Below are 72,089 nucleotides of genomic sequence, written 5' to 3'. Positions count from 1 at the left end.
TCCTGCATTTTCAAGCATTGTACATTGAGACCCTCTAAATAATTTTTCTGTACCAACTTCAAACTATATAAGTTTAGGAAGGGCACTTCAATCCATCCAACAATGGCTCCCCCTACAAAACAGCAATTCAGTTGGTATGCATCACCACCTTTGCTCGTAAAGTAATACTCATTTGTGGAAATATTTTAATATTTTATTCACTTTGCCTTTATTACTTTACACAAATTGATGGTACAGATAAAACTGAAATTGCTGAAATTGATGAGGAGAAGCATAGGTTTCATAAACTCAATATAATTAAGGCAAGATGGAGATCATTAGGCTTGCCTCAACTTTAGCCTCTATCAGGCATTCACTAGTCTTAAGCCCAATCAACTCTGTGTTCAGTTACAAAGGAGAAGGATAAAACTAAAGTGTACAGTGCTAGAAATATACCATTAAACAGTGTGCCTAAAGGATAAGCTGCCATTAGGGATTTTGTAATCGGTTTTAGCATATTGGGAATGGAACACCTGTTAGAATCTTTGAATCTTTTGTTTAGCTTGTGAATATTTACCGTACTATGAAAGTTGAAGATAGTTTACTATTTTATTCCTTTTTATAAAAAAAGAAATATTGAATTGATATAAACTTTAAGTTGTCCATATTTAAAGGTATAAAAATTATCTTCCATCCCCAGGTTTTACTCCCCCCGCCCCCGGACATTACTGTTCTAACACTAGAGGACAGCTTTGCTAATTTCATAAAGATATTTTTAGGTTTAGTGAAATTGTTTAATAAACCATTTCTGTCTCTTGTAAGTACATCTCAGTTATGGATAAAAAAATAAATCAAACCCAGAAACTTTTAATTTGATAGAGATTATAGTCATTAACTTAAATCTTTTTTTTTTATTTTAAATTATATGATTATTATCAATGAGTTCAGTATCTATGTATTTCTGCAGTACTTTTAAAAAAATTACTATGTATGTCCTAATTTAAACAACAACAACAACAACAAACCTAGACTGTCTTTGGAAGAGAAATTGGATTCCTTTCACAAATTTTGCCATTCAAAAGCATACATTATCTAAATTTGTAAGATGCAAGGTAGCTGTTTTATTGTAGACCACTTTAATATGAATGTAAAACACCTGGGAATCTTTTTAAAGTTTTTTTTTTTTTTTTTTTTTTTTTTTAATTTGAGAAAAAGAGAGACAGAGGAGAGGGGCAGAGGAAGAGGGGGAGAGAAAGAATCTTAATCAGACTTACTGATGAGCAAGGAGCCCCACTTGAGCCTCTATCCTAGGACCCTAAGATCATGACCTGTGCCAAAATCAAGAGTTGGACTCTTACCCAGGCACCCACTGGGAATCTTTTCAGAGCACAGATTTTTGATTTTGTAGGTGTCAGGTGAGGCTTGAGATTTTGCATTTCTTCCTTCCTTCCTTCCTTCCTTCCTTCCTTCCTTTCTTTCTCTCTTTTCCCTCTTTCTTTCTTTCTTCTTAATTTTTTTTTTTAATTTATTTGAGAACAAGAGGGAGAGAGCGAGCACAAGGGATGGGAAGGGACACAGAGAGGAGAAGAAGTAGACTCCTTGCTAAGCACAGAGCCCTGATGTGGGCCTCAATTCCAGGACCCCAAGATCATGACCTGAGCCAAAGGCAGACGCTTAACCAGTTGAGACACTCAGGTGCCCAGAGAATTGGTATTTCTAGCAAGTTCTCAGATGCTGCTGTTGTTGCTGTTGGTCTGGACATATTTAATAGCAGTTGGGTAGATCACCAAATATGTAGTCAGAAAATTTTACTTCAAACATTACATCTACCATTTGCTAGCTATAGAAATTAGAGTAAGGCACATCCACTCACTTTTTCCATCTCTGTTGCTCTTACTTTTGTCTAAGCCACTGTCTTTTCTAAACTACTGCATAGCCTCTTAACTGTTTTCTTAGCATCTGCCCTTGCCCCTCTCCAGTCCACTCTACAGACCACAACACAAGCAATCCTGCTTAAAAACACTTAATCTTATCCTATCACCAACTACTTAAACGTCCCTTAACAGCTTTTAATGTCTCTCCTCAAAGATAAATTTCCAAATTATGAACATAAGTCAGAAAGCCCCAGCCTGCCTCTCTGATCTCATCTACTTCATTCCCATTGTTTGTTAGGTTTCATCAAATGGCTTTTCCTTTGTTGGCTAAGTGAGATTCCAGGGCAAGCAGAAACGTTTAACCTAGAAACTGGTTAGAAATGCAAATTCTTAGATAGCACCTTTAAAACTTTCTCCCACTAGATAGAGACTCTCCCATAAAGACAGTGCCAATAAGGTTTTGTTTCTTTCTGATTCTCAAGCACTCAGAACACTGCCTGGCACCGTTTAGGTTTCCAAGAAAAAGTTTTGAATGAATGAGAGAATAAATCACTATAAATTCTATATTATTTCTTTCTTTCATCTGTAAAATAGACAAAATATTATGTCCCTCTCAGATTACTTCAGGTTCATTAGCATATATGAAAGTAGAAACCGGAATGCCTATTTTAAAGATATTCAGTCTTATAAGGCATGGTTACATCATTTTCTCAATTATGCATACATTATTTGCTTAGACAATTACTATGTGCAGCTTTGTTGATTAAGCCACTCACTCACATATACAATATTGGATGTTTGCTTCCAACTTGGGATAGTATTTGCTCAATGTGGAATTCTAGTTGGTACACATTCTTAAAACCTTTACTGATATATCTGAAAATTATCTCCTTCTAGCTTCTGGTATACGTTAAGCTTTCCTCTTTCAAAGTACTTACAACATTTAAAAATAGTAAGTGCTTTTCTTATTCCAAAATAATAAAGATTTGTTACAGAAAATATTTTAAAAATGCTGATAAGTAAAAGGAATACTTTAGTTCCTACTGCAATCAAGAGCTTTCATGATTACATAACCTCTCAAACTCTTCCATAGTCTTTAAATTGCAAAAAAAAAAAAAAAAATTGTTGCAGTTTTGGTAAATTTATTTTGCAGTTCCAAATTATGTACATAAGATTTTTTTTAATCATATTGGTTGGTATCATGCCCTATTAACATGAATTCTCAACATATTGTAAGAGGGTCGGTTTAATCAAATGTATTTTGCGAGTATTTTTTTTAAAGAAATAATAAAACAATGCTGTTATTTGGATGTAAAATTGTATTGCAGTTAGGTAACACATTAAGGACTGAGTTCTGTAAGAACATTTGATCTACAGTAGATTTCCCGTGTATTCTCTGAGCCTCTTTTAGCACTGCTCCCAAGGGAACATCTAAATGCACACAGCTACTTCCTCTCACTATTGTAGAGCCAATTAAATTAATTTGTTGGAAATAACATTGTCTATCGCTCGCACTGTGCTAGATTAGATTCTCTCTGAATCTTCCTGGGTTTCACTCTGCCATGTGGATAGCACTTTGAATTTTAGTGGGAAGAACTGCAGTCTTCCTTTGCTAATATTAAAAAAAAAAAAAATGATTTTAACTACTCCCAGGAAGTAGAGTTTTCTCAGAAACTTGCATTTACTTCAGGAGGTGCTGCATCTATTTCCTGATACTTTAGTATCATTTAGGATAGCAAGAAATAGAAAGAATATAGAGATTCTTTCACATTACGTGTATATCTCTAACTTTGGGAATTCTTTCCCATATCCATCAGAGAGAAAGAAATTTTATGAAGGACAAGATGCTATATGATAGAATAGGGAATTATAGGTGGATGAAATAATCTAATTGAGTTTTGTATATTATGTGTCATAATGCCAAATTCATCTGTTCACTGAGCGAACATTTATGAGCACTGCTCTAAAATGGGCCTTATGAAAGATACATAGGATACCTGGAATATTCATACATATATATGTATATTTTTATAATATACATATATTGATATATAAATTATAGACATATATATATTTAAATAAGGCAATATAAGTCATTTGCATGTAAAATTACAGTTTTTGGATTTAGTGTGTATTGAGGTGAAAAGCTACAGTAGTGTGAGGCTAAGAGGTAAGCAAGGAACAGATATTTAAGGGTCTTCTAAAATATAGAATTTTGATGTTTGGCTGTAGGCAACAGGGAGGCATCCTGTTACTCAGGTTACTGTCACTGAATAGTTCACCGTATAGTAAAATGGGGTCTCTTTAAACTTAATAGATTTTGTGTGCTTGGTTTTGTTTCCATTTTGTTTGACCGTTTTCTGTAATGGACAAAAACAGTGTTTCCACATCCCAGGAGACTAACTTACTTTATTGGGGAAAGACTGTGGGAATAAGAAACAAGAGCACTGAATTTAAACACTGACTTTGCCATTAACTAGTGATGTAGCCTGAGACAGAAGTACTTTTCCTTTTTTCTGAGCGTTTCAGTCTCCCTGTCTGCAAAGCATGAAGAGAAGTGCTGTTGGAAGAAATAGCATTACATGTCCCTGGATTTGTTCACTTTCTATTGTATCTTGTAACTACCAATAACAACTCTTGCCTTTTGTCTTTTATTTTATTTTTATTTCCTTTTTTTTTTTTTTTTTTTTTTTTAAGAGAGAGAGAGCAGGAGCATGCATGCAAGTTGGCAGGGAAGGGCAGAGGGAGAGAGAGAGGAGAAAGAATCTCAATCAAGCTCCATGCCTAGTGCTTGGAGCCCTCTGCTGCGCTCGATCTAACCACCCTGAGATCATGACCCGAGCCAATATCAACAGTTAGATGCTTAGTGGACTGAACTACCCAGGTGCCCTGCCTTTTGTCCTTTAGAAGATAATCCAGACTAACACTAATTCCAGATAATATGAAACCCAAACTAGAATGAAATTGGATTTTGAAGTTTGCTTTCACTTAGAAACAGTTGAAGAAGAAAAAAATGAAGGCATCTGGCTGGCTCAGTGGGTTAAAGCCTCTGCTTTCGGCTCAGGTCATGATCCCAGCATCCTGGGATCGAGCCCCACATTGGGCTCTCTGTTTGGGAGGGAGCCTGCTTTACCCCCTCTCTCTGCCTGCCTCTCTGCCTACTTGTGATCTCTGTCTGTCAAATAAATAAATAAAGTCTTTAGAAAAAAAAAGAAAAGAATGTTATGCTGCTACTATAGACTACATGACTTTGGGATTTGAATAATTTTAAAGATTGCTGCCCTAATTGTTATTGTTGTTAAAGCTTTTGGTGGGGTGCCTGGGTGGCTCAGTCAATTAAGCATCTTCCTTTGGCTCAGGTCCTGATCCCAGGGTCCTGGGATCCAGCCTCTTGTAGGGCTCCCTGCTCAGTCCGGAATCTGTTCTTCCCTCTCCTTTTGCCCCTTCCCCTACTTGTGTACTGTCTCTCTGTCTCTCTCCCTCCCTCCTTCAAATAAATAAATAAAATCTTAAAAAAAAAAAAAAGCTTTTAGTAATATTTAAAATTAGCCAAGTCAATTTCTGGCTGGAATTTTTAATGGTGTTCGGTACATAGTAAGAGCCCAGTAGAAATGATATTCCTGATAATGTTGCTTATAAGAAATGAATAAGCTAAATTTAGTATGTAAAGTACACAATACAGTCTCCTCAAAAATGCTAGTTTCTACTCACCTTGTAGGGCCCTTGTTAACCTGTGGATATCTATGTTGCTATTTGGCTATGCTTTTTAGGTGTTTTCCTGTAGCTCCTGATCCATTTTATACCATAGGTGGCTGAGCTTCAGTAGTGGGCAGGTGAGTCAGTCTGAAAATTAAAGATTATGCTAGACATCAGGGTGGTGGGGGCAGAAATTAAAAGGTCTATAGAAAATAGAAATAGAAAACTATATTTGATGGCCTCAATATTTTTGACAGACTTCTCTCTGGTTCATGAATAGGAAGGCATGTACCTGAGGTGGAAGTACAACTTTACCATTTTTCCACTCAGTGCTTAGCAAATTGAGCCAGTGAAAAAATAGATTTTATTATAATGACCAGAACCCTTGCTAGACACAGCGGAACATCAACCCAAAGGGGGGATGGAAGCCCTGCTGGAAGAGAAAAAATTCACTTTAAGAACAGGAACAATACATTTAAAAATTGAATGAGAAAATGTTGCTTATATTTAACTAATATAGATTGTCACTTAAGAAGTTGGGGAAGGATATGACCTAAACTGTGCTTGTTGCCAGCTCTGCAAAACCTTGGTTGGATCTGTGCTATTAGCTCTGCTTTCACCTAAGCTAGAATATGAATGCTGGATCTCCTGTTACTTGCTAACTGTACAATCTGAAGAAAACTAATTAAAACTCCTGTACCTCACCTTTTTCATTTTTAAAATGAGGGTTCTGTATCCCTCAGCAGAGTTATGCTGAGGATTAAATGAAATAACAATGATGGCCTTGCCTAACACAGTACCTGTTGTTTAGTTGGTAATAATCAATTTCAGTTTCCCTAATGTCAGAACCTTTACATGTTGGACAATCCATTTTACTCTTTGATTTTCAGTTTTTCTATGTCTAAAGTGAGTTTTGGAGGGAGATTATTTATTTAATTTATTGCAGCTCTTGCATTCTACTCTTTATGTCTTCCTATGACACTGCTCCCTTTGCGTATTTGCATGCAAGAAAATATCAATATTCTCATTTTAAAAATTGTGGAATTACGGAAATTTCAGTTGTTCTACCAGCAAACAGAAAGAGATCTGAGGGTCAGTAGGCAGTAGCAAGTAGCTTTTCACCTTACCTAATTTACCTTATCTATCATTTGTCTTGTCTTTGGGTCTATAACCCAAGCTTCTCCCTCCTTCACGAGGCCCCTGAGTCCAGCACTAGGGGTGAAGAATTCAGGACATACCAGTTGTTTCTTAGAGTGAAGTCCTGGACTTCTTGCTTTTTGCCACCTATTCCTTATTGGTGTTGTGGGGGTGGTGAATAAGTCTAATATTTGCCTGCGTCTTCTCGTCTTAATCTCCTTGTTCACTACTGGGACCTTGGCATTGGGAAAAGAAGCAGCTTTCCTGTTTGACTTGTGCTGCCTTTTCTTGGCCATGTACTTTTCCTCTACCTTGTTTCCCCAACTGGATCTGGACATTTAACTTTAACTGAAAACATCAGTGAGTTTCATAAGCAATCAGCTTCCCAATTAATCACTTTAAAATGTTCTCAGGCTACCATGATGTGAATTGACCTCTACTAAGCAAGATATTCTGCTTTATAACTAGGGGTGGGGATTTCTTAGAATCATATCTACTTATATCTACCTATATACCTATATCATGTCTACCTACTTATAGTCTTCCCCTGGTGGCTGATGCTTGAAAATTTTCTGCTCTACTTCCCTAACTAGACAGTGAGGGCTTGGATGGCATACACTAAGACTCAGTGTCCTTTTCACCTTCATTTCTATGATGGTTGCCACAGGGAATGTTTGGTGTTGGAAACTATGGTGGGCACTTGTGATGAAATGTAAGTAAGACGTGGTGTCTGCCTTCAGCCAGTTCACAGTTTAGCTATGGAGATAGGCAGGAAAACATATACTAGACATTGGAAAAAATAAATACTACAATAAACACATGAGCAAATTAATAGGAATAAGGTTAGTGTCCAAAGCATAGCAGTTGCTTACAGCAAGTATGACAAGTCAAACAAACTCCTGAAAAACACATAAAGGGAATACATAATTTTCCCCAAGACAGAGTAGTGTTACTACCTTGAAGATGTGATACTTGAAATGGACTTTGAAAAAAGTTTGATAAGTTCAACTTTGTTTATATTTGTGCCTATTTATACTAATTAAATAATTCTCCGGAAACCTGGTTTAGGCTGTGGCTCAAACCTCATTCTTCCTCTTTTGCTTTCAAGGAAACCTGATGGCAGCAGAGACAGTGATAACATAACCAAGTTGGAAATAGAGGCAGGGACCTCATGGCAGAGATCTTTGCATGCCGTGTTAAACATTACGAAATGATAGATTTTCTCTAAGTCTGGCTTGTTGCTTTTGCTGTTAATTCTCAGTCTGAATTTGAATTTGTTTTGAAACATGCAGGCCATGCTCAACTCCAGCAAAAGATGCACAGATTAAAAAGCAAATAATAGAGTAGGAGTAGGGGACACCTGGGTGGCTCAGATGGTTAAGCAGCTGCCTTCGGCTCAGGTCATGATCCCAGCGTCCTGGGATCGAGTCCCACATTGGGCTCCTTGCTCAGCAGGGAGCCTGCTTCTCCCTCTGCCTCTGCCTGCCATTCTGTCTGCCTGTGCTCGCTCTCTCCCCCTCTCTCTCTCTGATAAATAAATAAAATCTTTAAAAAAAAATAGAGTAGGAGTAGGAGATGCTCCATTATAAGCCTATGGTTTTTAGACTAGACAATCTTCATTACAATGTCAGAGAAATTGGGCCATATCACAGAGGTCTGAGAGTCCTTGTTTCCCTGTTGTCTCCTGAGAGTTACACATCCAGAATATAAAGGCAACATATTTGCCTTTGACTAAAACTCTGTGCAATCCCCTTCTGTCAAACTAAAGTGAGAGAGACAGAATCTTGCCCCTCACTAATTCAGATCTTGATATAGATCATCTGAGGATAATTTGTAGGAAATACAATCAGATCTATAGGAAAGATATCCAACTAAAAGAAAGGTAAGTCAAAACCAGCCTGATATATAAAATCAAAAGTTAAACTATGGGGGCACCTGGGTGGCTCAATTGGTTAAGCATCTGCCTTCAGTTCAGGTCATGATCCCAGAATCCTGGGATTGAGTCCTGCATCAGCCTCCCTGCTCTTTGGAGAGACTGCTTCTCCCTCTCCCTCTGCCTCTCACCCCTTGCTCGTGCTCTCTTTCACTTGCTCTCTTTCACTTAAATAAATAAGTAAAATCTTGGGGAAAAAAAAGTTAAACTATGGATGCCTGTAGCCTGAAATGTAGAAAACAACATTGAATTTCGGAACTAAATATTAAGTTAATAACTAATCTCTGCAACTTTATGTGTTGTGTGAAATTGGGCAAGTTCTGTAGCCTAACCTGGTCATACTATGTGGACATACCGCCGCTTGTCTTATCTCCTTCATAGTTTTCTTTTAAATGAGAATCCAGTTACTTACATTAAAGCCTCTCATAAACTCTACAGTGCTGTTTAAATGCATTCTTTAATTTTTGGCTGTTTGTTTTCTATGACACCAAAAATGTGATTTGGTACAAAAGAATTTAACATGCAAGCTCTGTTTTAGAGCACCTTTGTCATGGGAAGTGAGGGACTAGTATATTGAGCTAGATAGTGTTGTTATGCACAGCTTTGAGTTCTTTGAATCACATTTTTTTTTTTTAACCTGCTGTGAGTTTATAGTGCACTTAGAATTTTCAAGTGTGGCCCTTTTGTTTATATTTCATAAGTAATATATATTCGTCTTGGCATTGAGAAATTGCCATGACCCTAATAGTTCCGATTAAGTATCCTTGCCAAATCAACTACAAAGGAGCCCAAACTTATTTTCCCATTCCCTACTCAAGCAAAAAGAGAAAAAAAAAATGACCCATTTAAGATTGGAATAATACTGTATTCCCCCAACTCACAGATGAATAGATCTGTAATGAAGTGCAATTTTCCTCTGAAAATAAACTCCAACGAATGGAAAATTGGGGTTACGGCGCATGCATTGCGAAGTAATGGTCACTTAACTATTGAATACAGCCAAAGGACAATTTGAAAAGATGAAGGACATTCAAGCAAGAAACTAGAAATCTGGCAAAGGTGAAAGGGGGTCCACTGGAAACTTTATTGAACAGCGATTGTAAGTGTAACAGTGAAATAATGATTCAGTTCTGCAAGATAGAAGGGGTTGACAGGGCAAAGTGCATCCTGGTCATGTCTAGACAATAGGTATGTATTGGCCATGGTGCTATGGGTGACCTCACAGGAGTAAAATAAAAACAAAGAAAACAAACCAAAACCCCCCACAAACCCCAAATAACAATGAATTGATTAAAATAGAAAAAAAGAAGTTTCAAAAATTAACAACCCAGCATAGAAAATGAAAAATCAAAACAAATTCTGTCTCCAAATGTACATATTTAGGGATTTTAGATGCCCTGGAAACACTTTATTTTTAGATAATTTATTCATGCAAACAAGATTTATTAAATACAGTCCTTAACCATGTCCCAGGCATAAGAACTTGTTGGGGTCAATAATGAAGAAAATGGATGAGGTGTTTTAGCTCATGGAGCTTCAAACTATTAACTTCCACTTAATTCCAATGAAACACACCATACTTTGTTTCTGAGATTAGTGTTGGTTGAACCATAATAAACTGTCATTTTTATAGGCCAGAATTATTTGAGTATTGGCAATTTTAAAGGTTCAGCCTAATATTAACCTATAACTTTTGTTTGAATGGTGGAAGCCTTTTAACTAAATGTTCTTTTGCTCTAAGAATATTTTTTTTCCTCCTCCTAACCAGTATTATGTTTTAAAAAAAATGAATCACCTTTATTATTTCCCCCCAAGACTCAGTTGAGACCTCCAAATTAAATACTGTTTCATGTTATAGGGGATGTAACTGTGGTCACCTTCATCTGCTAAGAGATCGATATGCTATAGCACAGACTTCCTAGAATTAATCACTCAGTTGAGATTTCTTGTTTTAGGCACAGTTGTACAAGTCTTGGTAGGTAATACCTTAAATCCAGAACCCCCATTCCTATATAGCTTTACTCTGTAAGGAAACTTTTTACTGAGATTCTATAAACTTTGTTCTGGACTAATTCCATCTTTCCTATGTCTGAGACCAAGACCCTCACCCTTAGCTGTTGGGATATGTCTCTTATTCATTACATTGTATGGGTTGGGTCATCAATTAAGGGGTCATATATTAGTATGATTGTGTTATACCCCTTCCTCCCATTCCCTAACTACAACTGCCAAGCTATTTCTCTAATACAATGATGTGCTACCAGATCAGCAGTATTAATATCAGTTGTGCAAACACCAAGCTCTACCCCAAAACTGCTATATAAGAAACTTTGGAGCTAGGGCCCAGTCATTCTGTTTGGCAAGCCCTCTGGGTAATTCTGATGTAGCACTTAAGTTTGAGAACAACTGAACTAAAACAGTAGTTCTCAGTATTGACTATATATTGGGACCAGATTAGAGAGTACCACTAAGTATTGATACCTGGGTCCTAACTCTGGTGTTGGTGGTGAGGGTGCCAGATGGGCTTATTAAATAAGCTCTCCAGATGTTACTAATGAATAGCTAAGATTGAAAAGCACTGGTTTACCTATGTTAATAGTTTTCACATAGTTTCTATGGTTGCTACTGGTGAAGCCAGGCACTAGGGTTAACATGGGAGATGAGGTTAGGAGGTACAGAAATAGGTTAGGGATTTTAGATAAGTTGTTCAGTCCTTAACCCATTTCTATATGCATCTATCAATGTGGGACTTAATTCCTTAGCTCTTCAGAGACTTTGCCATATGACCCCCATACTACTACTACTCCATTCCCTTATGAAGGCTTGAATTACTGTACCTCTTTCTTCCCTTTATTTTCTTGCTATCTGCAACTTTTTGACTCCCCTCTGATGTCCTTCTTTTTGCATCTCGGAAATCCTCAGGTCTCTAGCATAGACCATGGGCATGGGATGCAATTATTTCCCCCCTCCACTATGTTATCTCCTTGTAAAGGGGAGAAACTGACTATAAGGTTGAAAGTTGTGGGAAGGACCCGGTAATGACCATGACTCTAGATCAAAGTTAGGCAGGATTGAACAATTGAGTATTGCTCAATACATCTAGGTCAGGTGGGAACTGAAATTCAGCTTAGCTCTCAGAACCAAATGATATGAAAGGTGGTAGGGGTGCATCTGAGATGGCAGGGTAAGAGGTGTGTGTGAGGAATTCCCTTCGCTATACAAAATATCTTGGGGTTGGCAGGATAGGGAAGGGTTTTTCATAGTGAAAAAGACACCTGTAGGTCATAGAGACCCCGGTGGTGACTAACACCTTTTCTTCTTTCTGAATTTTGTGTTCTCCCCTAGATAGCAGTGCATAGGTCAAACAACTACAAATTAAATTTCATTATTTATTTATACTCTCCCTGCTTGAGATACTGTTTTATTCAAGAATATATTTTTCTTTAATCTGTTCTACCACCATATTTGTGGTATTTTAACATATTTCTGATGTTTTATGTGTCATTTTGCCCTTTTCCAAAGTCTAAATTGTTCTCTTTTTCCTTTGAATGCATTGAATCAGGGGGAAGGGTTTTTGGATCACATGGGGTTAGACTGGAGGAGGTCTTCTGTGCTAAGAGAAGTCAGATTTTGCAGGAGAGGAAAGAAGGAAGGCTCTAATTTAGACTTAGTTCCACCTCTGGAAATGTGACACTTACTGTGGAATCACCCATTTAACCATCAGTAAGTAAAATTCAGAAAGGCTGAATTTTTAATATTCCTGGGTTCAGTCTTGGAATGAAGTTAATGATTTGGGCTGGGATGAGAAGAAGGAGGAAGGGTGGGAAAAGCTCAGAGGAACAAATGATTAGGCATGAAATGTAATTCTGAGGCCATATTTTATAGTGTCTAGTAAATTAACCCTTCCATGAATTAGAAGAATCCAAGTCTTTGCCCAATGTGAACCGCTTACTTTTCTCTTAAGATTAGTGTGTTTAACATGGATAAAATAACCTTTTCTCTTTGCTTTCTTAAATCTTTTACCTTAACCTCGTTAAAAGCCTTTGCTCAGGAAACCTTTTCAGTTGGATTGGGTTGCGTTGATAGAATAGACAGAAGACAAGAGACTTCAAGTGGTCTCTTTTTTTCTCCCTTTCTAAAGCGCAAGAGTCCCAACTTGCAAAAATTAAGCAGCCAAGAATATTTGATGTCTCATTTTGAAATGTCAGACCTTACGTAAAACTTTCCCAAAGTAACTGTAGGTTTTTACCCTGGACACCTTCAGAGAATTTTTATTACTGAAAAGTGACAACTCTTTCTTTTCAGTGAAGCTACATTCTCTAACTACCACCTACTTCCTCATAATTTGCATCTTTTCCCTGGGAATACCGAACTCTATAGGATGGAAAGGTATCAAAGGTGAGAGTAAACGTTTGTAGGAATCTTTAAAACAACTACAACGACGACAACGACGACAAAAACCTGTTGCTGGGGCACCTGGGTGGCTCAGTCTTTTAAGCATCTCACTTTGGCTCAGGTCATGATCTTGGGGTCCTAGGATGGAGTGCCACATTGTGGCCCAGCAGAGAGTCTGCTTGTCCCTTTGCTCCTCCCCATGCTAGTGTTTTCTCTCTCTCTCAAATAAATTAAAACAAACAAGCAAACTGTTGCCAAATAGCTTTAAGCTTTGGCAGTTGTGATTGATCAGTTTCTTGGGAGTGGGGACATTTTAAGCATGGATGCCTTAAGGAGGATTACTTGGTACCAAATCAAGAGAATTTTCAATAGCAAGCAAACTTGGCTTTACAGACATGTGTAGATGAAGCAAATGAGATACTTTGGCACTGATCAGAATGTTGAGCTCTCAGTTTTTTCTGTGCTGTGTTGCTTTTATTGTCCTCATTAAACACATTACTAGTAGGTAGCTTTTATATTTATATTTACCAATGACTACAAATTGGCATTTATACATGCATAAGATTTGACAGGCACTTATTAGGGAGTCTTCATATCTATCACTTTTAACATTTATGAAGGTTCTCCAAGTCTCTGTTTTAAGCAAGTATTCTTCAACATTTGTTTGGATTCACTGACAATAATAGCTAATAATAATGGCAGTGAGGTACCAGGAATTTTTTTTTTTTAGGTATTATTTCTAAACCTTCTAACATTTCTGAAATTTAGATGTTATAATCTCCATTTTAAGATGAGGAAGCTGAGTTTGAAAAGTAACTTGGTCTATGTCAGAAACATGCCAGGTGGAAAAATAAGTGAAGATTCTAACCTAGGTCTGTGTAGAGACAAATCCCTACTTTTGTATCAGCATCTTAATTTTCTCAGGTATCAGTGAGATCATTATTCCGGGAGAAGTTAAACTTCATTGAGAGCCAGTTGTATTTTGTCACTTGCCAAGCCCATGGACATCTGACCCTGAGTTCCATTAAAGTAGGGCTGTGTCTCTTCGGCCCTTACATATTTCCTGTATTCAGCACTATGCCTGGAGCCCAATGACTATGCAGTAAACATTTTTTTTTAAATGAATGAATAAATAAGGGAATAAATTGGCTTCCATATCTGTCGATAAAGAAGGTATAGGATTCAGCCTGGGCTGGATTCCCAATTCTGCTTCATAGCTTCTTAGCCGAATAAACTTGGAAAAGAAAAGACACTCAACTCTACTAAATCACAGTTGTCTCATCTGCATAAAAAGGAATGCTTTAGAAGATCAATTGAAAGGTGAATGTAAAAACATTTAGTAAATTCAGTGTAAATATTAATTGCTATAGCTGAATATAATTTGCAAAGCCTTGGAAAATGATTTCTTGTTTAGATTGGAGATTAAATCCTTCCATCTGCTTTTTGGTGTCTAAAATCTGGCAATAATTTCCACATACTTTTGACTTTTTATCTTGTTCCACTTTAAGAAATATCTTTTATGTCAAAACCTAACTCATATATATATATATATATATTTTATGAAATATATATGAAGTATATATATGAAATTACAGTTAAAACTAAATTACAATGAAATTACAATTAAAACTAAACCAAAATTGCCATGAAATAATATTTAAATCCACATCATGCATGCTGATATTCTGTGTTCTGTTATTTTATTCAAATAAATTATTGTTTATAACCCACTAAATTGATTTTAGAATCTACTTATTTGAAAGCCACTTTTTCAAAAATACCATCTTACAGGGAAGTATCACACTGATTTAAAACTCTTTCATGCTTCAAGACTTTTTTTTTTTTGTAGTAAGATTGACTAAAAGGATGGTGTCAGAATCTGAGGAGGCAGCAGTATGGGGTGTGTGTGTGTGTGTGTGTGTGTGTGTGCGTGCACGCACATATGTGCTTGTCTCTGTTTGTGGTTAGGGACAACAATGATGTAGAAGCAGGACTAATTAGAAATTGTCTGTCTATCTTAGTCTGTTCAGGCTGTTATCACAAGATACCATAGACTGGGTGGCTTAAAAAGCAAACACTTATTTTTCACAGTTCTGGAGGATGAGAAGTCCAACATCAAGGTACCAAAAGATTCATTGCCTGGCAAGGGTTCACTTCCTAGTTCACAGACAACATATCTCCTTGCTGTATCCTCACATAATGAAAGGGGTGAGAGATCTCTAGGGTTTCCTTTACAAAGATATTACTCTCATTCATGAGGATTCCATCTTTATGACTTTATCATCTCTTAAAGACCCCACTTCCTAATAATGTTAAGATCACAATATATGAATTTTGGGGGGATGCAGACATTTAGTCCATAACTGTCTTTCCATCTATCCATCTATCTTGCAGTCTGTCTACTTTGATTTATTTAATCTATCCACCTATCTACCTACTACTTATTCTGTAAATAGTTCTGTAAATAAATGAGTTTAATGCTCATCTATGTTTCTTTAAGATCCATCTTAGAATGGCTTCCCTGAGTTTCCTACAGTCAATGACCATACAGATTCCTGATGAGATGAGAAGTACCTCTGCTACTGTGTCAATGCTGACAGTGACAGATAATAAGTGGATAGTGAGGGACACCTGGGTGACTCAGGGGGTTAAAGGCTCTGCCTTCGGCTCAGGGTGTGATCCCGGGGTACTGGGATTGAGCCCCGCATCAGGCTCTCTGCTCAGCGGAGAGCCTGCTTCCCCTGCTTCTCTCTGTCTGCCTCTCTGACTGCTTGTGATCTCTGCCTGTCAAATAAATAAATAAAAATCTTTTAAAAAGAAATAAAAAAATTAAAAATAAATGGATAGTGACAATCTGTAAGGTTGTATTATTTAAAAATTGAGTTTAGAATTTTCTGCAATATGTTACAACAAACATGTGACACTTATTTATTTATTTATTTATTTATTTATGTAGTGCCACTTATTTAAACTGAGTAGAATACATCAAACTGTTTATAAGAGTTACATATGTTACTAGTCATTTAACTTAAGTAACCTTATAAATATTGGGGAATTTATTTCGTAAGCATGCAAAAATATGAAGATATGTAGAAGTGAACATAGTTCAACTACGTATAAGAAATTTAAACCATGAAAGAGACATATATGAAAGTACCATAATTTATTTAACCAGCTTTTTATTGATGAGCATTTAAGCTTTTTCTAATCTTTTTATATTGTGAATTTTACTGCAGTGAATAACTATATATCACTCATCTCATTTACGTATAAGTAATATGCATTTTTTTCTTTTTTGTTTAATATTGCCAAACTCTCCTCTGTAGAGGTTGTATGACTTTCATTTTCACCAAGAGTATGAATGCTTGCTTTGCTATGCACAATACTGTAAATTCTCAAAATTGTCTCTTTTTGGCAATTGAATAGGTTAAAAATGGCAAGTCAGTGTAATTTGAATTTTTTTTTATGTTTCTGTATGAGACTGAATGTTTTTCCATGTGTTTCAGAATCATTTGCATTCCTTTTTGTGTGAAAACTCTGCTTATAATCCTTTCCCCATTATTCTGTGGGCTTTTGGTAGTTTTTTATTTTTTTATTAAATATATATTGAAGCCTTGTGGAAGCCAGCAGTCTATTTTTCTTCTATGATGGATTGAAAATATATTCCTACTCATCTATTTATTTTGTGTAGTGATTTTTGCCATGCAGTTATGCAGTTGAACAATGTTTTAATGGCTTCTGAATCTTGCATTGTTCTTATAAAAATGCCTTTTCCAACCCAATATTATTTTTAAACATTCCAAGTTTTCGATCGATTCCTTTGTGGTTTCATTCTCAAAAGAATATTTTTAAGTGTTTGATGGTTTTGATCTGGTGTTATGAGTGAGGCATAGATCTAATAATACACCAAGTGTCTATCAAGTTTTTGCAGAACTTTTCACAAAATAGTTTGTGTTTTTTTTACTTATTTGTAATTAGTATCTTGTCATACACCAAACTCCAAAACATATTTGGGTCTGTTTCTGGACCTTCTAATCTGAGTCATTGACTATTTATTTATTTGCCCGCATCACATTGCTTTACTTATTGAAGCTATAGAATGGCCTTCAATATTTGGTGGCATTATTCACCTTAAGCACCAATCTGTTTTTTATCAATTTTCCAAGTGATTCTTGCTTGTTTCTTTCATATAAAATTTATGCATTAATTAGCTTATTTACTTCCCACCACAGAAAAAGTTGGGTTTCAGTGGTATTTGTCTCATGATGAATTGATGGAATAACTTAGGGAGACCACTATAATATCAAATCTTCCTATTCAAACTTTCTGTATGCCTTTTCATCTGTTCTACTCATCTTTGGGTACCTCAGGAGCATTTAAAATTTATCTTTGTATGGATCTTGACACTTCTTCTTTTTTTTTTTTTAAGATTTTATTTATTTATTTGATAGACAGAGATGACAAGTAGGCAGAGAGGCAGGCAGAGAGAGAGGAGGAAGCAAGTTCCCAGCTGATCAGAGAGCCGGATGCGGGGCTCCAACCCAGTACCCTAAGATCATGACCTGAGCCGAAGGCAGAGGCTTCAACCTACTGAGCCACCCAGGTGCCCCTGGATCTTGACACTTCTTGTTAGATTTATTTCTAAGTATTTTATCTGTTTTATTGCTGTTCTGAATGTGATTTTTTATTTTATTGTGTCCTTTAACTGGATGTTGTTTACATATAAAGGATGTAGTTGTTTTTATGTATAAAAAAATCTGTGCCTAGAACTTTACAAAAGTTCTTTTATTATTGGTAGTAGTTTTTGGAGACCATCCTGAGTTTCCAAGTATACAATCGTGTGTTATTGGCTTCTTCCAAATTTATACTACAGCTCTCTGCCAGTTCTCTAATTTGTTGACTGATGATCTTAAAAATACTAAGTAGAAATTTTGATTATACATGTCATTGTTTGGTTCTTAGGATTCTTCATCTGTTTCTTTTATGTAGGATGTTCTTTGAATTTGATATAGATATGCTTTACAATGTCTGTGAAATATTTGTATTTCTTATTTATTTTTAATAAATTTTTTCAAAGGGCATATTAACATTGAGAGAAATGCCCATGTGTTTTATTTTATTAATATGATGAATTATAATATATTTATTAATATTGATATATACCTATATTTTTGTAATAATAATCCCTTAAGGCAACAGTTGTTGGGTTTGATATCAAGGTGTACTTGCTTCATTAAAATAATGTGAGGCATTTCTTTCTTTTGCAGTGCTTTAAAACCTTGGAAATATTACCGAAATTATTTCTTAACAGTATTAAGTCCATTGCTTGCTACTGACGTTCTTTCTGAATGGTCAGGAGTCCTTCTTGACTATTCCATGCCTATGGTATTTCGATGATTATCCTAACTGCTATCATTGTAAAACTGCAGAGTGAGAACTTTGGGAAAGAGTATAGGCAAAAGCTTGAAAATTTCAAGGGATCACTTTTTTGGTCGGAATTTCTTCATTCCTCAGAGTGACATTCAACAAAATGAGGAATTTGTAATAGATCTCCTGCATTTCCTTTCTTCTGCTGAAATAATACCAATGTAACAGTCAGTATAATTTCTGCTGGTGACTGGGAGGAATGTCTGCAGACTTTAAGATTTTCCCTGTATAAAGTCTAGACTAAAAGGATATCCTAAGGTTTCTAGTCACATATAGGAACCTTAAGTATATATTTAGATACAAAAATTCTTCCCTGTATTGCTTGAATTAATGTCTGTGAAGTAACTAGTACAGTGCCTGATATGTGCTAAGTTCTCAAGATATATTAGACATCATTTTATTATAGGTGCCATTATGATGTCATTTGGTTTTCACTAAATTCTTGTAAATAGGGTTGAAGAAATTTTAACTCGCAGTTATTAAAAGGTCTCCCTTGGAGCACACATTTGGAATGTGCCAGCACTAGATTGTCAGTTACAGTGCTTTCACCCTGAGACCAAAGTTTTTCTACTACATATTTCTAAGTTGAGGGGTATATATACAAATGGAGAAATTCAGTAATTTACCAATCTCTAACTGCAAAATTTTAAGCATTTTCTTGGTTTATAAATGTGGGCAGTAAATCCATTAGTTGTTAGCAATTCCTCTGACTTTATCACTAATAGAAATAAAAATAATTTTGTGTCACATTAAAGTTGTTACATATATCCTGAGATACCATTTATGCTTACTACTATTTTGAAATTACACTAGCTATCAGACCTGCTGCTTGAACTTACTTTTTAATATGCTAATAAATATTTATAATTTTATTTCAATACAATTAGTTTTTCACCATGGTATGTACTTATCTTGTGCACTTAAAGTATTGTTATGAGACAGAAGTCCATGGGCTTTTTCAGACAGTCAATGAGGTTAAGTGTACAAAAACAGTGAAGAACCCTTGGTAAACTATTCTGTGATTGTATGACCCTTTTATACTAGTCTGTATTTTTAACTACATTTCAGAAGGGACATATCATTGTGGGATGAATGTTTCAACATCTCATTCAAAGGAAATTTGAAACATCCACACCTGATAGTAGCTGGCACTGAATTCAGTGAATTCTTCAGCTGGCAAAATAACCAGATGGATGTTAATTGCCCAGTGAAGGGATAATTTTCCCCAAGAAATCCTACACATGCCAATACCGCCCTGTGAGCTAGTCACAAGGCTCCTCCTTTGCCAGCCTTTTCAGGCCGTTGCAAATGGTGCTTTTCAAAGGGATCCTATGACAACATCAAGGCAAATTTAGTAAATGTCTGCTCAATTGGGGTAGAAGTGAAATAAATAGCCAGCGCTCTAGGGGAAAGCCACAGACAATGCTCTCTTGCAGCTCAGTGTGCTTATCAGCTCACACAGCACTGCTGCAGAATGAATTGTGCTAAATCTAATCTGACGCCTCCCTCTGGGGAGATGGGGGAGAATGTGAGGATGATCAGAGGTTTGATGGATTGGGATATAGTCCATCTTCCTTTAGAATGCCAACGTTTCTTTTCAACATAATTTTGGTATGCTTTATGTTCCTTGCATTTGGAGTGATTTTTGATGTTCTGGTAGTCAGAACCATGTTTATGAGATTCTTTAAACGTCAGGATACATGAAGGAGTACTTATATACAGGAAATGTTTATAAAAGGGAGTCACATTATTATCACACAGGAAAAGACCAAGAGCTCGAATTTTCCATCATCTAAGGCTTAATTCAATGGATTACATTTTTAAATTAAAAAAAAAAAAAAATAGAATTAGCATTTCTTTGGGTCTATTTAGACATTTCTGTTTACTAAGGTGTTTATATCCCTTATTTTATTTAGTCTTTATGATCACTCATTATTCCCATTTTGTGTATGAGGAAATTGAGTTTCAGAGTAGTTAAATAATTTGGTCAGGGTCACAAAACTAGCAAGGAACAGCGTTGTGCCTTCAGCTCAGTGTATTCACTAATAAACTCTTATCTCTCCATCATCAAACTTTATAGATTATACCTGCACAAAATTTTCAGAAAAGAGAGAAATACATATTTGGGGGTGCAGTCTTGGGATGCTTCTTGAACGAGATCTTACAGAGGTGAGTTTAGGATTGCATCAGTACAAGAAGGTTTTTAAAAAGAGAGCAATACTTCTAGAAGCATTTCTCAGCAATAACAACACAAAGCAAAGTTTCCCATTTTAACCTTAAAGCAGGTATTCCACTTTGCTTGTAAGTTTCTGTTCATACCTCAATCAAATTAAATTGTTTTTTCCACACAGCAATTTGGAGAAATATCAGGTCCATTGGGATCAAGTGAAAACCAGATGTGAAATAATATGCATTTTTCATGTGCCCCCAAGGGTTGTGACATTTCCAATTTAGTGACACTCTGAGGTAAGGAAAACATATCTCTGAACATGAAACCAAAGCTCTCAGTCCCACAGTTTGGTTGCTGGAATGAGCTTATTTAGGTAGGTGGAGAACTTTTCTGAATATCTTGTGTAGAAATTTGCAAAGCTTGGACCTTTTTATACAATTGATCATTTACGACAGCCAGTTATTTTCTTGCTTGGGGAACAGCTGGCTTTTAAAAATACTGCCACATTAACTCACTTACTTACCCATACCTACCCATATAAATAATGTTATGCTGTCATGAAGTTTGGCGTAACAAATCCTATTTCAGCTTTTCCTCAAATACAGGTATTAATAAAATGGAATGATGCTAAGATATTCAGATCATCTTTCCCACATAGCTGGTATAAAATTCATTCAGTCATTTATTAAAAACAAAATTACCAAATGGCCCCTGCCATGGTATGTAGACATTTTGAAGGGCAGAGGGAGATTTTGATAAAACTTCTAATGCAAACTATTAGTCTTTCAGTTTTGTGTTTGTGTTCTCTGTGTTTTTTTTTTTTTTTCTGTTTGTTTACTTGTTTTAACCAAGTATTAAACACCATGGACATATTAACCCAATACTGACCCCCTTGTCCTTTGTGGGACTCTGTGCACTTTAGGTACTAATTGACTGAGAATGCAGCTGTGAATAGGAACTGAAGAGGTGTTTGAAACAATTATATACATACCCTTTCACTACTTTCACTGATGATAATAGAATTAAGAATTTTTATAATTAATACTGTCCCTGGTTCCTGTGAGGAGTTATTCTAGCTCTTTCCAGTCAGTTGCCAGGATAACAATAACATCTACTCCTAGGCCTAATCAGCCATATATCAGCAACATAGTGGTTGGCCATAAAGAAGTTTAAGGAAATATCATTGAGCAAGTCTATGACTCAGTGACAGGACCAAGTGTGTCACTTATATAATTATTTAAAGGTGACATATTGAGAAGGGGCTGAGTTGTTGGTAAAGGGATGAAGGACTTTAATTTTTTTCCATAGGAAAGGAACGAGTGGGTAGTAACTGCCTTTCCATTCCATTTAGGCATCTGAACCTACTAAGAGAGGAAACTAAATGTCCCATGTCTCCTGTACATTAAAATAGCTTAGTATTTGCTTTTCAACTGTCTTACTGAGCTCTCTGAAATATGTCAATTTTAAGAACTAGTTGTAAGAACTGGAATTTTTTTTTAAAGTCACACACAAAAATTAAATACCTACAATTTAATTATTTCTATTTATCTCTTCGTCTGGGCTAGGTGATATGAAGGATTGATAGTTAATGTTACCTAATTTAATTTTTACCATGCTATTATAAAAGAGCTTGTAAGAGTGGGTTAGCATAAGAATGGCCATCCTGAAGGCGGGGAAGCCATTTTACTGAGCATCCCTAACTGGCCGACACTGCATAGGTGACTTGAGATAAGAGAAACCAGCTAAAACCTAAAAAAACAACTTAATCATATACCACTGGGGCGGTTAGGCGGTGGCGCCACAGGAACCAGATGTTAATGAAAAACAAATAGTTAACTTGCAGAGATCACAATTCTGCAAGACAGGAGTCTCCCTTGGTTTACGAATGTCCTAGTGATTTACAGCAAAGAAGCTGTCTTCTCAATAGCCCAATTTCCAGGGACAAATGGCTCAGTTCCTTGAGGCCTGATGTCGCCCTCCCCACCATAAAACTGAAGGAGGCTGAGGCAGAGGGAAATGTAAATAAAGTTAAATTTCTTCTAAACCTAAATCTCACTTAACCGCCAGGGTGACGCCGGGGTGGCAAAAAGTTAAACAAAGTTAAATTGTCAAAGTGGGGCACAAGATATGTATGTAGCTATGAAAAAGTGCCTTGAAAATGCTATATAAACCCTTGGCTTTGAGTGCTTGGGGTCCTTGTTGAAACCCACCGTGCCGGGCAGATACTTGGACCCCAGCTAGCTGGAAATAAACCTCACTGTGTGTGTTCTCTGTCTAACTGAGGGGTGGTCAACTCTGTACCCTAACAAGCTATCAATTTTATTTTTATTTTATGAATAAACAGATGTTTGTTGAAGTCATGTACCGTGTTCAAAGATACTAACTTTAACTCCAAAGCTTTAGTGGTTCTTATTCTAATATTAACAGAATCTTACCATGATTCTTATTCAATAAATGACTCCTAAACTTATGAGATATTTCAGGTTGAATCTTCTCTCCTTAGCCTGTCAGCCTCTACAGAGTATTCATAAAGGCCTCATCTGACAGTGCTTCTGTTTTTCAAAGGATAACTTGAAATCCAAATATTTAGAAGAATTAGCAACGGCCTACTTTGCCCTTTCTAGAACAGGAGTCAACAACCATTTTCTGTAAAGGGTCAGAGAATAAATACTTATTTGCCTGCCAGTTATTATTTTTTTTGTTGGTGTTACAACATGTACAATATACATGTACAAATCCATTCTTAGACATAAGTCATTCAAAACTAAGCCATCATTGACAAAATCTCGTCTAGAAATATTCTTAAATACACTTAAACCTACTTGTACGAGAATTGTTACATTGTTTATTTACATTAGCCCCAATAAAGCCACGGCTTTTATTTCCAGGCCACATTTATTGAAACAGTTCTAACAGATCTAATGATAATAACAACGATAACAAAGTATCACTCTTCATTAGATGATAAAGGGGGTTTCAGCCATAATCCCAAATGTCTCTTCCTCTTTAAAATTCTCATACCCAGCACCATCAGAAGCATTGCTTGGTATCTCTCCATCCCCAACCTCCATTACCAAAAAATCCCCCTTTTCTGTGTCAAAAGGCATCTCCTAGCCTCTGCCCCTGCCCTTTCTCTGGATTTCTCTGATCTAGACATTAGTAAATTGTATTCCTTTAATATTTCTTTCCTCCTCTTCTTCACAGAGTCTGTCCTTTCAGACCCATTGTGTCAATCCATTTCACAAATTCCTCAGGAACCAGGCAGAAAAAGACTCTCTCTTCTCAGGGTAATGGGAAGGGCTGTATTGGTGATCACAGTGTGCCTGGCTCAAGCTGGAGGGGGAAGTGGGGCAGGAGGTAAGGGAAATATAGTGAATACATTAGCACTATTGAATTTTAGTTTTTAAAAAAGCAATTATAAAGTAATTTTTATATTTCTTACTATGGAGATTATAAAATGTAGGTGAGACCAAAAACTAGAGGAAATCTTGTTCAGATTAAACTCTTTGAGGAGATAGTACAATGAAATTGTATGTGGTAGATAGGACAGATCGCTTGTAGTTCTGGTTTATCCATTAAATATCCAACTCATCTTTGAAAGGTTATTTACTTCCCTGGACTCCTATACACCATCTGTTAAACAATTATATTGGATGAGAGGACTCTAGTTCCTCTACAGTCTTGTTTTGTCAAAAACAGAACAAATACAGGGGCACCTGGATGGCTTGGTAGTTCAAGTGTCCACTTTTAATTTCAGCTCAGGTCATGATCTCAGGGTCATGAGATCAACCCCACATCAGGCTTGGTGCCAAGTGTGGAGCCTGCTTAGGATTTTTTCTCCTTCTACCGCTCTGCTCATGCTCATACTCTCTCTCTCAGAAACAAAAAAACAAGCAAACAATAACAACAAAACCCAGAAGAAATATCTTATTTCCTTGTCATTTAGAATATTGGAAATCCACTTAAAAAAAAAAGAGTAGTATTATCAAGAAAAGTGAAACACTAAGTTGTTGCTGAAATTCTATATATACATAATATTTTTTTTCTCAATTCCCCCAAAATTTACAATTGTTAATGGAACAACTTGTGATGGGAGGCGAGGGATTTGCAATTATTGGAGCTATTGAAGGCAAGTCTAGACATGGCTATAATAGAGTCTTTAGAATTATGTGAACTCACCTCTGGAGAGCTCCATGCAGGATGGGTAAGATACCCTGAGGCATGTCTTCCTATCTGCCTTTTATATCTAAGAACACATTATAGTCTTCAGATGGCTGATTATGTCTCCTTTAGTAGTTTGGCTTGAAGATGGCATTGCCATCCTTTGCTATTCAGTGTCTGAAAATACTGGCCAAATCCAATAAAAAATAATTAAGTTTGTTTCAAAAAATGAAATTGAATTCTCTTCATGGTTGATACCATATCCATTTATTTAACAAGATGGTTTCCCCATTTGCTTATTTAACAGATAAAGCTTGGCACCTTCTCTTCCTCATAGTAGAAAAAAAAAAGTGACACTGTTGCTAATCTATCATGTTGAGAAGGGCAGGGGTTTTGTCTGGGTAGTTATGGCAACTCCCATTACAAGTTTTGTTATATAGCAGGACTCAGAAAAGTCTTTTGATTTTTTCTTGCCTTGAAGAATTATAAGATTCAAAAATTAGACTAATAATTGGTAATAATCCTAATGCCTTGAGTTACTGTGAGATACGAGCAATGAAAATTACATTCAAGAACTAGAAATAGTTCAGAGGAAGGGATGACTAATTCAGTTTTAACAATGTTCAGTTTTAACATTTGAAAACGTTAAAGATGAGGTAATCATCAGAATAGGACTTTGAACAATAAATAGGAGGTTTCCTGATGAACAGGGAGAGGGGATTGTTCTACACATGAGAGAGCATGAGGTCAGTTAACAGGTTGCCTAATGAGGTTTGGCATAACAAGAACATGAGAGTAGAGAAGGAGCATGCAGGGTGCTGGAGACACAGGTACCTGGCAGGTCTTAGACTAACAGCCTGGATAAGGAGGGGGAGGACATAACACATTTCTGCTGCAAAGATCTCACTGACTAGGGAGTGAAAGATGAACTGGTGCTAAAGCAGTAAGATTCAGGCCGGTGAGTTCGGTTGGTCCTGAAGTAGCCCAAAGGAGATACAATGAGGTCCTGAATTAAGACACTGGTAGTGGCAACAGAGGCAGGGGAGAGAAATGATAATGTTCATTTCAACATGATTTCTGAGTTTCTAGAATAATTTTGTAGGTTATATATAGATGGGAAAGAGTGCATAAGTTCATATCTTGATGACCTGTTAAAATTTTTCATACCCTCTATTTTCCTGTATAGAATTTCAGTGGCCTCTACTTGCTGGGGAGATTTGGGGATGATACACCTTGTTTGAGCATCAGTAACAGGGAACCATGAGAGGTTTGGAGCAGGTAAGTATGAGGATCAGAGCTATATTTTCAAAAAAGAAATTAATAAAACATTGAAATTAGAGGAGGGGTGGTGTTGGAGGTAGTCTCATCAAGTCTGTCTCCATGAATTTAGACCAGGTTAATGGAAACCTATGAATATTTAATGTGAGGTAAAATCCAAGTTTGTGTGGACTAATTACTTATTCAGTCATGACATATTTAAAGAATCACTAGCCTAAAAATAGGAAGCCCCAAGGCTTACTCTGCAGGGGAATTTCCTTCTATTCAGCAGATACCCAGTCTCCTCCATCCACTAACAGTCAAGGACTGCTGGTGTGGGATGGACTGCCTTTTACAAATTCATATAGGATTTATGCAAGAAGAGAGTATGTTAATTTTAAATTCATGATGAAGGATAGATGACAGTGGAAATAAAGGAAGGTTATCAACAAAGAGAGACAGAAACGTATTTGAACCTGTCTGCTAAACATAGAGGAGGTTAATGACATTTCCTTCTCTGGAGTAATAAACAAGAAAAAGCAAATGAGAAAAACCTATTATGCCAATTACGACTGCATTCATCCAGCTCATTGATATGCATTTAAACATAGTGGAGTTGAACGATAATTATCTAACTTATGAAAAATATTGTACTAGGAACGTAAGAAAGTTTAAAATCTTTCAGGAAAGATAAGGAAAACTTTGGAGAGGTTGATTTTTTCTGTAAAACATCAACATCTATTCTAGGATCTTATAATTCTCTGTCACAGTTGTACCATCCAGTCCAAGGAAATTGAATTATAATAGAAATACACTGCATCACCTTTAATACCAGTCCCTTTCAGACCAGATTGTTTGCTCCCTGTAAGTCTCATAGGAATTCATTTGACAGATTTGTATAGGGTTTTAGAATGAAAGATACCTGGAGGTCAACAGTGAACTGGGAGTTGTGTCTTTGGGCTACTGACCTATATTCTTTGGACTTAAAAGCCCTTATTAAAATGAAATAAAAGAAGAAGAAAATTAGTAGTGATGCCTGCTTTTGAGTTTTGTCAGGATAAAACAAGGGAACACCTGGGTACTTAGTAAATAACTAAGAGGTTAGCAAGAAAGTTAGCTTGTGGGCATTGAATCAGTGTTGCAAAAATGGTGGTGGTAATGCTTTTAATATAACAATTAACTGAATTCAGTGAACAAAAGAAATCCAATTATACAAATGACAGCTATACTATAAAAATAAATATTATACTCCAAACAGATGTGAATATACAGTTTTAGAATTATTGTTCATAGTGGAAAGTAGAACTATTAAAAAATATAAAGTTTATAATCTAAGTTTTTTTTTTTTTTAAGATTTTATTTATTTATTTAACAGACAGAGATCACAAGTAGGCAGAGAGGCAGGCAGAGAGAGAGGGGGAAGCAGGCTCACCGCTGAGCAGAGAGGCCCATGCAAGGCTCAATCCCAGGACCCTGAGACCATGACCTGAGCCGACGGCAGAGGCTTTAACCCACTGAGCCACCCAGGTGCCTCTATAATCTAAATTTAATAAGAATCAAGCTAGTCTATTTTTTTAAAGGCAAGTTAGTAATTAATGAGAAAGGAGTTATGAGAATTGTTTAAAAACACAGAAATTTCATGTGTGTCTCCTAAAAAGTCTTCAATGGTTAGTTTAAAAGAAGGTTCTTACTCATAGAGACCCCTCCAGGTTAAAATATAAGTATATGGCATCTCACCCACTCCGTTAGTATAGGTATCCTCAATTCAGAGACCTTGTCTTCTCTGATGTAATTATCTTCCTCATGTCTCCCAGTGAATAGAAGTAATGTGGTAAACACTAATGTTGACCTCCTCCAGGAATACAAAAACATACTTCGCTTTTCCACCTTGAGGAGTATGGAGAGAGTGTGGTTAACCAGTGGGCAGTTTGGGGGGAAGTGCACACACACACACACACACAAAAACCACTTGTGTAGCTAGAAATATTTTAAAAAATCACTAAGACATGTAGAAATTTTTAATTTGTACATTTGCTTTCTCATTGTTTCAACAGAAAAAGTGCTGAATGTCTAAATATGCAAGACTTTGTACTTAACTCTACAAAGAATAAAAATTATCTAATGTGATTTAATCATAAACAAGATTCATGACTATTAATGTTATTGTTAGTGTAACTACTATTAGTATTACCAAGATTTTTTTTATCACTATATCACTCAGTCTTTAAGAGAGCCCTAGATATTGGTTAAGTGAATACATATCTGTTAATTAACAAAAGGAAACAAAATAAATATTTATGTCTTAACTTGGGGTCTGGATAATTTTTTGTTTTGTTTGTTTTGTTTTTAATTCTTGTGAGAAATTGTAACCTGATACACATTTAGGGTTCAGATTTACAGTTCTTCTAATTATAAGCTGGTAAATCAAATAAGAGTTGTCTGGTTTGGAAACGTAAGAGAGCAACTAACGAATGTAAAATTTATTTAGAGGGAAATAATTTTGTCTTGTTATTTCTACAGATTTTTTTAATCTTTTTGACAAATGCAGCACAAATGTAAATAACACAACACGAATTACAAAACAGGAGGACATTTTTCAAAAAGAGCAAGAGTCAGCATAAACAACAAGCAGAAGAGATTATCAAATCGATTGGATGAGTAAAAGCATAATAGGGGGAAAAAAAACAACTAAATTGAGAATTAGGGAATATAGAGGATAGATTGAACAGACTCACACAGAATGTAGCACAAATATCAAATGTGGAGAGACTAAGAAAGGATGGTTAAGAGACATACAAGCCAGAAGGAGATGGCCTAACGTGTAATTTGATTGGAATTCCAGAAGTGAGGAATTAGAGCGGGGAGAGATAATAGCTAAAGTGTTAATTAATGATGCCTCATTTTCTTAACTTAATGTTAATTTTCTTAACTTAAATGTCGTAAAGACATGAATTTTGACTTCTAGGAAGTCCAATGAATCATTAGCAGAATAAAAGAAATGCATAACAGGGGGCATTATAGGGAAACTGAGATATACCAAACATAAATAAAATATATTAAAAGTGATCAAGAGAAGAGTCAGATCACTTAAAATAAAATATTAGTCTTAAGTTTGACTTCCCATTAACACAGTGGAAGTCAGAATAGGAAAGGGAGATCTTCAGAGTGCCCCAGGGTCAGGGTGGGGGAGTATGTTCAAGGGATAAAGTATTATTCAAGAATAAGAATAAAATCAAAATTTTTATGGGCAAACAAAAACAATATTTCCCACCTACGACACTTCAATAAATGCAATTCTAAAGGCTATATTTTAAATAGAATTTAATGAATGCTTTCTAGATGAGTAATTCCAGAAAAAATATGTGAGATGCAAATAGAACTTGTGAGCAAAGAAAGTAAGTGACTTAATTGAAATTGTATAAAACAATAAAAAAATTTCATTGGATGAATACAGAAACTTAGAACCAACATACAGGAAATGAATACCTAACATGGAGAAGGTGGCAATGATGAGACTGAAATATTATCACGCCCTTCAATTTTTCCACAGGATGCTGCAGTTACCAGTTTTAAACTTAAAATATGCATGTTAAAAATAAAAAGTCAACCTCAAAAAGAACAGAAAAAGAATTTATAGTTTTTGAACCGAGAAAGAGAAAAAATGAAATGTTATAAACAAAGAAAGGAGAAAAAGAAAAAAAAAAAGCATAGGGAAAGAAGAACCAATAAAAAATAAAATGATATAACGTGGGAGTTGTAACTCCATATATACCAGTAAGTGGGAAATGAGAACATGAAGTATCTTGTGTTACTTAGCTAGGGTGTTATAATAGTTTTCCATGGAAAATAGGGAGTCAGTGAATCCTGCAATTGTATCTCTTCCTGTATAACCATAAGTAGGTGATTCTCTCTGATTCATCTGTATATTCACATGGATAACCACTGCTGTGGTGATGTGTCTCAGTGGTATTAATATAGAAGTGGTATTAATAATGAACGTAATACAATAGAACTGAAGCAAATTAACTCGATTGAGCATTCACTGTATCTAAGACACTGTGTTAAGCATCTAGTGTGTCTTTGAATCCTCACATGTGCTTCATATGTAATATATACTTATTAGTCACATTTTATAGATGAGCAGCTGCAGATCCTGAGAGATTGAATGTTTCTTTAAGGTTATACCTAAGGAGTGGCTAAGCCGGAATTCAAACTCAGGCGTTTGGACTTCAGAGTTATGTATAATGCTGTCCTTTTTTCTCATGCCTTCCCAAACATACCCTTCAAATTCAGTTAAAGTCCATGTGGCTGTTTTCATGTTGATGAAGTAAAGAACATTCATTCAGACAATCAAAGAGAAATGGCATTTTATTTGCATGGTTGATGAGAACAGCAACAACAACAACAAATCTAAGATGTTTGTTTAAAATGCACATATTCTGTTGTTTACTTTGGATAGATTTGTGATTGTCATTAAAAGACTGCTCCTTTTTCTTTCAGCTCTCAGTTTTCTTTGGATACTGCTCTTTACTACGAGATAAAAGCAATGTTAAAAAGAAGCTCCCTGTGAAAGATCAAGAGTGGCATTTAATCATTTAATCAGCAGTTATTTATTAGTAGCCTCTTCTGTGTGTGAAATTGTGTAGGCTCTGGAGAATACAATGATAAAGCTCCTTTCCTGAGGGGCTACACTGATTGGCAGAGGAATAGGAGGAAAGCAAGCAAGGGTACCATCTGACATGGAGTCAGCATTTAGTAAAATTTGCTTAAATGAATGAATGAGGAAGAAAGTGTTAGGGATGTATTAGTTTCAGAGGGCTGCCTTATCAAAAAGTTCCACAAATGGGATGACTTAAAAACCACAGAAATTAATTTTCTCACAGTTTCATAGGCTAGAATCTTGCAGTCAAGATACGGGCAAGGCCATCATCCTCCTGAAAGCTCTAGAGAAGGATTGTTCTTTGACTCTTCCTAGCTTCATTCTGGTAGTTGCCGACAGTCCTTGGTTGGCTGATAGATGCATCATTCCTGTCTTTTCTCTGTCATCGTGTAATGATCTCCCTGTATATCTATGTTTAAATTTCTTTCTTTTTAAATAGATGCTAGTCATTGGATTAGGGCCCATTTTAAACTGGTATGAGTTCATCTTAATTTGATTACATCTGCAAAGACTATTTGCAAATAAGTTCACGTTCACAGATAATAGGCATTAGAACATGAACATATCTTTCAGGAGGCCATGACTCAGTCCATAACAAGGGGCTCTGAAAAAATTTTATAGAGGACAGAACCTCTCCCCTGCCCCTGCTGTGTGTGTGTGTGTTTGTGCACGCACACATGCACATGTGTCTGTGTGTGTGTGTGTGTGTGTGTGTGTTTATGCAGATGGGAGGGCAGGGGACAACTTCTAAGAGAAGATGCAGCTTAGTTGACATCTGAAAAATAAGTAAGTTATCCCAGGAAATGATGAGTAAGGCAGGCATTGCTGGTAGTGGGAAGCATCTGAGAGGCTGTATCTAGCAACCTCACTGTGAATACTGAGCTTCAGCCCAAGAAGTCATTAGTGTGTGGAAAAAAAAAAAAAAACTAACCCACATTCTATTGTTCTTTATTGTTTCAGCTGATCCTTTTATGCCTGATTATATATTTAGTTTTTTCACATCTAGCATTCTGTATGTGATGTTTATGGTGATGTTTTGGCATGAACTTTTATGAAGCTCATGTTCCAAGCCCTTGGTACTCTGCCTCAAGTTCTGAGAATCAGAAATGACAATGATTACACCATGCTAATAATGAAGAAACTTTCATGTTGAAAAAATCGATATTACTTTGTTTCATTGTTACTTATTAGTAATTGTGCCAAACTAAAATGAATTGTCGTTTGGTTTCAAGTGAGAACACTAAAAATGAATCACAAGTACAGACACACAAGGTAAAGTACAAAATACTGCAACAACATCAATTAAGTGCCTAATATGGTTTGTAATTATGATTTTGAATACCTGTTAATCTTCATGATGGACTTCAAACATCTTTGATTTGAATGGTCATGTTTTTGGTTAATGAGAGATTATTAATGTTGCTATAAATTCTGCATGTAAAATATATAGGTTGTTCAACAATATAGATTTGGAATTGGTCAAATAAATTATGAATAAATCTATGTTATGGAAGAGTAGTCCTTCATTGAAGAATGTTTTAATTAAAGAAATAGCTAATAATATAATATAGGTGTATAAGACAGAAGTTGGGTAAATTTTATAGCTAGTGTGCACATTAGTTTCCTTGGTTATAAGAATGTTGTTACAATCAAAAATATTCAAACAATTACCATATACACTTATGCCAGAAAATATCCCACATACATGAATTTGTTTCCACCTGTGAATTCTCCTTATATAAAATTCAAATACATGCACATATATGCATACATATATTATGTATATATAAATATAATATATATGCACACCTAGACATTTATGTGTATATATGTATATATTTTTTTTCTAAAATTTTTGTTTATGAATATAGCTGAATATTCTCCATTGTGCATAATTAGAACAATACAGAGGTTGGGGCTAGAAATAGAAAGAAAAGGAAGGAAAAGGCAGAGCAGACCAGAATCTGGTTTCTTAAATTTTTTATTCCTGTAAAATGGGGTGATAATGATAGAACTTACTTTACAGACTTATGGAAATGATTAAATGACTTAATGTAGGGAAAATACTAAGAATGATGCATGACACAAAGGAGGAATATTAGACATTAGTATTTGTTTTGATTATTATAATTTTGATTTTTTTGAAAAAAATTCTAGACTGATATTGCTATATATTGTATTTTCCATATGTTCTGATGATAATTTCTCCAGAAATATTGGATCAATTTGAAATTCCATTGGCTATATATGAGAATATTTAATAGGTGACACTTCCTACTATTCTGTATTTTCTTCTTATCCTTTCAGTTTATCAGTGGAAATCATATTTAATTGTTTTAATCTATATATTGATAGAATAATATCTATAATAATAGAAAAATAACTGACATACTGTGTAATGTTTATTGGCATGTCTTGGTTTACAGCTTGCTGTTCCACATATTTGCCTGTATTTCTATGGGAATACAAAGATTTTCTATGATTTTTAGGACCTTTTTGTCTGTTAGTCACATAAAAAATTGATTATTATATGTGATGAATTTTTTTTTCATTATTTGAGTTTCAGTTTTATTTGCAAAACTTTATTACAAAACTGAAAGATGTGCCCATATTAAACAGTAAGGTCAATCAGTATTTTCCTTTATTATTATTTTTTCTTTTGGTATGATTCTTATAACTGACCTCCTCAACCCCAATATTGTAGAAATACAGTTTTCTATAAATTCAAAAGCATCTGGGGATTTAATTTTTTCACATGTATATTTTTATTCAAAATGTGATATATGTGAAAATTCAAGTCAATTTTTTTTCAAATTTGCATGAATCTATACATTGACAATTCTCTTCTTTCCTGACAGGCTAAAAATCTTGGCTTTATCACTTACAAGACCTCCAAATATAATTTCTTTTTAATTTTCTATTGAATTTTATTACTATGCCATTTCTTTACTAGTTCTCCTTATCTGTGTGCAATTTTTGAAGATCCTTTTACTTAAGTACAGAGCAGAATATATAACTGTATAGGCTGAAGTGCAACAAAGTTTATGGTAGGTTAATACTATCTCACTATAGTTTTTAAAAGCGATTCACTGTATTGCAAGAAGATATGGTTTTTGAGGCATTTTTATGTTTTTAGTGTTGTTTTGGTCTTGGTTTTATTTTTATTTCCTGAAAAGAAATATTCATCTAAGTTAACAAGTGATGGTTAAGTTTTGGAAAAATAGACAGGCACATTACATTGACTCACAGCATCTGTTATAGTATATCTTTAACTTATGTTATTCATATTTAATATTTTAATTGCATAGTAGAATATTTTTCTGTGTTAAGTAGATATTTCATCTCAATAGAGCTTTATTTTTTTCTTCCCTCAGTAGATATTTTAAGCTGAAAAGATACTTTTACATTTGGCTAAAGAGAGATAATTAAAACTTTCTTTAGAAAAGCAATATGGTAAGAATAATTCTGTTTTATAGACTCTCAAATTATCATTTCTTATCTCAATGAATTAGTCTTAGAAGCTTTTAATCTAATTAATCCTTAACCAAGTATAACACCACAGGATGATATTTTGTGTAACTGCCAGTGTGCATGGATTTAATTATGAATTTGCAAACAGCTTTAGATAAAATCATCTCTATCTGACCTATGCCTATTCTGGGGTTAAAGTGGGGAAAGTTTCAGTTAACTTAAATATCTTATATTAATCTGAATTTGTATGTGTAGTGCATCTGTGTTCATGTACATGTTTGTGCACATTTATTTATTCTTTTTTCCACCTTTGACTAGAACTCCTGATACATTTTTCAGTATGCTAATATAAATCTATGTGTCAGTAAATTTCTGTTCCTGGAAAATAAGAGACCTGGTCTCCACTTTTAGCTACTCTCTCTGGGATTTATTTTCTTGAAATGTAAGAAGATTAGATATCTAGAATTCCAAACTCTAAAATACTGTGATTCTAAATTTAATAATGATGAAATTTACTTCAGAAAGAAAATTGTTGTTACATTCTAGACTATGTCTTCCATATCTGGGTCTGAGTTCTAGAACTCTTGAACAAAATTTGTCTTGGTCATTTGCCATTTCAGATATTACATCTAGAAATGTGAATTGGGACTTTTGATAAGTGAACACAAAAGATTAAGTGACTCTGAAAAAAAATATATATATTTTTTCTATATATATTTATATATATAGTATATATATTTTAGATATCTTTCTATATATATGTATGTACATTTCTCTATAGATTTTATCTCTATATTATATATATATATATTCAAAATGTATGTGTATCTTACTATAAGATTAGAAAGAAATTTTAAAAAATTGGAAATGGAAAAGACATTTATTTATCATTGTTGCAAGCTACATAATACATTATAAGAAAAAATAAAGAATGAAGACTAAATGTGTAACATATAGTTGTTATCACTGATTAATTGGGGATATATATTTAATTTATATATAATTTTGGATATATAAATATATATATTACATATATATATTTTTGCTCTAAATTTAAAAAGGACAGTATCTTCTACGCAAAATTATTATGGGTTGAATGAAACAGCATACGTAAATTTCTAAGCATAGATTTTGGCACAGAAAAATGGTGCTTCATACTTTATTATTTATCTCTGCAACATTTTACTATAGAAAATTTTAAAAGCATACAAAATAGACCTAAGAGAATAGTGAGCCTGTTCGTCCATCATTCAACTTCAACAAATATCAGATTGTTTTGTCTCCCATCCACTGAGCATTATCTTGAAGCAATTAGCAAACATCATAAAAATTTATCTGTAAACATTTAAGTATGTTTCTCTGCTAATAAGTCATTTTGTATAAAAACAACCCAAATAGTATTATCATATTCAATTAACAATAATTTATTCACAATAGATCACTCAAGTTTAAACACAGTTTTCCACAGTAGAGGAAAAAGTAAAAACGGAAGGAACAATGATCATTCAAAATAAATCCATTTATTATCATATTTTGTGTATGTATATATATTTTTTCTTCCTGTTTTATTATGTTTTTGAACAAGGTGTTGTACCTGAATCTCAGAGCAGTAGTCATTAATGAGTGCAGAGCTGGAGGGATATAAAATGGTGGAGGAGTAGGGTGACCCTAAGCCTCGCTCCTCACTCAGATGCAGAGATACATATCAAGTCATTCTGAACATCTAAAAAATCGATCAGAAGTCTTAGAGAAAAAAGCTGCATGTCTAATGAGCCTAGAGCTTCAATACTTCCTGACTCTTAGATCAGTCTCATCCCTGTTCTACTCTAATATTTTAAGAACTGATAAACTTCCCACTGTAAATAAAAATGGTTGATTATACTATTTATGGTAGTTATGTTCTATAAAATAGCCATGAACACTGAGTTAGTGAATCCTAAACATTGTTCCTAGAAGAAATACAGGGTTGGGTGCCTGCAAGCTCCTGTTTACATTTTTTTGTCAACTGATTAATACATAACATTGTTTTCTGTGTGTTGCTGTTTGAAGACATTACATTTATTTATTTATTTATTTATTTATTTATTATTATTTTTTAATTTATTTATTTGACAGACAGAGATCACAAGTAGGCAGAGAAGCAGGCAGAGAGAGAGGAAGAAGCAGGCTTTCCGCTGAGCAGAGAGCCCAATGTGGGGCTCGATCCCAGGACCCTGGGATCATGACCTGAACTGAAGGCAGGGGTTTTAACCCACTGAGCCACCCAGGCGCCCCTGAAGACATTACATTTAATATACATTGCTGATTCAATTAACATTGACCTCATGGCCAATAGCACTATAACTGACGCTGAACAAAGTTTCTTGGATACATGCATTTTGTCCACAAAATAAATTACAGCCTTCTTACACTTAGGAGCACCACACAGCACTTTAGTGCTCTCCAGGGCCCATTTTAGACAGTGAAATTATCAGAAAAATGTATTAAAGTGAAAAAAAACTGGTAGTAAATATACTGGGGAGAAGGGGGAAATAGTTACAGTCCAAGTGTTAAAAAAGAAAGCAGAGCGTTACTTTGACTTCAAGTGGTAACTTGCATGTCATACAACTCAAAAATTTTCACCCTTTTACATGTAAATGAGGAAGATCATCAAAACCTGTAAGTATTAATTTTGGGGCTACAGATAAATTTTAGTAAGTAGGCAAATTTGCAAATATTGAATCCATGAATAATGAAGATTGGTTGTACTTGCATTTATATACATGTATACATTTAGAACTTGAAAATTAATCTGGGAGAATAAATTATAAAGGATAGTAGATTATAGAGTATATGGGGCAAAGAAGAGGGCAAAGTATATGGCAGAGAAGTAGCACATAACTTTTCTTTCTTTTTTTTTTTAAAGATTTTATTTATTTATTTGACAGAGATCACAAGTAGGCAGAGTGACAGGCGGGGGGTCGGAGGAAGCAGGCTCCCTGCCCAGCAGAGAGCTTGATGTGGGGCTCGATCCCAGGACCCTGGGATCACGACCTGAGCCGAAGGCAGGGGCTTCAACCCACTGAGCCACCCAGGCGCCCCAGCACATAACTTTTGAATAAAGCATTCAGTGAAATAAAGTAAGATGATATAAAGTACATCCAGAACTTTCAGGTGACATTCCTGAATCTGTTGATGAGGATGGAGCTGCGGTGTCCATAGCGTGGTGTGATGGAAAGAGATTCCAAAACTTGCTATGTTGCTGTGTTCTGACCTACACTGGCATATGTTAATCACTAAAGGGATATTACTCTATAACACTCTGGCTTACACACCAAATTTGCTCCTTCACTTCCGACAAACTAGTATTTTGTGACTACTTAGAGTTTACTCTCCTGACTAACAAAGTTTTTTATTCTTCAGATCAGAATGAACACATAATTTTCAATGAGGCCAAGAGAATTTGCATGATTGATTTAAGAACAACTTAGCAGTCAACAAATAGGGGAGAAAAACAGTTAAGACAATAAAGATTCTTTTTTCCATGAATATATTATGTCTTCATATATATAAATTGAGGATTAAAATGAAATAACCCATAAATAAGGCAGGCTAACTTCTGACATCTATCTCAGTGGCAAAGCCAAATCTGAAGTGACAAAGGCCTTTGAAAATGAGGTCCATGGATATATTTCATTGGTTTTATCTTTCATTAAGTTATCTGGGAGAAAGAGCAGTGGTCATGCAAACTACCCTAGATCTTAAACAAAACTAACATTTGAACAGAGCAAAATTTTTAGTCTGAGCATAGGAAACATAAAGGAGGTGACCATTAGATTGATTAATTCCAAAGGATTTAGCACTGACATTATTTTTCATGGGGTGACAACTTGAAAATGTTGAGGATATCTTTCCCAGAGCTTTACAAAGGCACTTTGTTTCACTAATCTAATTCTTTGGTGGAGCCATTAATTTTGCCTCTAAGAATAAGGAATATTTTAGCTCATAAGAAACTCCGTAGTCACAAAGCAGCAACTTGATGTGATTAAAACAAGCTCTTTCCATGATAGACTCAGCTGAGGAATTTGGATAAATGCTAATTCTGTGATTTTCATATTTCAGTGATTTGGCTCTCTTATCAGTTCCCATTATGCTAACTTTTTTCATGAAAATGAAAAGAAAATGAGGGATTGCAGTTCAAGTTTCCTCTTAATATGATGGCTGCCTTCTGTGAGAGTCATCAGGAAGTCAGCTCACTCAAATTTTGAAAACTGACTAGAATCCATAATTATTGATGTCTGAAACCCATACTCTCCAAAAGACCTATGAATGCTCCTTGGCTTTCACTTAGTCAATGGGATTCCCTGTGCTTCTGTTCTTCACCCTTAAAACATTCCCTGTAGAAAGCTAGTGAATTGCCCCGGTTATTTATGGTGGACAGAAAAACTTGCTTCTAGAGTGTTCTGAATATTTAAGAAAAATGGAACTATCTCTCTAAGGTGGTATTAAGAGGTGGAGCCTTTGAGGGATATTAGGTATGGGTGAGGTTGTAAGATTAGAGCCCCTATGATGTGATTAATTTCTTTTCTTATAAAAAGAGAAGGAAGAGATAAAAGAGCTGCTTCTGCATATGATAAGCAGTCGCAGCAAGAAGGTGGTCACCTGAAAGCCAGGAAGAGAGCCCTCACCAAGATCCATATCTGTTGGCACTTTGGTCTTGGGCTTCTTAAGATCTCTTAAAGCAGTGAGAAATAAATGTTGTTTAAGCCACCTAGTTGATGATAGTTTGTTATAGCAGCCAGAGCTATGACAAACAGCAATAAAAATAACAACACAACAGCCGTAATTATAATGTATCTGATAGACCATTTAGAAGAATTCTTTCTTTGTTGACCCCACCACTCTAGTTATTGAACTGAGCCTCCTCTCATTTCATAGATCATGGGAAACCAAGCATTTTCTCCGAGAGTTTGCTCAACTTCTCTGTTGTTTCATCTTCATGGTCTCTCTGCTCCGTAGGCTCTTATTTCCACACACCAGCTCTGTGATACTATTCCTTGTCCTTGACATGCAACTTTGCATTCCTTTGCATATAAAACAGAAACACAAAAATCCATTTGAGTAAAAGATTTGTGGGCACAATTGACTTTGCTGAAGTTTTCTGTTGCTGTTATGTTTGGATTTTTTTTTTTTTTTTTTTGAGGGAGGGGAATACTGAAATAGGAGTAATGGTGAAGCAATGCAAACAATATGAAAATCCATATTTAACAGATTATTTCTAAATTTTCTCCGTGGGAATCCCCCAAAGTTTTAATTTTTACATTAGTTTTCTATGGCTGTTAGAATAAAATCCACAGACTTAGTGGCTTAAAACAATGAATATGTATTATCTCATGGTTCTAGAAGCTAGAAATCCTAAATTAGTATCACTGAACCAAAATCAAGGTATCAACAGGGCCACATGCCCTCAGTAAATTCTCAAAGTGAATCCATTCCTTGCCTCTATCAGCTTCTGCTGACATTCCTTTGCCTGTGGCCACATCATTCCAACTTAGCTTTTATTTTTATATTAAATCTTCCTCTCTTTTTGTCTAATTTACCTCTTCCTCGTTCTTATAAGGACATTTATGGTGACATTAGAGCCCAAACAAATAATCCAGGATAATCTCCCCATGCCAAGATCCTTCATTTAATCACATCTGCAAAGACACCCCCACTTCCCTATAGGGTACCATTTATCTTTGAGTGGCCATTATTTATCCTACAGTATTCTCAGCTAATTACAGCCTATCTCCATATTGTTACTTCCTCTTCTCTTTCTTCCTCCTCTTCTGTTTTAGCAACCTCTTCCTTTCAAGGACAGCTAAACTCTTCTCCATGTATTACTTAAAACAAGTTTATTCTCCTCAGTCCTTAGGGTTATATACTCATCTGTTGCATACTTATCAAGGTACTCCAGACAAAACCAAAACAAACAAAAAATACAGGAATAGTAAACAAAAATCTATTTAATAGAAACCATGATAGCTACAAAGTGAGAATTTATTTTCTTATTGTTACAAAAGAGTTGTTTCATTTTTACTTACAGTATCCGTCAAATCTCATGACAATTTAAAAATAACTGCAGTGTCTTAATAGTCTCATGACAATCTTTTCTCCACCCCCCTTTTTTTTTGGAATTTATTTATTTGAGGGAGGTGGAGGGGAAGGGCAAGGAGAGGGAGAGGGAATCTCAAGCATACTCTGTGCTGAGCCTGGAGCCCGATAAGGGGCTCAGTCCTACCAGACTGGAGCTTGGTGAGGGGCTCAATCTCTACCACCCTGAGATCACAACCTGAGCTGAAACCAAGAGTCAGACACTTAACTGATTGCCACCCTGGTGCCCAATATTCTCATGACAATTCTTAATGGAATATGGTTAGTTTCTCTATTTTAAAGATGAGGTAACTGGTCTCAGAAGGTATGGCAACTGTGCAAGTTTATATAGCTAGGAAGGGGAAGAGCTAGAAATCTAATGTAATACTGACTCCAAGGCCTCATTCTTTTTTTTTTTTTTTTATTTGTTTATTTGACAGAGAGAAATCACAAGTACACTGAGAGGCAGGCAGAGAGAGAGAGAGAAGGAAGCAGGCTCCCTGCTGAGCAGAGAGCCCGATGCGGGACTCGATCCCAGGACCCTGAGATCATGACCCGAGCCGAAGGCAGCGGCTTAACCTACTGAGCCACCCAGGTGCCCCCAAGGCCTCATTCTTAAACACTAAGCTTTACTACCCTTTGAAATTCAGTTTGCTAATCTATAAAAAGAGATAAAAGTATTGTTAACCAAGTATTAATTGCAGTGTTAAATAAAGTAGTTCAGGTGAAAGTACTACATAAATTATAAAACTTTATGCAAAAGTGACCACTGTCACCTCTATAATCACCACCAATTCCACCATCACTACTGCCACCACCACTCTCAATACCAGTATTATCACCATCACTACTAACACCCCAATCATCACTACTATTACCGTCCTCTCCACAACTACTGTTACCACCTTTATCACAAGCTCCACCATCATGAACAACTACCACCATCCCCACTATACCTCTAGCAATACCAAAATTGTCATCGGTATCACCACTATCATCACTGTCATGACTGCTACTCCTACCACTGCTAGTACCATAACTGTTAGTACCCCTGATACCACTATATCATTACCCCTAGTGGTGGTCTAGAACTGGCTCATACCAGCTCGTGGTATGACTGTTAGAATCTCTCTTCAACTCTGCCTTCACTAATACCACACTGGTAACTCAAAATCGGGGTATTTATCCCATGGAATTTAGAAGATACAATAAACCAGTGATGTTTATAGTCTAGCTCACCAGGAATCCACCTACCACCAATGCTCCAATACCACCATCATTCCTACCACCATCACTTCCAGAACTACTGCCATCATATCGGTCTCAGTGTTTTCAACACATTACAATTATTACCATCTGAAAAATGACATTGTAATTATTACCATCTGAAAAATCCCCCCCCCAAATGAATCAGCATACCATTCTGGTGATTATTTATGTTGTTAGCATTAGAAAATAATGTAAATTTTGGCCTTGGTACAGGAGACTGGTATGTACAGGTATAATGGAGCATGGGGCGGGAGTGGGGTGAGGGGACACCCTCCAAACTCAGCATCCTTCTTGGCTATAAAACATGCTGTGAGGTTTTACTAGATTTATTGGACAGGCAGTCTGTCCACACCAAATCCATTCAAAACAAGCCTGATGGCCCTTCATTACTGTCACGTCAGTTAGGCTGGATTGCTGGAAACACATTTATCTCTAGGAATAAGAGAGAATGGTGTTAGAGCTGATATGTTACACACCTGGGGAGGTGTGAGGCAGCGAGTAAGGAAGCTCTTCCTTTATTATGGCATTGCACAAAGCTAAAAAGAGTTGAATGTGGCTTAGGACGCTGCAAATGAATGTTTTGTCTTTCTTTAGAGAGAAAAAAGCATAGAAAGCAAACAGAAACATACATAAAAATAGTTGCTGAGCACTTATGAACTCTGCCTTTATAACATATACACCGTGTGATTGATATTATTTCCATTTTACTACTAAGTAGACTGAGACTAAGAGAAGTAAAGTTACACTTTGCGGCAGGGTGGAGTTCTCTGGTTTCAAATCCGTACTTTCTTGCTACATTTATTTCCTCATAGACAAAGAGGACTTTTAATATAAAGACTTAAGAGGTATAAAAACTAAGTCAGATCTTTTCATATGCATCTCTTTATATTATCAAAATAAATTTGTAAAATAGGCATCATTATCTCTACATTTCAGAAAAAAGAATAAAGAAATTCAGTTACTTGTTCAAAGGGAGTCAGCTCATAAGACACAGACAAGGATTCATATTTATAATATAATATTCTAAATGCTACCTCCCACCCTTCTTCCTATACCCCAAACTTTGGGGATGTTAGTGCATAGATATTTAGTGGGAATTGAGTCAAAGTGTTTTATAACATGATTTAAAATATTCTTTGCTCCATAACCACCTAAAGTTTTATTTTTGTGTTGTAGACAATTTGAGTTTGTTGTTGTCTTTGCTTTTATATTATAAATTGTTTGAACTCATGTTTGTTTATGTTGTATGGATGGTTTTTAGGTTAATCATTGAATAAACACACTGTAGATTGCGTGCACTTAATCCAGTATATTTGAAATCTAGGACTTTGTTACTATGTACATTAAGATAAATTAATTAGTTAACCTTTTGAGGTTCTTTTTAGGCAACATTATTAATTGTCCTAATTATTTAGGTCTTTCTAGTCCTTTTTTAAAGCCATGTATTGATTCTAATTACTGTTCTTTATGTGATTATTATCTAATGTCTTGGTAAATGCATGTATGGATATTTATATTTATCTTGAATTTTTTTTCTATTTACCTAAAGCAAGATTTTTTTTTTTTAAAGCAACTTGTCTCCCCTTTAATCAGCTATCCTTTCACATAATGACAGCGGCAGAAATAAATTGACAGTAATCTAATGGTGAGAAGCAGTGGATACAATTTAATCCTAGATTAAGGAATTCCCAGCAGCTACTAATATGTGTACAAGATGATGTTTTAGCAAGAATGTTCTTTGTCCTATATCCTCAGTATGTTCCTTTTCTTCTACTTTCACTGCCACTGACTTTTAAAAACCCTTACTTTCATTCAGGTAAGACCCACATTATTACTTAATGTAGTCCTTAGATATGTTCAGACTCACTCAGAATGATAACTTGACCAAGCTATATGTTCTAGTCTTGAACCTTCTCTGTGTAAGAGTAGGGAATGATGATAGAGCTGGAATAGATGCTTGTGTTCCTTCTTCCTGTACTGCTGACCGTTGTTTAGATGCCAGCTCTTCTAACACAGGCATTGTACTCTGTGCTGAAGATACACAGAATTCTATCACATATGATGTGGATGATAGATGAACAGTAATTCATTATAGTGTAAGCAGAACTAAAAACACTAAAATTAGTGGTTCCATAAATACAAATGTCAAGTGGGGTCTAACTTATTTTGTGTATGGAGAGGATGGTGCATATAAGAGGGTATCTGAGTCTATTAAACCTAATTTCCAGACCCTTTTTGATCCTTAAAGGATACAGCCATTAACTAGGTAAAAAATGGCAAGAAAAGGAGGAAAGTTAATTCTAAAACATTTTATGTATATGATAGTATTTAATTTTCACATTACCCCTATTAAATAAGCATTAGTTGTTATAATTCTAAACAATAAACCAAAGCTGAGAGAAGCTAAGTAATTTCGACAAAATCATCACTTAGTAGCTATTCAAGCAATGGTTTAATGCTATATTGGTTTGTTAAAAACAAAACAACAGGACTAAAATGGAGTTTCTTATGTTAAACTCCATGTTACCAAACTGAGACTTAATTACTGTTTCAATGCTCCTAGAAATGGTTCCTTAAACCAGAAAATCAGGGATCACCTCATCATTGTTAGTTAGGTAATCTGCCTGATGATCTTTCCAATTCGCTAAAGGAAAGTAATCTTGCCATAAAGACGGCTTTTTGGGGGCACCTGGGTGGCTCAGTGGGTTAAGCCTCTGCCTTTGGCTCAGGTCATGATCTCAGGGTCCTGGGATCAAGCCCTGCATGGGGCTCTCTGCTCAGCAGGGAGCCGGCTTCCTTCTCTCTTTCTCTGACTGCCTCTCTGCCTGCTTGTAATCTCTCTCTGTCAAATAAATAAATAAAATCTTTAAAAAAAAAAAAAAAAAGACAGCTTTTTGCTTGCTGTAACTTCCTTCTTCCTGCTCCCTTCTCCCTAAAAAAGTCTTTTATTTTGTATAGCTCCTTAGAGCCTCTTTCTGATAGATGAATGCTGCCTGATTTATGAATCATTGAAAGAAGCCAATAAGATCTTTAAAATTTACTCAGTTTAATTTTGCTTTTTAACAGATTTTGTTCTCAAGCCCAATTTCTTTGCCGTACCAGTTCTCATTTTTTGGATTTCACAGATGAGTAAAGTAAGTTTTTTTTAAATGGAGATTTATCATACATTGCATTTTAAGAAGTAATGGTATTTTGAAAAATAGCTATTATCTATTAGAAATCCCATTTAATAAAAAAAGAAGGAATTTTAATAAAAAAAAATTAGCACCTCCACACACACACACACACATCCCGCATTATTCTAAAATTTATTCCTTCATATTTCTGAAAACTTTCTTGTGGATTAGTATTCAGAAACTACTACAGTGGACTAGTAATTGACCTGGGACAATTAGGCAAGTGCTGTGCTATTTAATAGTCACCTTTTCTTTTTGGATAGACACTAGTCAGAGCATGCCAGTGTGCTGCTAGTCCAAATACAGGCATCATCATACCTTGTGTTTGTTTACATTTGGGTCAACCTGTCTTTAACAAGTGCTTATTTTTCATGAGGGTAGAGAGAATCATGGAGGAGGGAGTGAGCAGCCTCCCCTGTATTCACCTCTTTAAGAATGATGGTCAGATTGGGAGTAGAGCTCCTGCAATTAGAATTAGAAATGCCAGTTTTCCTCCTCTGGTTTATTGGGAGTAGAAAATAAAACTTGTCAAGTGCCCCACAGAGTCTCCCAATGTGAAGTCCTATTTCAAATACTTACTACCTGCTGCTATCTGAATTTCCATTTAAAAATAATTATCAAAACCATATGGGTTAAAAGGGTTGGGGGGAGTCTCAGAATGGAAATATGTAAATTGCAGCAAATTTGGCCTTTTGCATTTGACTGAATCTCCCCCCAAGCCCAGAAATTCCCTCTGTGCCTTTTGCAGCATGGGTTCCCATGCTGCTGCCCCCATCTGGGCATAGGCCACCCCCTTCTCTCCTTGGAATCCTGCTTTACAGTTCTGAGCAGTTGAGTAGAGTAAACTTAGTTCTCTAGGTCCTAGTGGCTGTCCACTTCTCAGAATTATTTTAAGCTCTTATCCTCCATGGAGAAGTTGTTTGTACCTTCTTGGTGTACCTCCAGGTAAAACCGCCACTGACTCCTGTCAGAACTCAGTGTGTCCTGTGCTAACCTCAGTCAAACCAACAAACAAACAGCTTCTCACAAATCCATCTGTTTGTTCTACTAGATTGTGACTTACTTGAAGGCAAGGAATTATTACTCCTCTTTGCATCCCTAGCAACTACATGTTACCTCACCTACTCAGTACATGATTATTGATTGAGTAGAAGCTCACAGAAAATTTATTTAAGCTATACAATAATTGTTATATAATACATATAACGTACATTATGTAACATTATATGCAATAGTAAACTGGCTTTCCTGAATAGATTAAAAATGATTTATTATGACTCCTCAAACGCAGTATTAGAAATCATATGTAGGTTTCTCACAGGCCATTTAAATTTACATAAGACATTAAGACTTCTTGTCAAAAAAAAATTAAACTTAGTAAATTTTAAAGATCTTATGGGCTTTATTTAGTGGTTCATGAATCAGACAGCATCCCATCTAGTAAACAGAAAGGCACACCCAATAGTTGTACAAAATGAAACACTTTTATGCAGAAGGGGTGGGGCAAGGAAGTTATACTAGCAAAAAAGCTGATTGTGGCAAGGTCACTTTTCTTTAGGGGAAAGCAGGGGTCTATGATACACTGACCAGATAATTTTAATCAACTTGTTTAAGACTCCATTCCTGGGGAGACTAAAACTGCAAGTAAGTAGTAAGTCACAGTTGGGTGACTCCAGAGCTTAGCATAAGTGACTCCATATTGGGCCCATTGCCTTGTTTTTAACATTTCTAACTAGACTTATATTTATGCCATGATATAGTATTTTGGGGTTAGGTTTACATGACTTAAAAACAAAAACTCAAAAGACAAGGAGTGCTAACCAGATGCGTGTTCCATAATGATACTAACATCTTAATGTTTAGGCATTGTGAAGGAACAGCTTTGGTGCGACAAGAACTACTTTAGAGATTTCAAAGTAACTCTGGTAAATTTATGCATATTGTATTGGTACTCTGCATTTTTAATATAAATTTCTGACTTTTTCATGTAAAATCTTATCACAATTTAGCTTTGGGGGCATTGTTTTATACAATGTTGTAGACATAGGTTAGTCTAAATTTGAGGTAATGTATGTCCACATTTATCAATACGTGGCTACTAATCACCTGAAACGTGGCTAGTCTGATATATTGTAAGAATGAGTTATATACCAAATTTTGAAAATTTAGGACAAAAAAAAGAGTGATATCTTATTAATATTTGTCTTGATTATAGTTAAATCATAATATTTAGAGTATATTGATTCAAATAAAAATTAACTTCAGTGGTTTATTTTTATTTTTTAACATAGCTACTAGAATATTTAAAATTACATACATGCCTCACATTTGTGAGTTAGGTTACATTTCTTTTTGACAGTGCCATTCTAGATAAACTATGTAAATGGGCCAGTTTCTGTGGCTACTTTGTGTGTTGCCCTTGAATTTGGGGTGGAAACACAGAGGGTGGCAATATATAATATCATTAATACATGTTTATTTAGAATCTACCATGCAGCATACCCTGCGATAAGCACTGAAAATGCAAGTTTGAAATAAGCAACCATGATCCCTGCTGTCAAAATATATAACCTAGTGAGGAAGACAGATGTTAAACAAAGACTTATTTGAATACCTAATTTGACCAATGTGGTGCTTGGCACAGTAAGAGATATAAAGAAGTACATAAGTCAGAGTATCCAGCTTCAAAGAATTTTCAAAGTAGTCAGATACATTTCGTAATAAAAAATGAAAATATTCATCCCATGAATTTTTTTCTATTTTGGTATTTTTCTCCTTGAACATTTAAACCAGTCTGTATTTAACCATACCTCTTTTAGAAATGATAAATTCTAGGTATTCTAGAAATCCTAGACCTTTACCCTACTGCGTACCTTGGTAACTGAGCTTGTTGCATTGGAAAGATTGCTAGATTGGGCAAGCAGAATCCTGAATGTTAGACTTGTCTTTGTCTTGACTTAGCTATGCTAACTTAAAAAAAGTGATTTCTTTATTTCAGCTTCATAACCTATTTCTGATGAAAAGGGGTTGGTCTAGGTGATTTCTATCTCAGTTACAATGTTTGCTGCTGTAATTGGAAGCCTCAAACTTAGTTAATTGCAGAAGGTTAATTATGGGCCTTCCAAATTAAGAGGCCCAAATCCCTCCAATCTCCAAAAATCTGCCAGGTTTGAACCAGCAGCTTACCAGGGATCAAATTTCTCTCCATCTCTCTTTCTGCTTACTTCACTTTGAGACTCATTGGTTCTAAAATGACTGCCAATCCCATTTTGTTCATACAGCCAGCATGAGAGAGTGGCATTTGGCTCAGCATTCTTGGTGCAAGTTCTTAGATTCTTCTCAGATTGTCTGGTTGGAGGAATTAGATGGCATACCCATCCATAAACCTAGCTCTTCTGATAAAACAGTAGCCTGATGGGCTTAGTTTAGTGCACATGTTTCACCTATGGAGCCAGGAATAAATTCAGTTTCCCTGAAACCATGTCGACCCCTAAACAGAGATTACAGCCATTGTCAAGGGGAAAGGGAGGAGTAAAGGCAACCCACAGCTGCTCCGCAGGGCACCTGCATGATCTTGATGTAATTATGTTCATTCTGTGCTACTGCATTATCTTGTCTGCAAGATGATGAGAATACTGTCATACTTAGTACACTAGGAGATTACTGTAAGGACAAAACAAAAGAGCCAATGTGAAGGTTCCTAGCACAGAGCCTAGCACAGAGCCTAGCTTTCAGTAGTCATTTACATAAAACCTTCAGGCCCTCATTCCTTTTGTCTGTGAGTCTCTAAGCCCCCGGTTTCCCCATTCCTCACTGTATTTGTCCATACATATGAAAGCTTCCCTTTTGGCTTATTCTTAAAACTCTGATGAGAATTCATGGGTAGCAAATGTAAATTGTGTGAAACTTTTTATATATCAACATAATTTCATTTATTCTCTCAGAAGCTTAACTGCATTGGTCTGGGTGTTTGTTTTAGTGTGACTTAATGTCTAAAGATACATCAGTTTCCCTACATTGACTAATTGCCATTTCCAGCAACACACCCTGAGAAAAATGTTTTCACAATATTCTGCAAACATGCACTGATTTCTCTCTCTGAACTTCCTTGTAAACAACTTATCAAGGCTTCCAAATTCAGACTGTCATTAATAGAGTAGAAACAGTGTAGTAATTTTTTTGAACTGCTGATGTGGAATAAACACCAAACATAAACATACACTCCTTTCTCTCTATATCTGTAAATGCACGGTAGATACACAAACATGTGATCCAAATCATATTGTTACAAAAATAACCAGAAAGTGCATGTTAGTTTCCCTGAATTCTGTAAATGAGCTTCAATTACACATATTACTACCCATGGTGATTCTATTTCAAAATGTCTTTGAATTCATCTGCGCTGAGATGACCTGGCACCTCTTCAACTCAAATGTATAAAAGGAAACTCAATTTTGTCTTTCACTTACCTGATTTTTTCTTCATGTTGCTTATTTCTGTTAATGAAGCCTCCATCCTCTCAAGTTTTAAGGTCTCAGAATTATCATTAACACCTTTCTTTTCCTTATAATATCCTATCCTGTTACTTTAACCACTATTATATATATAACAAACCTATTTCCATCCTATCATCACAATTGCTACTTCCCTGGCATTTGTCAAATGAATCTGTGGATCCAGGTTCATTAAGTACCTGTATCTAATGCCTGTTTGCTGATGGGTCTTCCTAAATGAACTTCAGAAACTCTGCTTGATTCATCTTTATATTTTAGCATTTAGCCCAGTTTCTGACATATAGTATATGCTTATTAAATATTGGTTGACGTGACATTTGATTTATCCAAGTGCCCCCAGTCTCTCCTTATTCAAAATCAAACTATGTCTTGCTATCTAATTAATTTTCTCAAAGTACAGTTCTGTTCATATCACTCTTTTAAACACAATAAAAGGTACCATTTGCTTAAAGTCTACTGTGTTTCAAGGTTATTCTTCTCTATAACCCTCTAGCAAGCTATCATTTCCATTTTCACTGATGAGAAAATTGAGGTACAATAAGGTGAGGACACAGTTTGAGCTCACAAAATTATCAAGGTGCAGGTCTGTGTATAAATTCACATCTCTGTGACTCCAGGGACTGTGGTTTCTGCTAGGTTATTTCCTTACTCTGCTCAAAAATTTCTGTAATGCCTCTCTAAAATGGCCTGCCCTTTTAGGGCAGGAACAAATCATTAAAGAATCTAGGTTGTGAACGTCTACTGAGGCCTTGTTGTTCAAAGTGAGGTGGGTGAGCAGCAGCTTGCTATTGCTTAGAGCTGACGATGCTGACTCTCAGGCTCCAGCCCAGACCTCCTGAACCAGAATCTACATTTTAACAAGATCCTTCAAGTGCCTTGTGAACACTTGGAAGATTCAGACTTATATTTCAGGAAAACCCTGATTACTAGGTACCAGCGCTGATGTACCAAGGAGAACCTAGTCATGCTCCCCTAACCCAGCTTCTTCTTTCATAGGGTTATCAAAGACATTGCTTAAGGAGATAAGGGTGATTTTAATAATGTGTTGTATACCTGTGAAGAGACACTCTAAAACTCAAGGCATTTTTATTCATAACCGTCATTACAGTTTGTAATTACATATTCTGGGAATGACTACTTGATTATGAAACTGAGGAAGCCAGAAGTTCTCACAGGCAGGGCGCCTTTATGCTCTCTGTGTCATTGTTTCCCCTGCACCCAGCGTGGACATGGTAGGGGTTCAATATACATGTGTTGAATAAGCGAATATGGTATTGAATAATGACCTTGGAGACAAAGTTGGGTAAAAAAAAAATATGTGGGGCTACTGATAAGAATATTTTAGCTAAGGGGTGGGGATTCCAATTGGAGGGAAATGTCTTGTGTAGTGTTTCATATCTCTCTTTTGTTCCACACTTATTCTATCACTTCATCTAAGGCATTCCAATTATGTTTCTTAAGTTTGTACTTTTGATCACCTGGGGAAAGGTAGAACATGTTAGAGGACAGAATTAATATCCAGTAAGGTATTTAAGGACTGAAATCATGGTATGACTTACAAAATGTAATTTAATGGGACTAAATGAAATAGCATCATTTTGGTTCAGAAGATCAATGAAAAAAATGGAGAAATTGTGACTTTAGGAAAATGAGTGAAAGCACAGTTTTATATGGTACAATATCATTCAAAGTAGTGGCATTACTATCCATAAAATTATATGAGTTAAGGATGAAATAAGAGAAGTAGAGCATCCCAAGTGAAGAAGATTGTAGTTGCCTATTTCAAGCCCCAGTGAACTTTTCTGAAAAGAGCTAAATAGTCAAACTCTCATTTTTGTGGGCCATAAGTTCTTCTTTATCACAATTACTCAATCCCTCTGCTCTGATGGGAAATCTGCTATAGGTAATAGGTAAATAAATGAGTGATTATTTTCCAATAAACTTTTATATACACTGAAATTTTAATTTTGTATACTTGTCTGAAGTATTCTTTTTATAAATTTTCCTTTCAACTGTTTAAAAATTAAAAAAAAAAATAAAATAAAATTCTTAACTCATGAGCCATACAAAACTAGGCTAAACCTGGTCCACAGGCCAAAGTTCAGCAAACACTGCTCTATTCTGTTATAGTCTGAGTCCTCATAGAATTTGTTGGATGCTAACCATTTGAACAGAAATAGATAAATTGTTAGGTTTTCAAAAAGGAATGCATATAATTCTGTTAAGACTGAAAAGTACTAGGGGCAAGTGGGTGGCTCTCATTTGGTTAAGTTGTGTGCCGCTCAGTTGTGTCTGAATCTTGATTTTGGCTCAGGTCATGGGCTCAGAGTCTTGAGATAGAACCCTGCATCAGATCCATACTCAGCAGGGAGTCTGCTTGAGATTCTCTCCCTTTGCCCCTCTTCCCCACCTCTGCAGATGCACTCTTTTTCTGAAATAAATAAAATCCTAAAAAAGAAAAAAAAAAAGACTGAAAAGTACTGCTACATGAAGAAAATAAAAAGAAAATGGAATGAATATCTAGTTGGGAAAAGAAAACACTTTGTGCAACATGGTTGCCACCTTTAAATAATTAAAAGTAAATTATTTTTTTTTAAATATTTTTTTTATTTATTTAACAGACAGAGATCAGAAGTAGGTAGAGAGGCAGGCAGAGAGAGAGGGGGAAGCAGGCTCCCCGCTGAGCAGAGAGCCTGATACAGGGCTCAATCCCAGGACCCTGGGGTCATGACCTAAGCTGCAGAGGCTTTAACCCACTGAGCCACCCAGGTACCCCAAGTAAATTTAAGACAGATATGAAAAGGTTAGAGAGGTGGTGTATCATTGCATCTTCAGGTTTAGAATTTAGATTCAGAAAGACTTGGACTCATTGTGAAACGTGTATGGTATTTTGAACAATATTCTAAATATTTTCCTGCCCCCTCTCCTCATGTATAAGTTGAAGAAAATTATAATACCTTTCAATTAAATTAGCCTTTTTAAGAAACAAATTAAAAAAAAAAAACTGCTCCAAAATCTCTCAATTCTGTGGGTAAACTGGGCAGTCCCTCTTGTTTTTGCCTCGACTCCCACATATGACTACATTCAGTCAGAGTATCAGCTGGACTGGAATATCCAAAACGGACTCACTTATGTTTGATAATGGTTCTGACTATTTGGTGAGGTGTTTGGGATCCTCTCCCCGTGGCCTCTCATTCTTCAGTAATCTGGATTTTTTTTTTTTTTTTTTTTTTTTTTTTTGATGCCTTGAGGACAAGATTCTAAGAGAGGAAAGGAAGATCCTTCAGGGATGTTTGAGACGTAGGATACAAAATATATTCAGTGTCACTTCTACCACATTATATTTTTCCAAGGAAGATAAGGGATTAGTGCAGATTTAAGAAGGTGAGGAAAGAGCCCTGCTGTCTGAATGATAGGGGCAGAAACAGTTAAATTGCAAAAGGTGTGGTCATAGGGATTAGTTGTTAAATATAGTCATTAACCTACTTAATCTACTTAATGGGGTATTGTGAGGGCTAAACAAGGTAACATTTGCAGAAGACTTACAGTAATCCACAGTCCACAGTATTGCTTAATAAATGGTGACTATATCCTTCTGGGTCTGATAGAATGAAGAGGGGGAGGAAGAACACAGAATGGGAGATGTTCCAGGTTAGAATGAGCTGCTTCTGAGTGTAATGTCATCATGACAAGTATAGAGATTGAATGGATTAAAGAAGACAAGACAACAATGTAGCTAGATAAGGGGAATCCAACATTCATTCAAGCTTCAAAACTCTTAATTAATTTTTTTCTCTTCTTTGTATGAACATCAGCTATCAGTGGAGCACAATTTAAGGCAAAACTCATGACATGTATGAGGAAACGTGCATTAATTTTATTGTCAAGCTTTTTTTAAAATTAAGTTTATTGTATAATCATGGAGAATAATTATGAATTTAATCTGAGGCCAAGTTTGAGATATTTGTCCTTTAAAAAAGTAAAAATGCTGTATCCATCTATTTTGGGTTTGTATTGCCTCTTTTCCTTTACAAATTTCCAGAAAGAAGAGGGGATGTTATCTATAAAGTTTGTTCCAACATCATTTGGATTAAAAGACCAAATATAAAGATGTTTTGAGAGAAAACTGGCACTTGAGAGAAAACTGATTTTATCTAAAATACGAGAATAGAGAAGAAAGAGGGGGGAAAAAAAAAAACCCTTCCTCCTCCTCTCTGTGCATATTTCCTCACTGCTGAGATAAGGAGAGGAAGAGTTTTCTGACCACAAGATGATGACAAGAAAGATCTGAGTCATCCAACCCATGAATGTGGAAGATTGTAGAAAACAGGGCTAGAAAGGTATCTTACTGACTTTGGCCATGCCTACTCAGAAAGGTTTATGTGGCTAGATTCCTTAGTACTTTTTTCCCCATTTTTCACAAGTGATTTTGGACATCTTAGCCCACAAAAGGAAACATTTCCTAACAAAGTATTGACAAAAGACAATTTCAGCCTTTTCCTAAAGAAATAAGTAAAAATAAATGAACCAGTAAATAAATAAGTGACTTTGTTCTTCTAGGTATAATCAGCTTTGCCTTAGGTGCTAGATATTTTGTTTGTTTCTTTAAATCCATTCTCTACCTTTGTTTTGCCCAGAGAAGCTTATCTATACAAACTATAACAACTGATTCTCTTTTCTTTTGGCTTTGTGTGAGTTTAGCCAAAGATGAGTACAATCTGGAAACTAAAGGAAGGGAGGAAAGTGATTCTCCCTCTGCCATCTACTCTTATTGCTGTTATTAGCTGGGAAGCACTACAAGTGTCCCTTATGATTCTCCTGTACCCATCTCACACCTTGGTAAATCATTTTTTATTAAACATTCTTCAAGTTACTTAATTTTAATGTGTCATTTCTTTTCTGATGATATGCATAGAGATCTTAAAATATCTTCTGGTCTACCCAAAACAAAAAATAACTTGTAACAACAAATGGAAACTATAAGGTAGTCAAACACCGCAGCCAACATTGACTCTATCTCACCCTTCTTTCAAATATTTTCCCTCATTTTTAAAAAACTTTTCTTGAGTGCCTCCTCACTACTCAAAAGGCTGAGCCAAAGTATTGTTTGGGCAAGCAGTTTATAGTCTAGATGTATAGGTAGTCATCAGTCACACAAAACAAATAGAGAATTTAAATTGTGGTGAATGCCATGTAGAGAAGAAATATTTTAGTACAAGAGTGTGTAACAGGGGGTCCAGGGGTGAGGGAAGGTTAGCCTGAAGAAATAATATATAAGCAGAGAGATGATGGATTGTAGGTATTAACTAAATGTGGAGGACTGGGAAGAAAATTTCAGACAGGGAAGAGATATGCAAAAGTCTCACAGTAGAGATAAATGGAATGCAGTCTAAGGACTAGACTAAAAGAAAGCTAGTATGGCCAGAGTTCAGAAGCTGAGTGAGATCACAGTGTTGGACTTGGCTAGTAGAATAAATAAGGCCAAACCATGGAGGACATTGTGAGTCATATTGAAGATTTTTGGCTTACATACAAAAAGGTAGAAACCTTCTATTTAAATGAAGGAATGATATGATTTGTATATTGAAAAGATCTCCCTGCCTAAACTGTGGAGAGTAGACTGGAAGAGGGCAAAAAAAGACAGCAGACAATAGTGGTTAGTGTTCATGAAAGCCAGGTAAAATCTCTATGACAACGACAACAAAATTCATTGCCTTACCATTATAAGGTATTTGATAATGGGACAGAAACCAGAGTGAAATGAATAGAGGATGAGGAAGCATAAAGTATAAATATAGAATATTTGCTCACTGCCTTTGATAAAAGAGAGTTCAGGGTTGGATGATGGTGGTGAGGGAGATTTATTTTTCAAGATGGAAAACTTGAGCATTTTTAAATGTCAATGAGAAGAATAATGGGTTAGAGGAAAAGGTTGAATATACCAAAAAATTGATAATATAAAATTCAGAGAGGGCAAGTGTGAAAAGATCTAAAATATAAATGGAAAAGAGATAGCTCTATTTAATAACATCAGATCCATAATGAGGAACCCACCTCTATAATGTAAGAATAGGCATAAAAGAACATGCAGTTACGGAATAAAAACAATTAGAGATCTTAGAATTATAAAATAGCACAGCTGTAAAATCATGGATGACCCGAAGGTAGACCTGATCAAGCTATTACTGAATTAAAAGTCTGAAAGATTGAGAAAGATTCTTCCAGATAGCAGTACAAAGAAACAAAGTGGAAAGTATGGAAGAAAAGTTGGGAGCTGTGGAGGACAGACACAGAATTTCTCCCTCTATCTATTATAAATTCCAAAAAGAAGTATAGAAAAAATGGAAGGGAATCAATATTTGAAGAAATAATGGCTGATGAGAATTTTCTAGAAGTTATGAAAGACAGGAGTCTAGAGGTTGTCTACAGATCTACAGTATTTCAGATAGTGTTAAGCAAACACGTGCACACTTCACAGTGAAAATTCAAAATATTAAGGGCATTGAAGAAACCCTAAAAATGTGCCAGAAGGAAATGACAGATTATCAACAGAGTACCAATTGTAGTCATCTATCTTTGAGCTGACTTCTGAGGAAGAGAGGATGTAAATAAAGCTCCTATTCTCTTGGCCTTTGCCAGATACTAAGAGTTACTGACAGTTTCATAAAAAAAGCAATACATTAATCTAAGATAAATGATGGTCAAAAGATGCAAGCCAAGGATATGAAAGTACAATTTTATGTAGTGCTCTAAATTTTAGAAAGTTGATTTTTCTTCATGCATTCACAAATAGTTACTGAGGACTTCTCATGTGCAAAGCTCTGCATATGACCCTCAGGTTAAATGATAAGAAGAATGATGTTTTCTGCCCTCATGGAACTACAATCTAGCATATTTCCATTTTGTAGTACCTGATCAGCTATATGATCTCTGTAAAAACATGGTTAATGACTTTGCTGAATAGAAAATAAAGCAACCTTTCAATATTTATAACCCAGGTAAAGGAGAACATGGGATATGGCTCAGATTCGATCTCTGCCATCTTTAAGTGTTCATACACAGAGGCACAATCACATAGCGCAACACATTCTAAACATCCTTGATACACTTTCCATGTAAAATGTACCCTCTTAGATGCTGGCATTCTCAGCGTTTGTCCCAGTATTGTGCGTTACTTACACAAGCCTACTTGGGTCTTTGTAAAAAAAAATAGTATTCGGTAAATATTTCTCAATTTAAATTACATGACTGAAAACACAGGCAAGTTGAATAGTTCATTCAAATTGTTTCTTTCAAATAATCCTGACATTCTAAAATTTATCTTGCAGACAATAGAAAGCAGCTATCCCCTTATATTTGCATTTATCTTTAATAAATAAATCAAGTACTATTTATTGAGCATACAAAGAATTTCATCTGCACGTGTGCTTTGGGCGTCATGCATCATATTGCCCATCATATGCAATAATCTGTGATTTAATCATCACTGCTTACTTTTTGTAGAACTAGAATCCATTCCAACTTGGTCATAAAGGCTCCTGCTTCTTTGTACATTGTACTGCATTCCCAGCTTTGCATTTTTCCAAGTGCTTTTATATCATTATGCATGAAAATATTGTTGTTTTCATTTTACCAAGAAACAAACTGATAATAAATTTGGTTTTATTAACTAACATTTAATACCAGTTGTTTGCTGTTTTGATTTCCTTTCTTGTTTTTGTTCTTTGATATTTTTCAAGACCCTTTATTTTAGTTCTTGTCCTCCTCACTTTTTTGTGGATACAAAATTAGACAATTTCTCATTCATAACTATTTAAATAATTACTGGATTGAGTGTGCAAATTTTAAAGATTTTTATTTATTTATTTGATAGAGAGAGATCACAAGTAGACAGAGAGGCAGACAGAGAGAGAGGGCGGAAGCAGGCTCCCCGCTGAGCAGAGAGCCTGATGTGGGGCTCGATCCCAGGACCCTGAGATCATGACCTGAGCTGAAGGCAGAGGCCCAAAGCACTGAACCACCCAGGCGCCCCGAGTGTGCAAATTTTAAATAAATATTCCTAGTCCTATTTATTTCAGAAAAGATGGGATCTATGTATTCTTTTGTTTTTTAAAGAATTTATTTATTTATTTATTTGACAGGCAGAGATCACAAGTAGGCAGAGAGGCAGGCAGAGAGGAGAGGTGGAAGCAGACTCCTTGCTGAGCAGAGAGCCTGATGGAGGCTCGATCCCAGGATCCTGGGATCATGACCTGAGCTGAAGGCAGAGGCTTTAACCCACTGAGCCATCCAGGCACCCCAGGGATCTATATATTTTATCTGTCTTTCTAGATGCTGTGCAGTATACTTGGGGTCACCCAAAAATCTATAATTATTTGAGAGAAAAAGTGCATTTGCAAACCAGCTTTTTTTTCACTACATCTATCAATGATCAGAGTGGTTACCTGAGGGAAGGGTAGATAACAAAAATAATAAAAATCAAGGCTAAGAGAGCACTTAGGTATGGCTGAGACCTGTCAGTCTCACTCCAAGTATTTTTCTTTTTTCTTTCTTTCTTTCTTTTCTTTCTTTCTTTCTTTCTTTCTTTCTTTCTTTCTTCTTTTTTTTAACAAGGCACTGAGTCACTGAATTCCACCTTTTCTCTGGTTTCTTTCTCTCTAGAAAAGATTCTGTCCTAAGGCTGGGAAAATAGCAACATGGAGAAGGATGCTTAGCCACCTTGTCCACTGGCCGGTATGGCCAAGCACTACTTTTGCTTTGCTCAGAAGGGCTTCCTCCTCCTCTGTCCTTTGACAGTGATTGGCAGCTACAACAAGTTGTTGTGTCAAAGCTTCTGCAAGCCAATTATGAAAATGATGTGCACTTGCTTAAAGATGATTGTAAATTGCTTCTAGCTGATCAGAATAATGAGTTGCGGTGGTGGTAATCAACTTTGGGCATATATAGCACCTTATTTCTGCTGTTGCGTTAGCAGCTGCAACTAGTTCACCCAAATGAGAGTCTTTTCAAATTTCTCATGGATTGAGGTAGGTTGTTCACAATGGGGACATTATTGGAGGACGGAAGTGTTGGTCTCAAGGAGAGAAGGTGAAACAAAGTAACACTCATTTTGCATCAGTTGTATAAGCCCTTATGTTTACTAGTCCCTTTTGACTTTGGTTTAGGGGAGCAGAGAGGAAGCTAATGTTAGCTAGAGCCAAGTCCTTTTCATATGTATATCTTATCATTTTAGCTTCGTGTATGAACTGCAAAGGGGCTGTTTTGAACCCCATAAAATACACACTGACTGTATGAAACGCTCAGCATTACACAGGCAGTGTAATGTATTTTGCCTAACTGATTTTAAAGGTCTATCCGCTTACCAATGTTACCTCTTTCCTACAAATTATTTTGTTTATAAGATTGATTGTTTTTACTCAAATTGTTCAAGTGGCTCAGAAGAAGGATACAATGGACTGACATAAGCCACAAAACCATATAGTGCAGTATGCCTTGTCCAGAAAGGCACAGGGGGAAGAAGATAGCATTAGAGGTCAAAGAATGGACTCTTTTTTTTTTTAATTTAATTTTATTTTTTCAGTGTTCCAAGATTCATTGTTTATGCACCACACCCAGTGCTCCATGCAATACATGCCCCCCTTAATACCCACCACCAGGCTCACCCAACCCCCTCCCCCCTCCTCTCCAAAACCCTCAGTTTGTTTCTCAGAGTCCACAGTCTCTCATGGTCTGTCTCCCTCTCCAATTTACCCCAATTCACTTCTTTCCTTCTCCTCATGTCCTCCATGTTATTCCTTACGCTCCACAACTAAGTAAAACTTCCTTGATATGTGATATGTGACATAGGAAAATTGACTTTATATTGTAACATATGATAACTGACTTTCTCTGCTTGATTTATTTCATACAGCATAATCTCCAGTCCTGCCCATGTTGATGCAGAAATTGGATATTCATCCTTCCTAGTGGCTGTGTAATATTCCATTGTATGTATGAACCATATCTCCTTTATCCATTCATCTGTTGAAGTACATTTTGGTTCTTTCTGCAGTTTGGCAACTGTAGCCATTGTTGCTATGAACATTGGGGTACATATGGCCCTTCTTTTCACTACATCTGTATTTCTTACATTGCATTTTTATTTTCTCATCAATTAGCTCTGTGACTTAGTTATCATTCAGTCCCCTAAGTAATTTTTTCCTAATAATAATAATAATAGGAGTTATAATTAATTGAGATCACAAAATTAACTTCTTTTTCTACTTAAAATGAGGTATTGTCTTATAAAAGTCCATTCAAAAATACTCTTGCCTAGAGATACAAGACAATGAAACTCCAAGGTACATACCTAAGAGACATAAAAAAACATGTATCTACTTAAAAATGTGTACATATTATTCATAATATCCAAAAAGGGGAAAGAGCCCAAATGTCCATCAACTGATAAATGGATAAATTGTGGTATATTCATACAACGGAATATTATTTGGCAATAAGAAAGAATGTAGTACAGATCCCTATTGCAACATAGTTGAACCTTGAAAACATCATGCTAAGTGAAAGAAGCCAGTTACAAAAGACCACATACTGGATAATTCCATGTGTGTAAATATCCAGAATAGGCAAATCTATATAGACATAAAGTAGATTAATGGTTACTTGGAGAGGGGTGGAGGTTCAGGGTGACTGTTAATGGGCATGGTTTTTTTGAGGGGCAGCGTGGGAATAATGTCAGTGTTCTAAAATTGATGATGGTAATGACTGCGATTATGGATAACTAAAAAAAATATTTAACTGTGTTATTTAAAGAGGTGAATTGCATGACATGTGAACTATACCTCAATGAAATTATTTTTTAAAAAGTAAGGTATTAGAAAATCATCAATAAAGATTATGCCTAAATTGTGTCTACTCAGAGCAGTTATTTATTACATCAATAAGCTCTTTTATTATTTTTAGAATGGAAATTCAAAATGGAGCAACTTTCAGTACTTCTGAATGCTGAGGTAACTGAGGAAGTTTGTGGATTAGGAGATATGCTAATAAAGAGATTAGATGTACTATATGGCATTTTAGAATCTAGATCCACCAGTACAAAAATCAGTTTTTGAATGCCATAATAAAGGAAAATGGAGAAGGTAAACCTGGCAAAGTACATGTTGGGTGGATTGAAGAAGTGAGGGCTTGCAGTGAGAGAAAAAAGATTGCCAACTTTTTTCAGTAACCCAGTCACTGAATGAGAAGATTCTATGTCCCTAAAATCCATTTTCTCTCAGAAATCCATTTTGGAGCGGCCTGTATAGCCACTCAGTGGGTTAAGCCTCTGCCTTCAGCTCAGGTCATTATATCAGGGTCCTGGGATCGAGCCCCGCATGGGGAAATCTCTGCTCAGCGGGGAGCCTGCTTCCCCCACTTCTCTCTCTGCCTACTTGTGATCTCTGTCTGTCAAATAAATAAATAAAATCTTTAAAAAAAAAAAAAAAAGAAATCCGTTTTGCAATCTGGAACAAACTAGCTATCATGATAATCTGATCTGCTGTACAAATACATAGTTTCAGTACAAAGGGGAAGGACTACATACAATTTTTTTATTTAATTCCAGGCTTCAGACCCTAATTCTATGACATGGGTATCTCATAGATTCTCTCTTTCTCTGCCAAGCTCAATAGGGATAAGCAGCCTTGTGCTGTTAATGAGTCTGATGGTTGGGTTGCATGATCTGAAAGTGTGAGATGTTTTGTCTGATTCTGTTTGCAAGCTCTTTAATACCTTCTTAACTCTTTGCACTGCTCAAACCCACCAGGGCAGAGTGTAAATCCTATCTGGTAAATCTCATCAACTTTGGGACACCCCTGCTGTATTTTCTTCAGTGTGACCTCTAGTAATCTCTAGTATTAACCTAAAGAAACATTTTCTTATTCATCCTGTTTAAGAAATGATGCTATTGTTGAATGCTCTAAGAAATGATAGAGATTAACATTAGCACAACATTAGAGATTTCTTTGTTTGCTCTTTCACTGAATGCATAAGTAACCTTATGTGGTAGTTATTACACCCCCAACTTTAGAGATAAGGAAGCTAAGGTTTTGAGAGGCTAAATAATTTGCTTGCAGGCACATAATTAAGAAATGGAGAGGGGACAGAGTTCAGGTCTAGGTTTATATAATTGTAAAACATATCCCCATCCCCCATTTCATGTTGATTGGCTTTACTGGCAAGCTTTAGCCAAGCTTGTTAACACTCTTAAAGTTCTATAAGAAATCTTAGCCAGATAGTAGGAATGGCATGAGTAAAAATTTTAGCACTGAAAGGAAAGCTAACATTGATCAAGCACTGATTAGACACCAGGTCATTTCATATATGTTATATAGGTATGGACATCATTCCTTTGTTTGAGCTACAGGTGGGGAAAATTAAACACAAGATAGCAGCCTAACTTGGTAGTGTTCACTTGACTTCAAGGTGGTATTTTGTCTGTCCCTGGTGTCTCTGTTCTTCCCAGTATCTTTGTGGCTTATTTAGAAAAGGAATGAAAAGAAAGATCCTTGAACTGGAAAAGTAGGAATTAACAGATCTAAAAAAGGCCATGGAAGTTAATAAATTCATAATATCAAGGATCTTAAAGACCAGGGTTAAGAGGTTGGACGACTGCCTTCTGGCTCAGGTCATGATCCCGGAGTCCCGAGATCGACTCCTGTGTTGGGCTTCCAGTTCCATGGGGAGTCTGCTTCGCTCTCTGACCTTCTCCTCGCTCATGCTCTCTCTCACTGTCTCTCTCTTAAATAAGTAAATAAAATCTTAAAAAAAAAAATATAAAGAGCTTGAATTCAAATTTGTGCATATTCTTTTCAAGAAATAAAGGCATTTAATCTGCCAGATAATGAATTTGTTTGTGAGTATAGAACTTAGGTTTTGCTCTGCATCCAGGAAGTTTTTAAGTTGTTTTGCGATGCTGTCCTTCTTGTATTATTGCATAGATTTCTTTGTAGCAGATACTGGAGTAATTGAGAGCTGAGTGTAACATTCACAGCTACATAATATTTGGAACTCTATACTATAATACCATGGAGATAAGAGATGAGATTATCACCTTGTCTGAAGGGCATTGTGTTTCTTGAAGGCTACTTCTTGGTGCAGACTGTGCTTGGCTACATCCTCAAGCTCCTTTCAGATGCAGTCAGGCCCAAGCTAGAGGATGGAAGGAAGGTGATCAAGAAAAGGGAGGAGTCCAGGACGAGAAAACTTTTCTTTAGTTAAAACTTAATTCATATATCCAATGAAGAGTAGCTTTCTGGTGAGAAGAAAGTGTCACCATTTTCATTAAAATGGACTTCAGGAGGTAGAGTAGAGGAATAAGTCATATATATGCAGTATGAAAGTAGAAGAGAAGAATCCAGCAAGGCTTACAATTAATGACTCAGGAGAAGAAAGTATGGCATATATTTTCCAAAGTGGATGATTTATTAGATGTTATACAAGGAATGAAACAAGTTTCCATGATGAAACAAACTTACAGCTAATCAAAATTAAACTGGTCTTTTGACTGCATGACTTTTTAGAATGTTGGGATGTCCCAGCATGTATTTTGAATCTCCAAGACAAGTGTAAAATGTGCACTGTTTTTAAAACTTGTGTGGTGTCTAGTCACTGATCATTTTTTGTGGACCAATCCAAGGAATCAGTGTTCAATAGAAAACAAATTTTCCCAAATTTGTTTTGGGGATCACTGGTTAAGAGAAGGGTGGTGGATATATGATGATCCGGAGTTTAATCCCAACCCAACAGGAATGATTGTGGAATTGTGGGGCAGTTACTTGCTCCGTATCTGCTTCCCCAGCTGCTAAATGATAATGACTGTAGTGCCCTAGAGAACTACTGTGAGGATTAAATGGGTACACAAAACTTCTTAACCTGTGCCTGGTTTATGGTAAACACTCAATATATGTGCTGTTATTTTTATCATTAACATACAAAAAGAAAAAGAATCCAAGCCCTGTATTCTATCCAGTGAAGCAACACTGAAAAGAAGGGTAGGAATCCTATCTTATAAATGTCCATATTTCAGAGGTGCCATACCTTCTTTTAATTTTAGCAGATAAATGAATAGTAATTAAGGAAGAGAAGTGAATTAGGGTGTATTTGAGAAAGGAAATTCACAGGGAAGGAAAACTGAGGTTCCCCAATATGAGACAGGCTAGAGCTGCCTTCATACTGCAGGTGCTTAGATGATTAACCAGTGACCCTGTTATTGCAAAGCTTAATGTAGTTGTTTAAAAGACACTTGGATAACAAAGATATGTCTTAATTAACAGTAGAGTGAGTGCCAGAATCCATGACTTTAAGATGTCATTTTCTTTCTTTCTTTCTTTCTTTATTAATAATTTTTTATTTTTTATAAACATATATTTTTATCCCCAGGGGTACAGGTCTGTGAATCACCAGGTTTACACACTTCACAGCACTCACCAAATGTCATTTTCAAAGGCTGAGCAGTATCAGCTTATAGAAAGGCTAATAGGAATTGCTGGTCCATTCCTCACCAACACTCTTTCTTCCAACTTAGTCACATTCTCTTTTTCTTAGACTGGATGACAGTAAAGACAAGATTTTATGCCAGGGAAATGACTTTTGAACATACAACTTATGCTTTATGTTTTTGTAAAAAAAAAAAAAAAGATAAGGAAGCTTGATAAAGCAAAGAGTAATAATGATTTATATATATATTGATTAGATAGATAGATAATAAACATTTTTCTGTGGATTCTGGATCCATTGCATTATTAAACACTCAAACCAATATTTTACCTTTCTTGTGTTTTGGTTAATAACTTGACTATTCAAATTCTAGTCTACATTGTATTTAATCAGAGGAAACTACTGTCTTTTTAAAATTACTATTTGTTGGTTTTCTAATTTCTTTTAACTTCTCAGATTTGTTCTTTGACTTTTTTTTTTTTTCCTTTAGTTCACATCCCTGCTTTCAACTGAAAGTCACTGAATTAGCGGACAATCTTCCAAGGACATACTAAGCACCTTTCCAATCCTATTAGTGCCCATGTGATAGTGCTGCAATAGGGACAAGAGCTTTTTCAATCTAGAGGACACACATTTCTTTTTTCTTTGAATATGTTCTAGGAGCTACCCCAAGAATGTTGCATCAATATATAAACTGTTATCAATAATAAGTTCCTCTTAGATTACTGCTTACATATTTTAAATTTTCTCTGTTTAGTTACTGTAGTTTCCTTTCTATTGATGATTGCTTCACCTTGGAAACTTTTCTAATGCAGATATACTATGGGCTCAAATCCATTAATTCTGTTTGTTAATTTGGAAGGAGACCAGGTTCTTAGCCATAGTTTGAGCATTGATCGTGCATCATATTTGATGGGGTAGATAAAAATGGCTTTATAAAGTTGTGAGACTAGAAAACCAAGTTTTTTCATAGCTATTCTAGTACAATCAGAAATTTAAAATGTCTTCTACTTTCCTTGCCTAATTGTCCAGATAGGCAGTGACATTTTTATTAATGCATTTTTGTGTGATGGCTTTACTTTAACTTGTGTCAGTCTTGGAAACAAAAGGAGAATCAGTATATTTCTGTGTTTTCTATAAGCCTGTCAACTTTTAATCTGTGCTTCCTTTTATAGCTATACAGTTTGAAAATTTTAGAATTCATATACTTCAACCTCCTTATTTCCCCCTATTTATCAGCCAGAAAAAATTCAAAACCCTTAGTTTGGTATTCCAGCTTAGTTGTTGGGTATTCTTTCTCTTGCTCTCAACCTCCATATATCCCCTGGTAGAGATGGAAGGGAACTCTCCAGTTCTCTAAATGGGGATACACAACATTTAGTGATCCTATGCTTTGCAATTTCTGTTATTTTTGCCTAAAATGCCTTCTAATCTCTTTGTTTGTCTGAACAAATTTTTACCAAACCTTCACAATTGAGCTTTTGTATAAAGTCTACTCCAAGTCATACCCAAGTGAGCTCCTTTGTTACATCTTTTATTCAGTTGTATCTCGTTGTAATATATCAGTTAGGAATCTGCCTCTCCAACTAGGCTGTGCTTTTTTTTTTTTTTTTAAGATTTTATTTATTTATTTGACAGAGAGAGAGAGCACAAGCAGACAAAGCAGCAGGCAGAGAGGGAGGGGGAAGCAGGCTTCCTGCTGAGCAGAGAGCCCTATGTGGGGTTCAATCCCAGGACCCTGAGACCATGACCTGAGCTGAAGGCAGAGGATTAACCCACTGAGCCACCCAGGCGCCCTAAGGCTGTGCTTTTTTTGAACATAAAAATCATGTCTTGTTCACTTTCCATTATCAATATCTAGGTTTAGGGTGGAAATCAAACAGATCCAGATTTAAATCCATTCCAGCACTTACTCTACATGATTTTGAAAAACTCTGCAGAACCCATCTCCTCACTTGTGAAACGGAGATAATGTTTGACTTGCCTAGGCTTCGGTAGAATTCATCATATTATGTAAGGAATGTAGTACAGTGTCTGAAGCATAGTAAACATTCAGTTAATTCTTGCTAAATAGTTGTGGGTAAATGGACATTTTGACTCACTGGTAGTATTTTGTTTGCTACTGATTTCTCAAAGACAATTTCATTTATATTTGAGATCTACATTGGACATTTATTTGTATTTGGTTTGGTCCATTTGTGCATGGATGGCTTTCTGTTCCACAGTCTGCCTAAAAAATAAGTTGGAGTGGTTAAAAGAGTTGTCAAAGTCCCTATAGAAAGTAGAATTTCCAGTTCTCTCAGGTAAAGGAAGATTGACCAGGTCTTTGTAAATGTATCTATCATCTGATGTGTAAACCTGATCTTTAGTTCTTTAGAAGACAGGCCAAACCAGAGTGCCATCATAGTTTTCATCCTTATATCGGAAGGTCAGGCATTTTCTACAGTCTTATTTTCCGGGCCATGGCTTTATAAATACTTCTCTCCTGGTTCAGATCCCCACAGGGTGAATTAATGACTATTTTAGGGCTCAGTTGTTGAATAAATAATCATGAAAAGGATTGGATGGGAAAGTAGGGGCTATTCACTAGAGACTCCTATTATTAGTGACACTACCACTAGTAAAATAGTAACCAACATTTTTATAGCAATTTACAGTGTATTTGAGGGCATCACTAGATTTCATTATTTAGTTTATTACTTACCATGATACACTAAGTTGGTTACAACAGATGTAATTCTTTCAGATTGATTGTTTTGAAGACAGTGTTGTGTAGAAGATAAAATTATGGGTGTTGAAATTAGGCCCAGGTTTGTATTTTTGCTTGTCCACAGTTTCATAACTTTAGACAGGCTACTAAAACCTCTGAAACCTCAATTTTCTCATTTATAAAATAAGAATAACAGTACTTTCCAGCTCAGAGCATTTTGTATGGCTAGTATTGGAAAATATGAGTATAGAATTTAGACCAGTGTGGGCAAAGAATCTGCTGTTAAGAGTTGCTCCAATTGTTATTGATGTGGTTAACTTCCTTCTCAAACTCTGCATACATCAACTACAGATTACCTCACCTCAAACTGAAGATTTTGTTTTTAAAAACCTTCACTTTTTTGGTTTGTTTTCTCTTTATTTGTGGAGGGCGTCATCATGCTCTCTCTTACACAGGTGGGGAGAGCATAGGTAAAGCTGTATTTAAATCTTCACTTTCCAGCCTGTAGCTTAGAAACTGCCAAGATCTCCTAGCCCCTCTTAGTTCAGCTGACCTCCAGGCTAGGTGTGCTGTTCCACATCAAGTCTGCCTTGTTATTCCTTGCTTGGATTACTTTCAAACCATCAATGTGACACTGAAACTTCTGTTTCAGTTATAATCTATTCCACAAACATATTCCTTCCTCCATGTGTTTTCACCCTATTGAGTCATCTTGTCCCTGGAGATCTAAATCCTGTCCTTCCACCTTTTGTGCTATTTATTAAAAATACTAGTTCTTGGGCACTTGGGCGGCTCAGTTGGTTAAGCGCCTGACTTGGCGCTTTGGCTTGGGTCATCACCAGGGAGTACTGGGATCGAGTTCCACATTGGGCAGGGGAGGGGGGGGGTCCCTGCTCAGCAGGGAGTCTACTTCTCCTTCTCTGCTTCCCACTCTCCCTGGGATCCTCCCTCTCCCTCTATTCTTCCCCCTCACCCCCACTCACATAAATAAAATCTTTAAAAACAAATACTAGCTCTCTTGTTTTCAGTGTTAGTCTTTATCAAATGCTTATTTGGTGTCAGGAAGTATGCTAGATGCTGTGATATGTTCTATATCCAGTGTATTTGCTTCTAACATCCACAGAATCCTCTTCCTAGTCGGTATGAATTGTTTTAGACCCTTTTGGAGATAAAGAAACCAAAGCTGCCAGAGGTCAAGTGCTTTGCTAATGGTCTTTGTAGCTCTCTGTTTGCTGCTGGAGCAAGGATTTGAATCTAGTGGTCTTTAAGAGCTCTGTCTCTCAAACTAAGATCATTTGCCTTCTCTTGGGTCGCTTGTCCAAATTTTCTTTCTTCCTGATCCTCCCTGTCAAAATGTCTCTCTCTTCTGTTTCTATTACCAATTGTCTGTGCCTTTTTTTTTAACATGAACTGTCATAGTGTGTTTTGTAATGAAGGTCTTTGTGTATATATCTAATCTCCTATACTGTGTTCTCAATTCAATAAGAACTTACACCATTTCCTTTTCAACTTTCATTTCTCTTGGTGCCTTAATAGATTCTTACATGAAGCAGGTATTTACTAAATGTAGAACTGCACTAAATTGAATTAAATTGATTGCATTGACCCAGTGCCCACAGGTATTCAACACAGAGGCTGGAGTTGACTCAGGTTTCTCCTTAAGCCATATGCACTTTAAAGCCTCACACTGTCAAAGAAAGTCAACGCTAGAAAAACAGTAAAAGTAAAATCCACACTGTGAATTTTGATTTTATCTCACACCTATGTCACTTTTTCTCTTTCTACATAAAGTGGGAAAAAATTACATAGATTGCAGATGTGCATCTTAAGGATTAAAGTAGAGAGCATATGTAGATCATTTAACACATTCTCAGTCCCTTATATGCTAGTTAATAAATGGTAGTTGTGTTCAGTATTGTCCTTCCTATTATATAACAATATAAGAAGTAAGAACTACGAGCTTCCTTCCAGTGATTTTTTTTCTTTCTTTTTTTTTTTTTTTCAAAGTAGGAATCAAAATGAGAGTGAGGAAGTCTGAATGAATAAACAGAATTGTTTCTAACTAGAGTAACTGTCAAGTCTGCTATGAGGAATCAGCAACCTTAGAAAGTGCTCCAGGCAAATCAGAAGGAGAGTGAGCCAGTTTTAAGTTAGAACCAAGGCTAATAATCCCCACTTTGGTTTCATTAGGTAGTTGGTAGACAGAGAATGGTTGGGAAAATAGAATTGAATCAGTTTAAACTGGAACAGAATGTAAGAGTAGAGTCCATGTGCATTGACTTTCACATGCATGAACTTACTTAACAAGCCACCACCTTATGAAGGGAAAACTGAGAGACTGTCACCATGAAAAACCAGTCAGCAACCAGAATAGAAGAGGATATTCAGAGTAGGCCATTTACAGAGAAACCATCTACATTTTTTTTTTTTTAAGATTTTATTTATTTATTTGACAGACAGAGATCAGAAGTAGGCAGAGAGGCAGGCAGAGAGAGAGAGAGGAGGAAGCAGGCTCCCTGCTAAGCATAGAGCCCGATGCAGGGGTGGATCCCAGGACTCCAGGATCATGACCTGAGCCGAAGGCAGAGGCTTTAACTTACTGAGTCACCCAGGTGCCCTAAAACCATCTACTTTTAATCTCACCTTGACACTCAAATGACATTGTTCTAGTCTATGAAGCAGATATTTCTGTCCTTTGTCTCCCAGATTTTACAAGCAAGAAAATGGAGCCCCAGAAAGACAATAGGATGGTAAATGTATCCAGTCTCTGCAGATAAGAAATTTGTGATATGATTTCTGTTAAGTTAACTTTTCATTTTTTTAATGAAGAGTATGTTGTGGAATAAAGTAATATAAATCAGATTTCAGAGGTGACTTAGAAACCTACTAAAGATTAATTTATTAAAAAATATTTATTGAATGATATGTTAAGAATAATGGAGTAAATTTAAATGCAGTATTACAAATAACATTAAAAGAAAACAAAAAAACCCCAAAAAATCCGACATACTCTGTTCTCAAATATCTTAGTCCATGGGAAACAAAGATAAGTGAACAATACAATTTGGTGTGAGTTGTCCTGTGATAGAGAAAAACAAAAATAATGTTAACTTTTTTTTTTTAACAAAGTCTTGGGTATTGTGCTAATTTTTTTTTTAAAGATTTTATTTATTTATTTGTCAGAGAAACAGCGAGCGAGAGCGAGCACAGGGAGACAGAGAGGCAGGCAGAGTCAGAGGGAGAAGCAGGCTCCCCGCGGAGCAAGGACTCGATCCCAGGACGCTGGGATCATGACCCGAGCCGAAGACAGCTGCTTAACCAACTGAGCCACCCAGGCATCCCTTGTGCTAATTTTTTAAAAACTCATTTAGTTTCCCCTAAAAACTTATTAAGTACTGTTGTTACCACTAGTTTATAGACGTGAAACTGAAATAGAAAGGGGAAACTGGTTTTGTAAAAGCAACAGGATATCAGAGCTGGGATTTCACCTTGGTTTCAAAGTTTGTACCTCTAAATTCTAGATATGCTACATCCCTAAATTGCTGTTGAAAATAGGGTTGCCAGATAAAATACAGGGTATCCAATTAAATTGGACCTGAGGTAAACAATATGTATATTTTTTTAATTTAAGGATTTCAATATATGAATTCTGGGGAAACATAAGAATTTGTTCTGTAGCAATGATTTAGTTTTGGGGTTTGGCACTTTACTCCTAATCACAATCTCAGTTAATCCTCATGAGTTCTCTGTAAAACAGATATTAATAGGTAAGTATTAATAGTCCCAGGTGGCCCATGAGGAAACTAAAGCTCAGGGGAAATTATGCAGCATGACTTACTCCTCAGTACTTTAACTTATTACAAAGCCATCAAAATGATGTTTTAGTGAGCAATTTAGTCATATGATAAAATGTGATACGTTGATATACCTAAGAATGAGGATATGCAATTTTGATATAGTGCATACTCAGTTAAAATAGACAAAAGGGCAGAAAAATTACCAATATGATTTTTAATTTCATTAAGATATCGGTCCCTAAAGTTAGTACATTTGATTTCTCCCTTTTCTTCATTCATGGTTTCTCTTCCCCTTTAACATTTTATTAGCATTTTTGAAAATGACTTGTTGGAATATTTTGTTACTTTTTGATGGAAACTTTAAGGTGGCAATAAGGCAGAAACCCTGCCATGTTCAGATCTAAAATGATAGCACAAAGGTATGTTGTAATGTCTGCTAAACTTAGTTCTAGGATTCGGTTCTGGCTGTTTCATTTAATCAGTCAAGTTTTGTGACATTTCTGCCAACTTATAGGCACAGGGCTCAAGGCTTAAGCTTTAGTTTCTAATATTTAAAATTGTTTTAAAAAAGAAATAATAGTTGTTAGATTATTTCTAACTCCCTTCCAAGGTTGGTATTTTTGGTTTGCCTATGCATGGCTTCCATGTTATAGTTGAACCCCGACATAAACTGAAAGTCATGGAAAAGTGTATGCAGGTTGTTTTGAGGAAAGAAGCAGACAGAAAAACAAACAAATGAATTAACCCAAATCATTTATATACAAATTACCCTCCACTTAATATAAATTACTCAGAGAATTACCAATTATGTACTAGTATAAGCCTAGTTTAACTACAATAAAACTATTAAATTCAGCTGTTCCTTTAAGTACAATAAAACTATTAAATTCAGCTGTTCCTGAAACAACTTGTTCTCTCACAAATATTTGAAGGGTATGGAAGATAGATATTAACATAGTCTTGAGATGGAGATCTTTTATTAAAATTAAAACTTTAAAAAAATTATTTATTAATTTATTTGACAGAGACATAGCGAGAGAAGGAACACAAGGAGGGGGAGTGGGAGAGGGAGAAAACAGGCTTCCTGCCAAGCAAGGAGCCCAATATGGGGCTCGATCCCAGGACCCTGGGATCATGACCTGAGCTGAAGGCAGACACTTAATGACTGAGCCACCCAGGTGCCCCTAAAATTAAAACTTTTAAAGAAAATTCACTCATTTATAGAACAATTTTGAACACCTTTGCACCCTGAACACTTCATTAGAAGTGAAACCTGTGCAGAGAAACATGAGTTGTGTTTGTTACCACTGAGTAGTTCATAGTTGGAAGAGAGGAGAAACATGTAAAAGAAATAAATATAGGTTACTTGTATGACCTCAAACTCTTCAGAGGCTTCCTCAACTGCCTATAACTATTCCCAACAGTCTTGGGCAGTTTAATCCACCACTTGTGTTTTTTCTCTGAGAAAAATGCACATTTCCCATATATTTGTACCCACTGCATCTTGTGACCCCTTTCTGCTAACCGCTGCTCCTGGCTTCTTCATCAGTTATATCTGGCTGGTTGAAACTGTCCCTTTGTGTCACTATAGTGTCAAGTCATAGATTTAGGTTATCTCTTGATTCCCCAAAGCATAGATGGCATAGACTATCAAGTTCGACATTTCACTAATATAAAGGGATTTCAGCATAGAAAATGTTATATATAACTCTCTTAGCATTCAGTTTACAGGCACAAGTAATCTTGGACCCCTTGCAATAATTTCATGATCCCCAAAGAGCTCACATCCCCTTAGGTGAAAACCCTAGTAATAGAAGTACCAATATTCAGAATCCAGAAGATGAATTCTAACATTGGACTTTGAATTACCATGC

This window comes from Mustela putorius, unplaced genomic scaffold (assembly GCF_011764305.1).
Source record: "Mustela putorius furo isolate JIRA1106 unplaced genomic scaffold, ASM1176430v1.1 tig00003987_pilon_pilon_pilon, whole genome shotgun sequence".
NCBI lineage: Eukaryota > Metazoa > Chordata > Mammalia > Carnivora > Mustelidae > Mustela > Mustela putorius.
Note: the sequence above shows the minus strand (reverse complement) of the source record.